The 72,089-nt window shown below is 40.1% G+C and overlaps 1 protein-coding gene across 1 annotated transcript; it reads left to right on the top strand.

Moving 5' to 3' along the window:
- Positions 1 to 17,698: 17,698 nt before the first annotated feature.
- LOC113414289 (deubiquitinase DESI2-like) lies at positions 17,699 to 68,288 on the top strand. Its single transcript, XM_026671110.2, has 5 exons — positions 17,699 to 19,117; positions 47,876 to 47,948; positions 50,806 to 50,899; positions 61,464 to 61,605; positions 66,868 to 68,288. The coding sequence occupies exons 1-5, from the start codon at positions 19,079 to 19,081 to the stop codon at positions 67,108 to 67,110; spliced, it is 591 nt and encodes a 196-aa protein (XP_026526895.1). The 5' UTR covers positions 17,699 to 19,078; the 3' UTR covers positions 67,111 to 68,288.
- The last annotated feature ends 3,801 nt before the right edge of the window (positions 68,289 to 72,089 follow it).

The raw sequence follows: 72,089 nt of genomic DNA, 5'->3' as shown, positions 1-72,089 counted from the left end.
TTCAGGCAAAACAAGCATAACAGGTACTGAAATTTTTCTCTCTTTGGAAACACATGAATATTTAAGTATCAAAACTCTTAGAACTTAGAATATCTTTATTATCACTTTGAATGTATACTAATCGGTATACATTAAAATGAAATTTCATTGCATAATCTCTCAAAGGATCACCACCTCCAACATACATTACATAAAGATGACAAAATAAATACAAAACTATGCATATGCCCACATAATATATGACACAGAGGAACAACACAGTCTAGTTCGGATGTATACATGGTGAGAAAAATGAATCTTGCGAGTTTACCAGATGGATGGGCATAGGGAACAAAGCTCATGTGCACATTTTCAGAAAGGTTTGGAAACGAGAAGGCAGAAAATTCATTTCCTGATTGTACATTTTTCCTGTAGCATCAGCTATGAGGAATAAAGAGTAGAGTAAGTAAAATAGAATAACGTTGCTCTACAGTATGTTTGGGATTTCCTCCCCTGCACCTGACACAAACATACAGGAAGTAATCAAAGATGTCCCTTTGGATTTTTTTTTTTTAATTCTCTAGTTTTGGATAAGAGCAGAGTTGGGAATCTGAATTAAGTAAGTGGGTAAATTAATTATTGGCAATGAGAAAATGAGAACTGTATACAAATAAATATTTGTATTGCCTAAAAAAATAAATTTTGAAAGAATCCCGATCTCTGTTGTTGAAATTTTCCTTTTACCATGAAGACACTTACAGTAAATATGTCCCAGTCACTCTTACTGCAATGCAGCTGCAGTGTTCCCAGTGCAATTGGAAGCAGTGGATGAAGCTACATGAAAAAGTTCAAAGAACAGAACAGGCCATGCCTCTGTTTCAAAGAACAGTGAATTCCCATAGAAGAGGTTCAGTAAACCTAATGCAAAGAACCAGGGATGCAGCTTAAAACAGTTGTTTGAAAATTTAGACTAAATTTTGCAGCCGGCAGAGAAGGCTAAACCATTTCTTACTCTAATTTGTGATGATCATTTAGAGCTCTAGAGGTATTCAGATATATTGTGGCATCCAAATGGCAATCAATACAACAATGGAGTGGTATTTAGAATGGAGGATTGAACCAACTTTTTGTCTTGCCTGCTAAAGTTACCTCAGTAAACTACAATGCGCTGGCAGCAGTATCTTTAGTAGATTCAGAAAAGATATATTGTACAGAATTATCAAGAAATGGAGGAAAGGGTGGTAATAAATTATGGACTAGAGACAGGACAACTGTGGCCATTTTATTGCAAGCATGAGAAAAAGGTGGCAGCTTCTAAGGAATACAGTTTAAGGGGAAATACATAAAAAGGTGGAAAAACACATGTATTATTACCTGAATTTAAACCCAAAGAGTGCTGCTTAATAAATCTAACTCTGCTCCTTTCCTAGATTAATTTCTTTAATATGCATCAATTTACTAATTTTTACTACTCTCTTTTGGAGCTGTTCATCTTCAGGTGTTAACAGAAAAACAAAACAGGAATTGTATTGATTAGGGCTGAAGCCACCATAGACATTCAGGCCTACACAGATCATGAAGATCTACACAGTGCATGAAGCACTACCAAGATGCAAAGAGCTGAGGTGGTGCAGTGGTTAGCCGCCTGTCGGCTGCCTGCAATTTGACAGTTCGAATCTCACCAGGCTCAAAGTTGACTCAATCTTCCATTCTTCCGAGATTGGTAAAATGACCCAGATTGTTGGGGACAATATGCTGACTCTGTAAACCTCTTAGAGAGGCCTCTGAAACACTGTGAAGCGGTATATAAATCTAAGTGCTATTGCTATTCAAGAATCAGTCTGATCATAGTACAGTATTTAAGGCCTGAGGCTAGAGGCCATGAGTCCTAGTCCTAGACATGAAACCAGCTGGATAATTTTGGACCAGTCACTAATTTTTAAGACCTAGGAAGGAGACAATAGCAAATCATTTCTGAAATCTTGCCAAGAAAACTCTGGGACTTTTCCAGTCACCAGGAGTCACCAACACTGACTAAAAGAGAGAGAGAAAAATAAACAAAATTAAGATGTGTTAATTTTGCATTCCCACCTGGTCAGTTAATAAGTGGATTTTATATTGGATGCTCTGTCAGCCAGTAAGACTCTGGCCTCTTTATAATGGAAGGGATCGTGCATGGCTTAAAATGGAGTTTTCTAACTGTGGCTCATGAGTCTTTGTGAGATTGAGAGCAGATAACAAAGGCAGAGTCCTGTCGTTGCTTTCAGCCACCACAAGTTGGCCCTGGCTCATGTGTCACAGCTTTCCACTCATCCAAACATTTCCCATCAGGAATAGCTACCATCCACTCTGTGAGATTACCTTTAATGCAGTACCTGGTGTTGAAGTTGGACACTGCATTTTGCAGAATGCATTGTGGCCTGCAGCAAAACTGTTGAATATGACTTCGGCTTTTTTCAGTTTTATTTTCTCCTAGATTTTACTTTTCATGCTAGTGGAAGAGAGAAAGTGTTGGAGAGAAGGAGGTATCAGGTGAAGCAAACAGTACTATTATATATCATGCTGGTATGATATATCATGTGGGATTAATAAGCATTTATCATTTTAAAGGGTGTGGTGTTGGAAAGTCTGAGAATATTTCCCTTAAAGGATTAGGACCACAGCTTGCAGAATTTTCTGTATTTACCTCTGCTTTTGGATACAGCAATTCTTAGGAGTGCTTTTAAAAATTTAATATAGTCTACCTTCTGGGTTTGGTTTTTAATCACTTGTCATAGGGTTTTCTCTTTAGACCAGGGGTGTCCAACCTTGGCAACTTTCAGACTTGTGGACTTCAACTCCCAGAATTCCTCAGCCAGCAAAGCTGGCTGAGGAATTCTGGGAGTTGAAGTCCACAAGTCTTAAAGTTGCCAAGGTTGGACACGCCTGCTTTAGACTAAAGAAATACATTCAAATAGTGAGTTTCCTTTGAGGAGCACTTGGAGGTGCTGATCATAAATGACAAATGTTGGTAGCTGGGTGCCTATTACTGAAGAGACCCAACAATCCTCAGGAAGAGGTTTTGGTTTTGATCTGTAAAAGCCAGCTATGTCCTATGCACAGATCTTCTTGGAAACTGCCCTAATTACCTGAAAGAAAAGTTACTTTACATTGAACATGATGCCCCAGGTGAAGATGCGGGGAAGGGGGAAACTTCATTATCACAGTTTTCAATGAACCCAAGAGACAACCCCCTCCCATGTTAAAGTTAAGTTATTGGGGAAGCGGTTTGGAATCTACTTATCCTTCAGTTACATGTAAGTACTTTTTTTTCATCTGAACCTTTTATCTGAGCTTCAAATGCTGCAGCCTTTGGGATTGAGTCTATTGACTCCAGATCATCCTGTCTGCTTCCTAGTTAGATTTTTTTTTTTAATGAACTTTGGGTGCACTAATTTCGTTTTTTTGGATGACACAAGAGAAACCGAAAACAAACAAAATCCCTCCAAGTATCCAAACAGCACCACCAATATTATAAAGTCTCCCTTCTCCAAGGGAGTACTCCCGTTACTAAAGAACTTTTGTTTAAATAGGCTATTCGTTTTCCAGCGGTTGAATGGTTTTTGATGAATTGCTCATAGTTGAGACGGTGGGTGAAAATTAAGTCTCCTGGAAAGAGGAGATAAATTTCAGTCACCATATATCTGAGAAAGATACAACTCTCAACTAGGTAGGGATCAAGAACAGAAAAATGGGCTTGGATTGTCTAGAAATGGGGAGAATTTATGACATTTTCTAGTTCTTTTTTATTCAAACTTTTCTTCCATCCTGGAGTAGCCACTTTGGGCTTTTTGAAAGCAATAATTCTGGTTTACAGCCCCCTCTTGGTATTAGTTTATAAAGCATTAATTCAGGGCTTTGAGAGAGCTGCTCTTGTATCCTAAATAGTGAATTTGCTTGTGAGTTCTGATATCAAAAGTGAAAGCAGGAGGGTTAGAAATCAATCCAGTTTTTACATCATGTTAGGTCTCAATTATCTTAAAGTCTTCTGCCCACTCCCTCAGTCCTACTGTATTATGGGAAAGGATCAGGGGTGGGATTCTACCAGTTCGCACCTATTCGCTAGAACCGGTTGTTAACATTCTAAGCAGTTCAGAGAACCGGTTGTTAGAAGAAATTACTGGCCTAATCCTGTAAGGAAGGCAGGAAGGAAACATTCTGGTGTTGCTTACAGAAACTGCCTCTCCGTTAACCCTGATTACATTCTTGGCAGGACTAGACTTCCTGTTTCAGGAACTTCTCTGGAGTTATTTTTCCCTCCTTTGCTGGTACTTTGCTTGTGTGGAGTGACCATTCAAAGTTACAATGGCACTGAAAAAAGTGACTTATGACCGTTTTTCACACTTACGACTGTTGCAGCATCCCCACAGTCATGAGAGGCCAGGCGAGGAGATGCGTGCCTCGATGTGAGTGACGTTGAGTTGGCCACACCCAGGCAATAACATGATCACCAAGCCATGTCCACCCAGTCACATGACCACCAAGCCACGCCCACCAACTAAGCCACGCCCACAGAACCATTTGTTAAAAAATGTGAATCCCAACCCTGGAAAGGATCTACTCATACTGCTGATTGAGGCCCTTGCCTTTTGCTCCAAAGGCTAGCCCTGATGCACCATTAATTAATGCAGACAACCTAGAAGATATACATAAAGATCAGTGGTGGGATTCAAATATTTTTGCCACCGGTTCGGTGGGCGTGGCTTGGTGGGCGTGCTTTGCCCACATGCACACATTTTGAGTGCGCAGGCCAAATGCGCACTTTATGCAGACGCAAAGGCGTTCTAACTCACCTCCTGCAAGCCTGCACGATCCCAGTCACTTCAGCAACTGCCGCGCGGCACTCTCTTCTGTGCCGCGCAAAGCAGCTGCGCTTCAAATTCAGAGGATAAAAGTGAGTATGGGAGCCCGGGCAGGCGGGTGGGCCCAACAGCAGAGTGGTGGAGAGGACTGGTTCGGTCTTCATTGCTCATCGCAGCTACCGGCTTGGCAGAACTGGGCAGAACCGGTAGAATACCACCACTGATAAAGATGTACTTTATGAAGTCATTACGTATCAAGCTCAACTGAAGAGGCAGGCTTAAGTTTGACGGAGCTATTTCTGCAGCTGAAAGCACGTACTGTACTTGGGCTGATCTGGAAAAGACCAAGAATGCCCAAAGACCCAATTAGTACTTGAATAGGAGATTATCAGGGAATGCCAGGGTGGTGGGCTGAATTGAAAAAAATGAAAAACATCAAAGAGATAAGGTAAGGATGAACCATTTTCATATGGTGCGAAGAAAATGACATGCCCATACAGTGTTTCTCTTAATGGGAGGTTCTGCTCTGACATGATTTAAGGCTGTCACTCTCTGGAACCAATGACATTTAAAGGATTGTTTTCCTTTCGGGCAAAAGCTGCCATGCCATATTTAAATTCCAGAACGCCCTCATATTTCCCATAGTGATTGGATGCCAGCCACTTACCAGACCGGGCAATAGGGATGGAGCTTATTAAGCCCATGGAAGATCAGTCACACTTTCTTCCTTTGTGCTCCTCCGTGTTAGAGATGCTTCAGCTGGTCTGAGCACAAAGCGCACTCAAGGGGAAGTTCTGCTTTCCCATTCAAACCCAATCAGTTCTTCTCAGTTCCAGCTGCATGCTTTAATTGCAGGCTTCATTATTATTCACTTAAAGAGGTTTACCACAACATCCACTAATAGTATGTCATCATTAGTTGTAGATCAGCTCCTGACAAAACTAAGGCCGCCTCAGTCTTGTCTTTCCTTGGTGGCAACAACTAACATTTACTAGGGAATAAATGGCATGGGATTTATGGGAATACATGGCTGGAGTTTATGTCTTAGTGTATAGCTTCAACCTGTCTATGAATATTGCCATCTGCTTTTTCCTTGATGACCTGAAAAAGTTCTCTTATGTTTATCCTTTCTTACCCATGCACCCAATACGGGCAGTCCTTGACTTACAACAGTTTTGTTTAGTGACCGTTCAAAGTTATGACCATTTTTCACACTTACAACCCTTGCAGTATCCCCGTGATCATGTGATCAAAAATCAGAGGCTTGGCAACTGACTCATATTGATGACATCACAGTGTCCCAGGGTCATGTGATCACCTTTTGACAAGCAAAGTCAATGGAGAAGCCAGATTCACTTGTGACTGAGGAGTGCTAGGAATTGAAGTCCACTCATCTTAAAGTTGTCAAGGTTAAGAAACGCTGCCTCACGAAAAGATCCAAGACTTGGCAGATTTCCAAACGATCATTTAAACTTCTTTTACAAGGCAATGTTTTCTTCAACAGGGCAGGATGCCTCATCTGTCATGGCTCTGCTAAGGAAAGAGTGTCACAGCCATGTTGCTGAGAGAAAAAAAATCGAAATGCTTTCAGCAACTTGTATAGGACCAGACTGATTTCTAAAATGCATCGTGCTTGACACTGCTTTAAAAGAGCTGTGAGTTATTATTTAAATGACTTCTTAAATTTGATTTTCTGTCACTGGGGCCCCATTAAAATTGATTTTATTCAATTTTCAGTATATGTTTATATGAAAATATCAATAATCTCTTAAAGGTAATTGATTAGCCTGCATATTTGGTTCTTGGTCAATTTTTGCATGGATAATATCAGGATAAATAGTTAGCCTTCCCCTTACCTATATATGAACTTCTGCATGCGAAATATACTAGTCACTTATTCATAGTGGACAAGTAATCTTTGTTTTACATAGAACCAATTCTATTTTATTTTTGAATTGATCAACTTCCTGTGGCACATTTCTTGGGTTATTAAGCACCGTCTAGATCTCTGAAGGGAAACTTGTTATCTTTCTGAGTCTTTCCTCATGTTCTCTAAGTAAACTTTATTTAATTTTTTATAATTTTAAAAAGACAAACAACAAAAAATATAAATCTTATAACATCAACAGTTTGGGACATTCATCTTATACTAAAATTTTGTGCATTATTTACAAATATATAGAATTTGTGCGGATGTAAATCATTAACTTATCTAGTGCTTATCCCTATTTATTTACAATCCATTTATCTATCCAACAATCTATCTTTGCTCAATCCAATCATACTGTTTTCCCCACATCTTGTAATAATCAGATTCCTCTTTCTCTTGTAAACAAAGTTAATTTGTCTTTCCTCATATTCTCACTCTTAGTTAATGTTCTGAATTCAGAGATCCATCTAGCGGATTTCCCACATGGTGTTTTAGGACTTTTTCACAGGTAGTCTTTGCATCTCTCCAGAATCACTTCTGGACCTACCATCTGTTTTTGTGCAATTTACCTGGGCAAGAGGTGAGCAGCATGGTGGCCTAGTGGTGAAGTCGCTCACCTCTCAGAAGGTTGAGAGTTCAATCCTAGGTAGCAGCAGATGTTTCTCTCCTAGTGGGCATCTGAATGAAAGGGGGGGGAAAATCTGCTGTGAACTCCATGTGATGTCAGGAAGGGCACCCAGCCAGTAACTGCTCATCCAGTTTCCACGACTCTACCCCAAATTAAGGGATTACAGGGTTGTAAAAAGGAAGTTTAAACTCAGGCAAGAGGTGCAATCTAGATGGTTTCAGAGTTTCCTGCCAACCCTTACATTCTGTAATTCTATTGTGACTTTGCTGAAATGAAGAAAGTGTTCTTGCACTGAGGAGCTAATTAATACATGTAGTGAAATGAAACGCTGGTAGTTGTTTTGTTTTTTAAAATCTGTGAGGGTGTGAAATGATGTTCATTCTTCTAATGAATTTTAACACCGCTGTTTCATACTAAAATTAGTGTTTCTAATTTCTTGTTACTTTGAGGTAGTGACAGACTGTCCTGGAGAACTGAAGCATTTCCTTACTGAGTTTTGGCATTTCTGATGTCAGATTATATCTTACCTTATCTTCTACAGAGATTTGATAACATTAAAGATGTAATAAGGCATTGCTGGCAGATTATGGCATACACCACATCAGAGCATGAATATTGGAGTAGCGATCAATTCATGTATTGCATTGACACTGCTTGTAACAAATAAGTTTAAACCTGCATAAAAACGGTCAAACATTCATAAAATTCATTAAAATGTACAAAAACCCACAACATATTAAAACAGTGTTATTAAAGCAAGTTAAATATTAAAAAATAGAAACTTGTGACAAAATGTTCTTTCTGTTTAGCAGCAGCCAATGCAAAGCTTGTTAATTTCCATGGCATTGTCTCATTGTCTGAATTAATTAGACATTCAATTTTATATGAATCAGGCCAAAAAAACCCCCTTCTTATCAAGAGGGGTTCCAGAAACTTTCCATGTTCTAAAGTAGAAATAGGACAGTGCAATACATAATAGATAAAACCTTCTACAATTTCCTTGGAGCAAGGGCAGAGGCACATATTAGGTGGGATATTGAGACATTGGCCCTCCCTAGTTCCTGATACCATTTGCTGAACTATAGTCTTATCAGTACCAGATAAACAGATTAACAGATAATCAGAATTGGAAGGGACCTTGTAGGTCAGTGGTGGCTAACCTTTTTTGGCTCCCGTGCCGATAATTGCGCGCTCGCTCGCTTGTGTGTGCTCGCATGCCAGTACCCAGAAGGCAATGTGTGCTGGCCCCCCCATGCCCCCTGCGCATGCGTGCATGACCCCCCTCGCCATATTTCTGCACATGCATGTGCGATTCCCCCATTGCGCACAGCACATCTGCGCATGTGCATGTGATTCCCTCACGCATAGTGCATCCCTGCACATGCACGTGCATCTCCTGTGCACCCCCCTCCGCTCTGTGCGCATGTGCGCCAGATACTTGACAATCACTGTTGGGCAGCGGCACACACACGCATGCGCAGTGGGGCTCTTCCGGGCGACCTCTCGTGTGCCAGGGAAATGGCTCTGCGTGCCACTTCTGGCACGCATGGCATAGGTTCGCCAACACAGTTGTAGGTTATCCAGTCCACCCCCTGCCCAAGCGGGAGACCCTACACAATTTCTGACAGATGGGAGTCCAATCTCTTTTTGAAATCTCAAGTGATGGTGCTCCCGCATCTTCCAAGAGCAAGCTGTTCCATTGGTTGATTGTTCTCACCATCAGAAAGTTTCTCCTTATTTCCAGGTTAAATCTCTCCTTGTTCAGTTTCCATCCATTATTCCTTATTCCTGGCCTACAGGTGTTTTAGGGTGCTTTACCACTTGGAGGGATAGCACTGGAACCCATTTCAGACAATGTTCACACTCAGTTTTGGTTTTATCAAGTGTATACCAGGGGAATTTTATTTTCTGGTCATTTAAACAGTCATTTGGGGGGCGGGTGTGTGTGTGTTAAAGACACCCAGTATCCTTTTTTAAAATAATAGATTATTGTTTGCATTATTTGAATATAAAAGAAATTCTAGGCATAAACTAAATGAATGCACATGATTAGATGAGCATGTAGGCAACTGATGCAAGAAGGAGTGGAGAAATTCATTTGCTTTAGAAGACACTGCTTGACAAGTTGGAGTTCAAGATAATTGGAGAAGTTGGATCAACATTAATCAATTTAAACTGAATATCTGCCAGATGATTTGGGTGAAGTATTGCACCAATACTATCAGTTAAATTAACAGACCATTTAATTATTTTTTGATCTGAAACTTAATGCAAGTATGTGGTCATTATTTATTTTCAACATTCCACTATCTGCAAAGCCAATACATTGGAATGTGCTAGACTGGGGATCACTACAGCCTCATAGAATAACCTTCCTATTTTAGCAAAAGGGACACACACATAGTCAATTATTGTTGCCCCATTTGTTGATAAGTATGTAAAATTACTGGGAGAATATTGGGGCAAGAGTTATTCAGAATGTTTTTTCTAGTCTTAAACCTTTCACTCTCTTTCCCCCTTTCCTTTTTTCCCCCCACTTAAAATTATTTGATCATTAAAGATGGCTTCTTCTTTGTCCCGATCTTCTTGTTCTGCAAGCGTTTCTTGTTGTTTCTCATAGTTCCAGATCTCCATATTTAAGAATTGAAATACGAAGCCAAAAGAACCTCTCCCTTCTTGTGCATCTTCTTTCCATTTTTTAAGTTCCATTTTCAGTTCTTCTAAGAGTGATGCCATTTTAAACAACCATCCGATTAGTTTTAGTCATTTAGATGCAAAAACCAAAAATCACCAAGTAATCCAAATAATCCAAGGCTGTTTCTTCTTGCTTCTTTTTTCCACTTTCTCTTCCTGGGGTTCTATTATTTTGTTGCCAAGTTTCAGTTAGGATGTTTTTTGGGGGCATCTTGTTAAAGTTTCACTGTAAGTTCCTTTTAGTTACAGTTCCATTCCTTAGTTCCAGGCAGTCTCCTCCATTTTTCCAGATCCTACCCTTTTATTCTTTTTTTTTCTCCTTTCCTGCTTTTAAAAACTTTTAAATATCCAGAAATCTTTATTATCCCTTTGAATTTTATTTTCAGCTTAAATGCTTATTAATGTCAAAATGGATTTTTTTCAATTTCTTGCTTAAGTCTCTTAGCTGTCAGCATATGAAAGGGAAGAAAAAAAACCCTAATCCTTTCCCTTTTTCTCTCCTTCGCGGCTTCAAAATCTTCTTTGGGAACAATGGCATTTAGTTTAAATTCCAGGGTACCTTATGTTATTGCTTTTTCAGTTTAACCAAGTCGACCGAAACTTTCTCTTCTTATCTTCCTCCTGCACATTCTTTTCAATTCTTCTTTGAGGTGGCCATTTCTGAACACCGCTGCAACCGCCTTCGAGAAAGGGAGTAATGGCCAGCTGGGGAAGAGAGATGTGGCTCTCCTCAACCCTGCTGGCAGTCTCCCCCCTCTTCACCACCTCTACGGAGTGGCTTAGCCCCGAAACCAGCCGGCTCGGGGCGCTCCAGCGGCAAGCACAGATCGAAACCGCGCACGATTGCGGATTTCAGTCTGTTGCCGAAGAGACTCAAACCGGAAGATCCCCAGAATGTTTTTTAAAATCTGCTTTTAAAGTAAACTTTAGATGTTTAAGCCTTGCAAGATCAAATCCGGCACCAGTTAACATCAGTGTCCCCCAAGGCAGCATTTTAGGGCCCACATTCTTTCTGCTTTACGTCAATGACCTATGTGATCATATTAAAAGCAGCTGCGTCCTCTTTGCTGATGATGTAAAATTATTTAACACCACTGACAATGCTGCTGACTATGTGTCGGAATGGTTGCGTAATTGGCAACTCCAAATTTCAACGAATAAATGCTCTGTCCTACACACTGGCAATAAAAATTGGAACACAAATACAAGTTGGGCAGAAATGATCTCGTAGATCAGGGGTCCCCAACCACCGGGTCCCGGACCGGTACTGGTCTGTGGATCACTTTGTACTGGGCCGCAAAGAAATAAAAATAAAAATAAAATGAAAATGGCGGCTTTCTTCGCCTTTGGTGAATGCTGCTGGGATCCAGGGATCAAGAACACAAAGGAGAGAAGGGGAGGGAGGAAGCAACCAAAGCCTGTCCTGCTCTCCGGCTCAGCGGCTTTGGTTTCCTCCCACCTCGTTCCTCTTTCAGTCGCTCTCTCGCTCCTCCACCAGCCCAGGAAGAAACTGCTTCAAAGAAGCCGGCAGGGTGGCTTCCTGTCGGCGCAGCTCCTCCAAAGCGCCCGTTCACCCCCGCCCAGCCGCCCGTGGTTTAATCCAGTGCTCCGTTCTGCCTGCCTTCGTTTCTGGTTGTTTCGGAGCAGCTTTGGCTGAGAATAATAACTATTCGCCTCTTTTTCTCAGCCAAAGCTGCTCCGAAACAACCAGAAACGAAGGCAGGCAGGCAGAACGGAGCACTGGATTGAACCGGCGGCTGTGTGGGGGTGAATGGGCACTGAGGAGTTGCGCCGACAGGAAGCCACCCTGCCGGCTTCTTTGAAGCAGTTTCTTCCTGGGCTGGTGGAGGAGCGAGAGAGCGACTGAGAGAGGAACAAGGCAGACACCTGAGGGATGAGGCTGAGGGAGGGAGGGAGACACCTGAGGGATGAGGCTGAGGAAGGCAGGGCCGAGAGGCGGGGCTTCTCAGCCGTCCTGCAGGGACTTGTCCTGAGCCACGGAGACAGCCGTGGGCCACCACCGCCCAGCGCTCAGTTTTGAAGGCGCTCCTCAGCCAGGCGCAGTGCCTGAATTTGCAGCTGAAACCCTCCATTTTAAATGTCCCAATAGAAGAGAATATCTGTCGCTCAGGGTTGCAATGAGGAGGCATTGGCGCTCCCTGAACTTGGTGGTTTGCTGGCAGACGTTTTATTACCCGACTAGGTAACAACATCAGATGTTACCTAGTCTGGTAATGAAACGTCTGCAAGCAAACCACCAAACTCGGACTCCCCACCCCACCCCGGCCTTGAACTCCCCCCCCCGGTTCTTGAAAAAGTGTTTCTGCGTGAAACTGGTCCCTGGTACAAAAAAGGTTGGGGACCACTGTCGTAGATGACCCTCTCTCTGTCAAGGACCTCGGAGTATTCATCTCAAAAGATCTAAGCCCCAGAGCTCACTGTAACAGCATTGCCAAAAAGGCATTAAGAGTTGCTAACTTTATTTTGCGAAGCTTCTTCTCTGGTAACAGTGGATTGCTAACTAGGGCATACAAAATCTTTGCCAGACCAATTCTTGAATACAGCTCATCTTCCTGGAACCCACACTGTTTATCGGACATTAACACAATTGAGCGGGTTCAGAGGTATTTCTCGAGAAAAGTAACTCCACTCCTCTACTCACAATAGAATTCCTTATGCCTCCAGGCTCAAAATTTTGGGCTTGGTCTTGCCTGTCAATGACTTCTTCAGCCTCAACCTCTCCAAATGTCATAAATATGAGGATTGGTCATCAAGTTGGTTTTTTTCATCACCACTGTAACTAACTAAATAAGGCAGTTGCTAAATGGGGGCTACTTGTATGAAACTGTGACAAAAAACACTTATGGAATAATATATTAAATCTTCTCTAGATGTCCTTAGACACTAAGAATAAGGAATGTACTGTAAACAGGGAGAAAAGGAAGATTTACGCAGATGTGTGGAAACATAATGGCCTAGAGTTCTTTCTAGACCATGCATGGCAATGAGCAGAAAGGAATGTATTTCTGCCCCTAAATTGGTGGGCTTTTTTTTTTTTTTTTTTCATTTTCTCCTTCATTTTTTTGTTCAGAAAACTGGCAAGAATTGTGACCTAAAGTAACCAAGAATGCTTCAAATATAGAAATAAATATACAAATATTTGCTTTGGCATGCTTTTCTCATTTTGAAAGCTGTGTTCAGCTGCAAGACGAAGAGTGACTAAATCTGAGAGTTTCTGGGTAGATAGATACAAACCACAATAGTTTAGGGCAGTATTTAAAATTGGATGAAGAATGTGCTCTGGGGAATAATATTCCCTTTCTTTAAAAAATGGTTAACAATTAGAGTAGCAAAGACATGATATTAATGTCATGAGCTAAATACACTCTTTGTTCTTGATTAAAACTGATTGAATTTATTTTGGAAACTAATAACAGAGAACTGGGCTGCCTCTTTTAACCAAAGTTTTGCCTGAAGACAGAATTAGAGGAGGGGTCTTTAAGAAGGAAGGGAAAAAAACTTTTGACAAATGTGGACAGGTTGTACAGCATCATATTAAAAATCCTCAGTGATGTTAAACTATGTTGATCATTTAATTAGATTTAGTTTTAACTAAATTTAGATTTAAATGTCATCCTCCTTGGAATTTGCCTCACTTCTCATGCATCGGATAGTTCCAGTTAATCAACAATACAATTATTCATTTGCTCCAATAGAAGGCAATCTCTTTCATAACATAAACTTTAATTCAAAGATGAAAAAGAACACTAAACTTCCATTATTAATCTTTGGAAGGAACCATACACAACTTATTCATTGTTTATTAGTTAATAGTAGCTGCATAATTCCACTTCTTTATATCCTGCATTTTAAATCAATTTTTCACAAGGCAATTTACAGTATTTTTGAAAGATTAACTCAGTAGAAGTAACATTATAACAGCATGTAAGACTGTATCTGAAGTTAAGCTAAATAGATGGAAATAATCTTGTAATATGGATGAATCCCTGAACACCCTTAAGCCTTCTGTTGCTTTAATCCGCATCAGTAAAATTTGGTAACCAGAAGTGAGCAAATTTAGGTGGAGGGAAGAAATATCTTTTCTTTTTGTTTTTAAATTTTATTTTTATAAGTTTTTATTCATAAACATTTTTGAATAACAGTGCATTGACAGAGCATTATTTATAAATAGAACACGACCAACATACTTTAATAAAAAATCTCAACATACAATTAGCAGTAGTAATGGTATAGTAACAATACCAATAATATAACCAAAGAAGTTGATCTAGGTTTCTTCTTTCACTAGATTAATTACATTTTTATCAATTACTACATTTATATTTATCTACCTCTTTACTTTCAATACATATAATATTAACCTTCATAATCGTACTTTCTCTCATTTCTACCTCTTTTCTCTATCCATTCATAAAATTAATACCACCTGTAAAACATCTTATAGAGATTTTCTTTGTAAGATGAGGCCATAGTCATTTTGTAATTTCTATCCCAAAGTTTTTGCCAATTCTCTAATTCTATATTATAACCAATTTTTTTTGCCCAGGCGATCATCATTTCTTTGACTATTTCTTCCTCCATTTTGCAGTTCAATAAATAATTGTATATTTAGAAATCTTTTCTAAAATCTTTTCTAAAGTGAGCCAAGTTAGGAAAAGCCACTTTTAAGACAAATAACCTTCAACTGAAGCCCTTGAAATTTTGATACTTTGATATCATTTTTTTTTTTTTTAAAAAAAGAAGACACTCATGCTAGGTAGGAGTGGTTCAAACCAAACCTTTATGATGTCCTTTGGACAGCAAGCACAACAATCAAATATATAGATCTGTAGTTATTAATAACACTTAAGATAAATGAGCTGATTCTTTTGTTTTATGGCTTGCAAAAAGCCTAGTGAGTGCTGAAGTGATAAAGAAGATGAAGTATCTAATAATTCTCAAAACACAGTGATACTAATATCACTTAGTGCCAATTCTAATAATTTTCAATATTTATGCGAGTGAAATTAACACAGAGAATCAAATATGAAGATTATGACAAATTGATCATAAGCCTGGCAGTTAAAGCTGGGTGGCCTCCTTATAAACGTATTGTGACCTTTTAGAAATATGGCATGCCACCCTGGGAGGCCAAATAGCCCACTGATTTAATTTATAGTTTTGCACATCTGAACAGTTGCCCTCTTTTTATTCCTGCCCAATGCATTCTCTCACTGTGGCCTTTGCTACACCCAACCCAACTCAACCCAACCCAATCCATGAAAATAATTCTGACGATTTCAATAAGCATTTTAATATAAACCTAGCAGTTTATGTCTTCTTCCATTTGCCCTGCAGTGTAATTTTAAAAAGTTGGTCAGCTGGATGAAAAGAACACATGCTGGTTCAAAATGGATAAAAATTGTAGTGGTGATAACTGGTTTGATAAAAATTGTGGTGGCTCATTATATGAAATCTTCCAAAAATAATTTGTTTTTATTTTTTCAACCTCATTTCTTGTTTTTCCCAGTTCGTGGATGAAAATCTAAACCTGGATGATAATTATTTGCTTCCAACAGTGAACTCATTTTGCTGATAGAATCTGTGGTCAGGTCTTCTATTTCTACATGTACCCTTGATAGTACAACATGTTGTTGTTCTGATACCAGATCCTCTGAAGAGATAGATTTTTCCAGTTTTCAGACTTGCTGGGAAATGTCATATACTTTCTCTTCAGCCTTTCACACTTCATTTTCTCCATAAAATCTGCTTCAAGGAACTTCCAGTGCATGCAAACTCTTACCCCATTTAAAATTTATCTGCATAGTACCAGATTATGGTTGGTGTCCTTAGAAAATGCCAAAGAAAATTCTTAGCTTAAGTGTATTTGGTGACCTTTAGAAGATTGCCACAGAATTCAGAAGAGTGGCTGAATCCTTCCTTTGCGAAATCAAGAGGGCAAGATTTATTTATTTATTTATTTATTTATTTATTTATTTATTTATTTATTTGATTTGCCAATTGTTTACAAGATAATAAGTATAAGTGTATACATAGTTGTGAATACATGAAATGGGTACATATAAGAAAAATAAAAGAAGAATAAGAGAAACAATAGGACAGGGACGGTAGGCACGTTGGTGCGCTTATGCACGCCCCCTACAGACCTCTTAGGAAAGGGGTGAGGTCAATAGTAGACAGTCTAAGGTTAAAGTTTTTGGGGTTTGGGGAAGAGACTACAGAGTCGGGTAGAGTATTCCAGACATTGACCACTCTATTGCTGAAGTCGTATTTCCTGCAATCAAGTTTGGTGCGGTTAACTTTGAGTTTGTATCTATTGTGTGCTCTTGTGTTGTTATGGTTGAAGCTGAAGTATTCATTGACAGGTAGGACATTGCAATGTATGATTTTATATACCATGCTTAAATCAGACCGAAGACGGCGTAATTCAAGGTTTTCTAGTTCTAGATCAAGGTTATGGATGAGCCAGACACAGTCTTCCAAATCTTCCAGTAACATTTTACATATAACTATGATCCTCAAATCTTTTTATGCATTTACCATAAAGCTGGTAACGAAACATAATATATTAGTAAAAAGAATGAGAAGCAGAAAACATGGATTTATAGAAATAAAATTTACCCCTAAAAGGAGATTATTCTTTCTTAATGGATGGGGGCGGGGGAGAATTGTACTCAGCTAGTAGGTTAGCAGTTTGGGATTCGAGTCACTTCCAATACAATTGCTGGAGGTTTTCTTATTGAGTTATCAAAGAAGGTGGAGTTACTTTTAAAATTTTAATTTGGCAGATGACATGGAGGAAGCTTACAAATGCTTGTTCGTTGCACATGTGAACACTTTTATATGAACACACTTGAACCATGCTCTGGTAGCTTAAATATATAGCATATGCATTTGGATTAATTATCCAGTCCTGTCCTGGGATACACTAAGTGTTAATTCTCTATTCTAATTCAAAATAAAATGTGTAAATGAAGGTGTATGAAATCATTAACTAAGTTTCAAATCAACTGAAACATGAATCTGTCGATTGTTTTTTTGCCTGCACCAAAACGAATACATGCTGCCCTAGGCTAGCCTGTTTCTTTATTTCTCTTGATTTGTAGCGAGTGCCGGTTCTTGTCATGTGATTGGTGGATGCTAACACATTTTTCTCTTCGGCTGAATGGTCCACCCTCAGCTGGAAAAAGTGGGCAGCTGTTGCCTGCGAAAGACAGGGGAATGCTGGGCAATGCTGATGTAACAGGCTCTCTGCAATTTTCATTCAGATGTGGTTGGCTGCAAGCTGGCAGAACGCCTCGGCTACCCCTCCCATTCCGATGAGGTAATCCCAGCACCCTTTCTTGGCTATTACAGCAGGATCTGTGCTTTTCCAGCTTTAAGGTCAGCTCTCTCCCCTCCCCGAAACTCATTGGATGCAGGAAGAGCCCCCCTCCTCACTCCCTTCCCAAGCTCCCCCTCCTTTCTCTTTAATGCACATCTCACTATGCTTTGGAGGGGAGGGAGGAGCAAACCCAGGAAGAAATTTACCGCAATGGATTTCACAATTTACTCTGGCCTCCAGGTCTAATCTGAATGGGATTTATGAGACTCCAGCAGGAATTTGCAGCACTGCCAGACCCGAGAGTCCTAGCCAGCCGCGGGATAAGAGAAAGTCCAGAACTACTCCTACCCCCACCAAAAGTAATATGTATTCCTTCTGCTCTCATTCGTTTGCTGGTTGCTTAAACTTCTCCCTTCGGAGATGCCTTCTCTCCGGAAAAGATGGAGTGGTACTTTTCAGCTCTTTCCAGTCTCTGGACAATGTTCCCGTTGAGAGAAATTGGTGTGGGAAAAGGGTTTTTTAGCTTCCTGTACAAAGTGCTGAGAAGAGCCAAGACTTGGTGCTTGGCATTTTCTGATTTGCTACGGTTTTGGCATCAGCACTCGGAGAGCGCTTTGCACGCGATTCTCCTAAAGGGTGACCAAGAGTGCTGTTCCGTGGAATAGATGGCTGAAGAGGCTTCAGTACCCTGGACAGTTCCCTCTCGGCTCCCTGTTATGGTTCAGACTGAGTGAACTGCTTCAGTGCCGTGTTCTCCTTTTCCTTTAAGAAAAATTACCTTCCTCTTCTCCCCACAGATTTATTTTTTTTGAGCTGGAGTTGGTATCAAAGCCTCCCCCCCCACCTCTATTCCCCCCCCCCAAATAATCACCTAGATTGAAGGAGGAACTGAAGCTTTGAAAGGTAAATTTCAGCACCTGGATAGGTTCTATTATTTCTACATTTTGGGGATTGAGGCACAAGAAAATCAAAACAGTAGCAGGGTAGACGGTTCTAATCCCCCCCCCTTCTGCTGAATTTAGAGACTCAACATACAGAGGAACTCAGATTTCCTGTAAATGTCTGCTTGGATTTGTTTTAGCCTTGAAACAGGGTGCAGATTTTTGCTTTTAAGCTCTTCCCCCTTCCCATCCCTCAGTGCACCTTCTCTCATATTACTCCATGTTTTGATGTTCATTTAAAGTATTCCAAATTTGGCTAAATGTCTAGTTTGGATTCATCCATCCACCTGTCCTGTAATCTTTTCCGTGTTTCTTCCCTTCTGGGAGGTTTAGAGGGACTCATTTTTAAAGCAAGCCACTCTATCTTTTGATGGTGGTTAGTTATGATTTGCCATGAGGAGACAGGAGGATAAGGACTGACTTGGAACATGCTGTACAAACACTGGCACATCAATCATCTGCAGTGATTTTTTTTTTTTAAAAAAAAGATTGAATATTCAGCTGAGAGTTTTTAAAAGGAGCCTCGTTACCAAGAAACTTTGACATCAAAAGGCTTGGAAAACCATCTCCGGATCTCCCCACCATAGCTGATACTTCCTCAATAGCATGGGCATTGGTTTTCCTGTGTAACTAAGGGTGAAAACCCCCCCACACCCCTTGGGTATTGCCACATCTGGCAGGGATTGAAGGGCTTCAATCCAAGCATCACTGCAATCTACAATGGCAAATGAACCGGTGATCTTGAATGTTTATGACATGGTGAGTAAGAAACAAGCTGATGCCTTCATTTCAAGGTGGGAGGTAGGGGAGACAATTCTGGGATATGATTGGGCAAGAGAATCTATTATGATGAGCCAAGCAGCATGCACGGCACTTGGCTGGGTTGAATCTCCAAAGCCATTGGTGACAGAGAAGCTACTGTTGCCCACACACCTGGGTTTCTTCAGAAAGTACTGTGTTTTGAAGGGAGTCCATCACAACAGACTAAAGATGCAATTAAGAAATTACTGTTGGAGAGATGCTCTCCTTTTAGTAGCACAGGTAGAAGAAAGGCTATAAGTTGTATGGGTTATATCCTGAACTGCATGCCCTTGACTTTCTAGACAATCAAGTGCCCTGGACTAAGAAGGAAGCTTGGTGGGGGGGATAGTGAAATGAAATATCAGAGAAACCCTTATAAAGCTTGATCTTTTTTATACAGTAGTGTTCTGTAAGGATTACTCCAAAATAACCATGCTATTTCTTGCTTAGCATTCCACATTAGGACCTCAGGAGTGTGATTGAAGAAATTCTTTCCTGTATTTTGGAAATATTCTAAGATGAGCTTTAACACCAGGGGAACTGGTTCAATTGGCAAGTCTTTTATTATTGCTTTATAGCAAAGTTCATTTAATTTTGTATTATTATTTTCAAAGCATTATTGGTATCTGAACATATTATTTTTAGGTTGTTTGGATTAACAATACTTTTCATTGTTTTTCTACATTGGATCTTTGTGATGCTGATAATAAGTTTAGAGTCAATGGAAAAAAGAATATTCAGATAATAGAGATCAGTAACATCAATTAAAAAACAGGAAAGTCTGAAGTACACTGATAAATTTAGTTTATATCTTCCTCTGGATTATCAATATTAAATTCTTAATAAAAGATACTTTCACAAATGAGTTTTAATTCTCTTGACTAATAAGATGTTTCTTCTGGTTTTTTTTTCATCCAAGACTCAAAGGATTAGCAGATGTGCAAAATAATAACCAATTTGATTGTCAATTTAGATTCAGCTATTGGCTTTTTTTAAAGTGCTCATTTCCACTTCTGAAAAATTTATGAAGACAAAAGCTCTATTATTCAGTCAAGATATGAATTATAGTAAAAGGTTTTAGTGGATTTCAGTGATAAAAGTCCTGAATGGAAGAATCAGCTAACCCTGGAATATTCAGTAATTCTTCATTTGTTGGGATTGTTTAATATAAAATTGCAATTTGGGATGTCATTTTTTTTCCTGGTTTTTAGGAACTCACTGTCATCTTAAGCATCTCAGTTCACTTTGTTTTCAAGCTGACTCCATGATTAATAAGTGAGAAGTAAATCAGAAAAAGAAACATTAAAAATTTATGTGAAAAAGAAAGTGTTGTTCCATTAATGAAAGATATTAATATAAAGGTCTTACCTGATTATAAGACTGAACTAGAACTGTTCCAAATTACACTTTGTGTCTTGTATTGCTTGCAAGTAAATAGCATATTTCCCTTTTTGTTGGTTGTTGGATGTATGCTTTGATTATAATCAATCTGCCACCTGAACAGTTACAACCTTTCTCTGTGAACTGGTCAGCAAAGAAGCGCATATGTGAGGATATTAAGAGATATTTGTGATGGTAATCATGTTCACTTGGTATTGAAATAAATCTGTAATGTATAAGTTAACAGAATTTAAGATCTTCAATAACCATTCTCAACTGGGTTCACTCTAGATGTGTTGCACCATAAGTCCATGTCCCCCATGTTGGCTACCAGCAGACTATCTCTATAACATTGTGATAAATATCTCTTTGATCTTTCCATACCCTATCTTTGAATGTAGAAATATTCTTATGCTGCAACACTATCATCTCTATATCTATCATCTATCTATCTATCTATCTATCTATCTATCTATCTATCTATCTATCTATCATCAGATTATCCTTCTATGAGCCATCATACGTGTGTGTTGTGAGAACAAGCTTTGGCTCAAGATCATTCACCACTGTGCTCAAATCAATGGCCTTATTCCAATGATAACAAATTCTGAACATTTGTTCATTGAACATTGAACATTTTGGCTGGTATGCTCTGGCCAAGATTATTCGCTTTGTATGCATGCCTGTCTGCTGATTTTAATATGAAAATTTTGCACAGGCTTAAATATCCCTTGTGTTGATTGATGAAACTTAAAAAACGTTTACTTTTAGCTTAATTGTTAAGCTAATAATAACTTTTGGAGTTATTTTTGTAGCATGGCAGGTCAGTCAGGTTACCATTTGCATCTACTTGGGGAACAATTGTTCACTGAAAAATGGATTATAATCTCTTTATTTTATATGTAGAGCCCATTACCTTCAGTAGTACATAAGATGGAATGGAACCATTGACTATTGTTCTTAAATGTCTTGCTGGAAATTTGTTCCAATTGGCTTCTAATTTCAGAAAGGAATATGGAAGGGAAGGGATTTTATCTTTCACTATACATTTTGAGATGGACATCACTGATCTTTTAAACTATTAAGCTTCAGAAGTGTAATATTTGGCCTTATATGACTAAAGAACATTAGTAGATCTTACATGCTACTTTGGCATTATACCCAGGATTAAATAGATTCCATTGGTTTATCACACCTAACAATTTAAATGTGGCTGATGCTCTTTAAATGGGACTTAGTAGTTTTGCTAGATTAACAAGATTTTTGTGAAGTAAAAGGCCAAGTCAACCCCTATTTTTTGACTGCAATGACATACCTGCCTTGAAGAATATTTATTTATTTATTGGTATCCTGACTTTATTATTTTTACAAACAACCCAAAACTGCAAATATATCCAACACATCTTCCTCCTCCTATTTTCACCAAAATTTTATCCAGACTACAAACGTGGTTTGCCATTGCCTTCTTCTTCTGAAATGTTTTTCTCCCCAGTTTCCCAATGTAATCTACAGTCTTGGAATTTCCTGATAGTTTCTTTATCTACCAAAGTTACCTAAGTGCTCCCATCTGCTATAAAAATGGATCAAAGCAGAAGAAGCTCATTATATAACGTCTAGCAATATAATCACATATTGACTTGCGCCTAGTTGAAAAGAACATTGAACTACACTGGACTGCTTGATTTATCAAGGAAATTTATTCCCATCAGGACACATTTCCTGTAATCCTGAACCCATCAGCTGAGCAAATTCCCACAGTGAGCCAGCTATTCCTAATAGTAATACCTCACATATCCCACTTCTCAAAGCAAATGCTCATATAAGAAGTTAAACCCCCAGATATGACAAAAATCAAAAGACAAACTGAAACAATTGGGAAAAGAGATTAAGCAGCAGAATAGATATGTTACCTTGATTTTTTAAAAAAGGCTTATTTAAAACTACTCCTAAATCTTCCTTCAATCCTGACCAGCTGGCTCAAGGTTGACTCAGCCTTCCTTCCTTCCAAAGTTGGTAAAATGAGAACCCAGATTGTTGGGGGCACTATTCTGATTTTGTAAACTGCTGAGAGTATGCCATAAAACACTGTGAAGTAGTATATAATTTTAAGTGCCATTGCTATTTTCCACACTTTGCACACAGTGCTAGAAAAGATTCACACGAATAAACAAAGGTCTTTCTTTATTAGGGTTCAGAAAAGTCCCAGAGGATGAGCAAATCCTGAGATGCTCTTATCCAGGTAGTTTTGGATTTATAAAGAACTGTTGGGCTCCATGTTCCCTCAAGGAGGGACTTCTTCTAGTTTGGGTTGTACCAATTCTGTGAGTGGAGGGGGGGGGAGGGAGAGCCCTTCTCTCATATTCTTTCTAAAACTTGCTTCTTTTGCTTTCCCTTTTCCCTCCTTGCCAGTAGGCTGCGAGGAAAGAAAGAATGCTTCTCAAACGTCAAACAGATTTCTTGTAGAAGGCTTTTGAAATTAGACAAGGAATTGCGGATGAACCAAACAGAGAACAAATCTTTGTCAGATAAGAAAAAGCTAGTCATAATTTAGGTTTTCCTGGTAATTGCTGGTAACAATTCAGCAACATTCATGGGCAAACTGAGGGAGGTGAACAAGGGAATTGGCCAGTGGTGGGATTCAATTTTTTTTATTACCGGTTCTGTAGACGTGGCTTGGCTTGGTGGGCGTGGCTTGGTGGGCATGGCAGGGGAAGGATAATGCAAAATCTCCATTCCCCTCCTCTGGGAGAAGATTACTTCAAAATCCCCATTCCTTCCCCACCCCACTAACCTGCTTTCCAGCTCCGTTCTCCTGTGCAGGGCAACAAAAGAAGACCCAGCTGATCAGCTGGGACTCAGGAGGCAGAGAATAGATGGGGGCCAGTCAGAGGTGGTATTTGCCAGTTCTCTGAACTACTGAAAATTTCCACTGCTGGTTCTGCAGAACTGGTCAGAGCCTGCTGAATACCACCTCTGGAATTGACATCTCACAAACCAATGGTACATTTACACCATTTCCTCCATGATGTCATGATATGGTAGGACAAAATGGCATCATTCAAATCATTTCTGCAGTAATGTTACAATGCACTGCACATTATAGCTCTTTCCAGAGTGCTATGGCAGCAGTTTCTGGATCACCTAATATTTCTAGATTGTACTCAAGGGCAGTGAGACATTCTTTTTCATTCTTGTGTCCTTAGTCCACTACTGTTCTCCATTTATTCATCTGATTGCACAAATAAACATCCCAACAATAGGATAATGAAATTTGCAGATGATACTACGCTTGTAGGACTCATTTCTGGGGATGATGAGTCTGCATATCGGGATGAGGTATTACAGCTATCCCGCTGGTGCAAGAATAATAATCTTCTATTTAATATTAAGAAGACCAAGGAGGTTATAGTGGACTATAGGAAAAAAAGAGCAGACATTCAGCCACTGTATATAGAGGGAGTTCGTGTGGAACAGGTGGTGGAATGTAAGTTTCTCGGGACCATCATTACAAATGACCTGACTTGGAGCACAAACACCGCTGCTTTAATTAAGAAGGCACAACAACGGTTGTATTTACTAAGGATTCTTAGGAAACAACAACTGGCTGAGAGTCTACTGACTACCTTCTATCGGAGTTCAATTGAGAGTATATTATCCTACTGTCTCTGTGTATGGTTCTCGAGCTGCACAGTGGCAGAGAAAAAGGCAATTCAGAGGGTGATCAAGATGGCCCAAAACATCATTGGCTGCTCACTCCCCTCTTTGGAAGAACTGTATAGGAATAGATGTAAGAGGAAGATACTTAATATATTGAATGACTCCTCTCATCCGGGACATCAGCTCTTTGAACTATTACCACCGAGAAGGAGATTTAGGGTATTAAGAACAACGACGACCAGATTTAAGAACAGTTTTTATCCAAGTGCAGTTTTGAGTTTGAATGCAGGGTCATAAGATTTTTGTGGAATTTAAATGGCTGAGGGTAATGGGGTATTTACATTTTTAAATTGCATAGAGATTATTGTATGGTTGGTTGTGTTTAGTTCAATTTTTTTTCTTTTAGTGGTGTTTGTCCAGTTTTACTTTGTGGAAGAGCACCTCATTTCGTTGCACCCGCTAGCGAGTATAATGACAAATAAATTCTTATGTCTTATGTCTTATGTCTTAATCATTAAAACATGTCATGGCCATGTCATTTATTTTTATTTATTTATTTATTTATTTGATTTGCCAATTGTTTACAAGATAATAAGTATAAGTGAATACATAGTTGTGAATACATGAAATGGGTACATATAAGAAAAATAAAAGAAGAATAAGAGAAACAATAGGACAGGGACGGTAGGCACGTTGGTGCGCTTATGCAAGCCCCCTACAGACCTCTTAGGAAAGGGGTGAGGTCAATAGTAGACAGTCTAAGGTTAAAGTTTTTGGGGTTTGGGGAAGAAACTACAGAGTCGGGTAGAGTATTCCAGACATTGACCACTCTATTGCTGAAGTCATATTTCCTGCAATCAAGTTTGGTGCAGTTAACATTGAGTTTGTATCTATTGTGTGCTCTTGTGTTGTTATGGTTGAAGCTGAAGTATTCATTGACAGGTAGGACATTGCAATGTATGATTTTATATACCATGCTTAAATCAGACCGAAGACGGCGTAATTCAAGGTTTTCTAGTTCTAGAATTTCAAGTCTGGTGGCATAAGGTATTCTACAGCGAGTGGAGGAGTGGAGAACTCTTCTTGTGAAATATTTCTGGACTTTTCTCAATTGTGCTAATATCAGATATGTAATGTGGGTTCCAGACTGATGAACTGTATTTGAGTATTGGTCTAGCAAATGTTTTGTATGCTCTGGTTAGTAGTGTGATATTACCAGAGAAAAAGCTACGTAGGATTAGGTTAACAACTCTTAATGCCTTTTTGGCTATGTAGTTGCAGTGGGCTCTAGCACTTAGATCATTAGAGGTGAGTATTCCAAGGTCCTTTACAGAGCTTGGGTCATCAACAAGATCTTGACTATTCAGCTTGTATTTTATTTTCTGATTTTTTTGCCAATATGTAAGACAGAGCATTTATTTGTTGAGATTTGAAGTTGCCATTTGTTTGACCATTCTGATACATAGTCGAGATCTTTTGTAGGGTAGCAGTATTGTCTGTGGTATTGAACAGCTTTACATCATCAGCGAAAAGAACGCAATTGCTCTTAATATGATCGCAGAGGTCATTTATGTATATGTCATGGTATATTCCAGTCTCACACTACTGTTGGCTTAACTTACTGCATCAAGTCCCAGCTTATTTAATCCTAACCCATTGAATAGACTATGATTGACAGAGTTCAAGCATCATGCACATAGCATAGCTGGTTCAAACAAAGAGCCACAAACCAAAGAATCCGTATTTCAAATTATGGTTTACTGCTAAAATATGAGCCCACTGGTCACTCATTTTAACTAGGGAAACAGGGATTTTTATTACTATAAAAATGGTAATAAACCATTTTACAGTTTGTTCAACCTGGGTGAAAAAATAGATACAACTGATCTGGCTTGTTATGAGGGTTTTGAATATAATCCATAATTTTCTATGAATTATATAGTGAGTATACAACAAAGCACTCCAGGATGTATGTATGTGTTTTTGTGAGCGTGGGAGAGGGGGAATAGAAGTGCTCCATCAATTGTCACAAAATAGATTAAGTGCAATTGTGGCATGTAGGAGGGATACCAATTACCATGGATTTAAAGCTCTGTCATGGCTGGCATGATCCTCTTTCAGCACATGGGAGTACTTTAGCCAAAGAAAAGCTTAGCCTGAGGATGAAAGCACAATTATGAGCATCTGTGCAGATATGAAATAGCTTCTTCTTGAAGCCTTGATGTCTTGTGTATTTACAGATTGCAGAAATTTATCCTCACCCTGCTGGATAGTTGTACCAGAAGGAATTAGATGGCCTTTAATGAAATTTTAATAGCTGGAGTGGAGAACCATGTACATAAGATTTATTTTTTGTCACATAAAATAAGGTGTACGAACATCTAAGACTTACTTTATGAACAAGAATCCTCCACTCTAAAGACAGATTAGGTTTTTCTGTGGCACTTTCTTGACTTCAAAGCATTGCACATGACTGAAGATATTTTCTTGCTTAGATACAAACGTAATTTGAGGAAAAGATGGGAAAGGTAAATGGCTGTTAGGGTGTTTCATTGAACTAGAATATTCCAAAGATTAATAATCTTCTTTTGCCAACTATGCCAAATCTCCTTTAAATAGTTAGCATTTGGCCATGCAATCAAAAGGCAAGTAAAACAAAATGTTAAGGGATCTTCTTATTGAAAGTTTTATTTCAGTTGTTTCTATTAAAAGCAATATCATTTAGACTTTACAGCCTCCTCTAAGCAGTTTTCAGAGTCAGCATATTGTCCCCAACAATCTGGCACCTCATTTTACTAACCTTGGAAGGATGGAAGGCTAAGTCAACCTTGAGCCAGTCAGGATCAAGCTGCTGGCAGACAGCAGAATTAGTCTGCAATATTGCATTCTACCTACTGTGCCATCACAGCTTTTAACCTAGAACCAAGATAACTTTGAGTGAAGTAGGAGACTTTAGAGCAGTGGTCACCAACCGGTGGGCCGTGAGAAAATTTTGGTGGGCCACAGAGAAATCTCACCCCCAAAGCACCCCCCCCCCAAGCAATGAATCCAGGCTGCACAGAAACACAAGGCTGTGCTGCCCACATGGCTCGTGGGAACACTCCCTGCCCACTCACTCCTTACCGGGCAAACTTGCCTGCTAAATTGCTATTTTTCCGACCATCAGATGTTCTGCTGTGCCAGGAGATTTAGATTAGCTAGGAAACAGGAAATGGTTGGATTTCTTGCTTTCTAGCTAGTTTAGATCTTTGGCTCTGCTTTTAAGCACAGCCGAACCTCCCTTAGGACTGAAGGTTCTATTATTCAGTGCAGACCCACGGCAAGCGAATTTGAGAGACTGAGCTAGCCGATGGCAGATAGATAGATCACTGAATGATTCTGTGAGCAACTCAATCTGTCTGCCTGCTTTGCCTGATTTTGGGTAAAAGTTGTTCTTTTTTTATAAAAAATTCAATATTTACATACATGGTGTGTTGTGAGTTAATTTTGTGAGTTTGCTTGCTAGCAAATTTTATGAGTTTGCATGCAAGCAAATTTTATGTGACAGACTGAGCTAGCCAATGGCAGATAGATCTCTGAATGAATCTGTGATTCTGTGAGCAACTCAATCTGCCTGCCTGCTTTGCCTGATTTTGGGTAAAAGTTGCTCTTTTTTTAATAAAAAATGCAATATTTATATAAATACTTATAATATTTACATACAAGCCATGCCCCAGCCAGTCACATGACCACCAAGCCACACCCACAAATTAGGCCAAGTCCACAGAACTGGTTAATGGTCCCTGGGATTTAAAATTATGAGTTTGGTGGTCCCTGAGGTCCAAAAGGTTGGCGACCCCTGCTTTAGGGGATTCCAAACACTAGTGAACAGAACTAATGCTGCCAAACCCCAGATCGTCATTGAATAACAGCTAACATTCAATATTCATCTGGATTTTTGCAGCCCAGATATGGTGGCCCGAGCAGATCAGTGATCCATCTGCAGTTGTAGAACTAACAAGGCTCAGTCTAGATGAAACATACCTACTCTGAATCAAAAACAGCATGACCTCAGGATATGAATAGCAGTTATAACATAAAATAATGTTAAAGGACAGTTTAATCAGAGAGTTCAAGATGCAAACTCCCCAGTGAGCTCACACAATGAGTTTAGCTGGGTCAGTTTAAAGACCTAGTAGCTGCACTCACTCAAACCATGCTGTGCTCCATTACTTTTAATCCTCGCTTGAGTTCTGTGGCATGGTTTATAATTCAATGCACGGTGTGAATCCAGAAACCATTTACCCTAGTTTCCTTTGAAGCAGGAGAGAAAGAGGAGAAGGCAATCAGTAAAGAAAAGGGTAACTGGGGTTCTTAAATAGAAACTGTCATTTGGAACCCGCATGTACAATTTGTATTTCAAACAGTTAACTCACATTAACCTCAAGCCTGATAGCCATCCATTTGTGACCATCTTGTGATTGAGGCTTTAGATTTATATTAGATCTTAAACCAAATTAGGCAAGTGCTAGAAATCTTTGCTATGTTTTCTGATATTAATATCTCCTCTGAGTCTGAAATTTTGTTTCCTATTAGGGAGCATCTTTAATGCAACTTAAATGCTCAACCTAATTAAAATGTAGGTGGATCAATGACCAAATTATTCAGAATGTAGGGCAGAATAGCCAACCGTAAAGGAGAATTGGTTACATAAAGAAGGAACATCAGCAGCTGTATTTCACCAAGCAAGCTAACTATTTTATAAAACTGGAACTGTTCCCATAACCCATAGAAAAATAATGCAGATGCTGTGGGAAGGAAGGAAGGAAGGAAGGAAATTTTTTATGTGAAATAGAAATTGCTCTAGATAGAGTTGTTAATTGATTGCAATAGGAATAACTAAACAAGGGTGAGTAACCTTTTATAAGTTCTTGCTCAGTGGTCCAGGCAAGTGGAACAAATGACACTAAAAGTGATTTTAAAAGTGACAAATTGAACTCTTATGCCACCGGAGTGACTTAGCCATGGGTAAACTGGTGATATCTCTGATAAGCAAGTTTGTGACTGGTCACTTCTTTGGCAGTTGGTAACTTCTGTGGCTTTTGTCTTCCCATTCTGCCATTTACACCTCTACACATACAGCTGTCTATGCACTGCACTGATTACATTCTGACTTTATTTTATCCATGGATCTTTCATTTTTCCAGCTAAGAAGCATCATTAAAACAACAATATTACTATGTGAGAAAGCCATAAATGCAACACACATTTATTTATCAAAGTCAGGAAGGAAAACAAATATTTGTTCATTGTTGTTGAGAATCACATGAAGTAGTTACCCCAAATCTGATTCCTGAAATTGTTTGCAGAAATGCATCATGATCAGAAGACACTTGGAATGAGACTTACTGATTGGGTCATTTTTTTATTCATATTGGACCAGATCAGTGGTTTCCACCATAATCCCCAGGCAGACTTTAAGATTAGCACTAAAATGAAATGAAATAAAACACGACCAAAATTTTAGAAGGTTGCTGGATCATTCAAGGTTTTTGCCTTTCCAGCTAAAAGCTTGCAGTATTCAGGCAAGAACTCCAAAATGTCATGAAATTCAATAACTTCATGCAATTTCAGCATTCTGAATTTCTTTTAAATGCTTATTGGTTGTACTTATTTTGGGATATCTGGAGACACAATCTGGGTGCCACATTGCCAGGGGAAGTCTCAATATCCTCCCAATGATGATAAAGTTCTCAGTCTAAAAAGGGAAACTTAAGAACCACTGGCACGGTTCTTTCTGATCACTGTTTGGAAACAAAATAATACCATCTACTTTTCCAGCAGATTGGAATACAACAGTTTAAGGGCTTCCTAACGTCTTAAAAATAACAGAGATAATGCACATCCCAAGGTTTTGGAAAGCTTTTATCACCAATCTTTTTTTAAAATAACACTTGAATTGATAAATCGTTATTTAGATGCCGACAAAAAAACGTAGAAGCCGAACTCCAAGATGACTCAGTGGCTTACATCATAGGACACAGAAACAATGAAACAACAACAAAAAAAATCATACCCATCTGGAAAATATAAGGGGGAAGGAGAGAGAGAGAGAGAGAGAGAGAGAGAGAGAGAGAGAGAGAGAGAGAGAGAGAGAGAGAGAGAGAGAGAGAGAGAGTAACCATAGCCTGCATTTCTGATGATAGATAAATAGGTAGGTAGATATGTAGACAATTCTCAGTCCAGGCTTTAAGCAGTTTTAAAGAATCCATGGCGTGGGTGGTTGCATCATAGCATTCAATAGCTCTTGTCTCACCAATGGAGAGATTGTGCTTAGCAACATTGCTTGGCAACCAGTCATTGCATCTTGGGTTATGAGAATATTGCTTGCGCTCAAAAGTGTTAGAGATCGTGCAACCATTTGCAAGATTGTGCACAGTATCATCTTTGAAGACATGGTCCCCAGGTTACCTGTCTTTGAATGTGTGAATAAATTACTTATGCCTGCTTAGGGAATATACAGACAAATTGTATTAATTATCCAATACAAAGGAAAATGTTTTAAAGAACGACATAGTCTTCCTTGATCATTTTCCCAATGTATAAATAGCATATCGCTGTCTTGCCAAATACTTCTATCACCCATTTTCTGTTGAAATATAAACTTGGATTATACTCTTTGCTACGTGCACAAAGAGGAATTTGGTTTCAATGGGATTTCTTTTTCCATTAAATGTAATTTGACTGCAGATCAAATTTAAAGTCAGAGTGAGGGGGAGGGGCAGAGAAAATGGGCAGATTGGATCATGCAATGTGCTAAAAACCCAAAGTGGTTTGCCTTGGTATATTGATGCTGATCAACATTTCAGAATCATGGCTATTTCAGTGTGCCTTGGATAGTGTGCAATGTGTGTGAAATAGTTTTAATCCCTCCTCCGGCACTTCTCTGCCTCTTAACTCCTAGAAGGAGAATCTAACCAAATAAAAGATTCAAGTCATCCATTTTAAAAAGATTTATTCTATTATATTATCATGAAGGAAATATATCCATGTGATTGCTGAGAGTTAAAAACAGCCCATTATCAATCAATCAAAAATTCACTATATTTTCATAAAAACAGAAGCCCATCAGTTCTGAAGACAGAAGCCCATCAAAGCTGAGAAATATTAGCCTCTTCCAAAGTCAGGGTCCCAGTTACACATATTTTTCCTGAACACTAATACAGAAATAAGCAAGCACATCAGCTGAGAAATCTGCATGTCAGCTCTGTCTCTGTTAATGTTTCTGGTCTGTTTATGTTGTTTGTCTGTTTATGTAATGGACTGTTTCTGTTGCTTCCCTCAGGAAGGAGATTTCGAAGTATTTCTAGCAGGACTACCAGATTCTGTGATAACTTTGTTCTCTATGCCATCCGTCTAGTAAACTCACAAGATTAGTTTCTCTTGCCATGTATATGTATACATCCAAAGTAGACTGTGTTGTTTCTCTGTGTCATATAATATATGTGGGTATATGCATAATTTTGTATTTACTTATTTATTTAGTCGTGTTTATGTAGTGTATATTGGAGGTGAAGACCCTTTGAGAGTTGTGTGCATTTTATAGAGTACATTCAAAAATGACAATAAAGTTATTCTAAGTTCTAAGTCTGACTCCAAGCCGAGTCCCAGTAAATGTAATATAGCTTATTCCCAGTTAATTGATGAAATTGCAGCTTGTTTACAGGGAAGTCTCAATAAATTTGCCACAGAAATCTCTCTATCTCACATCTTTCTTGAACAGAACAAAACCATCTGCATGTACCCCTTTTTCCTATAGAAAAGTTAGATAAATTATTAGAAGTGCAGTGCATCCTATAAGGACCTATTCATATACAAGACCAAGGCTTATTCCTGTTTGTTTTTTTTAAAAAAAGGCATCAAGGTCACAGCTTAATGAAAGCAGACAACCAAAGCTGAACGAGACAGCAGTGAATGTGTTTGCAACTCTGCAGCCACTTTCTGAAAATAAACATTCCTTCATCTCTATCTCCCAAATCCACTTCTAAAAATACATTTCCACTGTATAAATAAATAATCATCAGCAAAAATACATTTTTAATTAACACCTGCTTTTGTCTACCTCTAGCTCATCTCATTCAAAAATCTCTGTGCTCTGCTCTGAGCCATTCTTAAGTCAATAGTAAACTCATGAGATCTTAGGTGTGAAGCTGCCAATTGGAAGACACTGTCTAAGATTGTTTATTATAACTTTGACAAATTCTCAGTTATTCTTTCCCCTTAAAAGATTGGAATAAGATCACACTAACAATAGAGGAAGATAAATCTTTCATGGATGAAGCAAGTACCCAAAGAACATGCTCAGAAAAAGCCTCTTAGAAGGGAACTTATATGCATTTATATATATATTTATTTGTCATGATTATGTAGTATATATTGGAGGGGGTGACCCTTTGAGAGCTGTATGAAATGAAATTTCATTTTAATGTATGCCTATTAGTGTACATTTAAAGTGACAATAAAGTGATTCTAACTTTAAAAAATTAAAATAGAAGATACTGGAGAAGCTTGTCAAGCAAATAGGAATAATATTCCTATTGTAAACAATGTTTGAGTTGCCTGTGCTGTGCAAGCTCAGTCACTGGTTTATCCAATAAACCAGGGCTAAACATGTTTAGCATAATGTGAGAACCCAGGCATTGGGAATAGGTCAATACAACACAAGTTTTGGGCAAAGGGGTTTAGCTTTTCATTGTGTTTAATCCAAGTTAACAGGTAAAAACATCTTCATCTTTACTCTTTGAAGCAGGTTAGCAAGTTGTCTGACAAGTTTCCAATGAATCATCTCATCATCATCTCTGCAGTAAATTTTATAAACAACATTGGAAAAGATCTTCCTATACATTTTTCCCCATGGTCTGGGCATGCAAGAAAAATGTACAATATGCTCTGCCCATTTATATTATTCCATTTTAGGACATTCTTGAAATTTTTGATCTTAGTTCAAACTATTCAGATGAATATGGTGATAAAGGGATGGTGTGAAATGAAAGTTAAAAATGTGGGATAGATAGCATCACCACCAGATTCATAACTGGCTGGCCAAGTGTGCTCAATGTGTAATCCAATGTGGTATTCAGCAGGTTCTGACCAGTTCTGGAGAACCGGTAGCGGAAATTTTGAGTAGTTCAGAAAACCGGCAAATATCACCTCTGACTTGCCCCACGCCCATCTATTCTCTGCCTCCCGAGTCCCAGCTGATTGGCTGGCCCGTCTTTTGTTGCCCTGCACAGGAGAAAGGAGCTGGAAAGCAGGTTAGTGGGGTGGGGAGGGAATGGGGATTTTACAGTATCCTTCCCCTGCCATGCCCACCAAGCCATGCCCACAGAACCAGTAGTAAAAAAAATTGAATCTCACCACTGGTATAATCCTTAATTGTTCTGACCCAAACCTGTTTCCAAGAGAGCAAACACAAGACAAAGGCAGCAGCAGAACCTTTTAGTGTTTCATCTATGAATTCTGTTTCTTCACAGATAAAAGGCTGCTTCCAACTAATTAGCTCTGACAAGAAAGAGCCTTGCCAAGTTTTTGCAAGTCTGCCAAAAAACAAAACAAAACCCCAGATAAGAAATAGTTTACAACACAAGAGTCTTCATATACCAAATGTAATGTCCACGAGGCTGAGTTTCAAAATGTCTTTGCTTCCTACAAAGAACGTTCACTTCACAGCTGGCTTTTAACTTCTTGAAGGAGGGGCATTACCTTGCAGCCTCACTCTCGAGTTGCCCCTGCTGTTGTAGCTGGTCTTTTCTGCAAGCAATCCTGCATGCACACACACTTGGCACAGGCTCTTTGGGAATTCCCTCATCACTGCTGCCAGCCCCCACAATCTCTGAAGGCAGCAGTCCACTCCCTGATGGTCCTAGCCCCTCATCTGAGTCCTCACTCTCCTCAGCCATCTGCACCTGCTGCTGGCTAACCACAACATCAATGGAATTGCATCTTGTATGCAGTGGGGTACCCCAAGACTCTATTTTAGACCCCACTACTTCTCAGCATCTTCATAAATGATTAGACTTTGCCCAAATGATTTAGAAAGAGAACTCATCAAGTTTTCAGATGCCAGATAAACTGGCAGGAACAGCCAACTCCTCAGAAGATAAGGCCAAGATTCAGATGGATCTCAACAGACAAACACTGGGCCCTATCTAACCAAATGAAATTCATGTGAAGCATTGGTACTACTTTATAAAGTCTTAGTAGAGCCGCACCAGTTTTGGTCACCATATTTTTTGCCTAGTTTGACTTAGACTGTAATATTGACTTAATTTGTTTAATTAAAAAACTCTCTGATTGCTAGCTTAGATCATATATAAATTCAGCCTGAAGCTGGCCTGCCCTAATCTAAAGAAAGTGTAGGATTTCCTCGTATTCATGGAGATTCTCAGTCACCCCGGACTTAAACTCTTTATATGATGATTTTTTTTTTAATATTTATGGCCATACTGTAAAGTTTGCCTAGGCTTAAATCCAGATGACTTTAAATGAGAGGTCACTTAAATGTTAAAGAAAGAGAACAGGGACAACACAGATATAATTCTGTTTTACTAAGACAAGCCTATGAGATTTTGAAAAGATTAATGGACAAAGTGGGAAATCTTGCATGAATTCTGATGAACAAAAAGGTTGGAGAGAGGGAGAAACTTTTAAAAAGTGCTCAGCATGCCAGAAAGCATGCAAGTAGTCATTACTTTTACTTTTAAATTTACCATATTCTTTTTTTTTCCAGCTGGTAATAGCTTTAATGACTCCAGAAATGTATGCTTAAAGTGTAAGTGTTGAATTACATGCTGCAAAATAATTGCATGTCACGGTGAAAGACTTGGAAGAAGTTTATTTATGTGCTGCACACAGAGAGTGCTAAAAGGAAATAAGAGGTGTGACTGGTTCCTACATTTTATTTTCTTATATCCCACTGAAGTAAGCAAAGAAACAGGACAGAGGAATAGAGCTACAGGTTAGATTATTTTTCCCTTTTTTTTTTTGTTTCCCTCCTTCTGATTCAACTCAGAGCAAGGTTCCTGGTGCACGTTATTTAAAGAGCTGAAAACTGAAATGTGCTGCTAGGTGTGGCTGCTTTCTATCCACATTTTCATTTATTTTATTTATTTATTTCATTTGTCAATCGCTTACAAGATAATAGGTGTAAGTATAAACCTGAGTAAGAATACAGGAAATAGGTACGAATAAATGGGGACAATAGGACAGGGATGGTAGGCACAATGGTGCACTTATTCATTGCTTCCAGGGCATGCACGATGCAAAACTCTCCAATATCTGATTGACCCCTGGAGGATCAGAATTGGAGTCACAAGATCTGAGCCGCAGGACCCCTTTCATGTTCTCATTACAAGCAAGGGAGGGACAGGAAAATGTCTGCTCATGCAGTTCATTCTTCATTTCCTGCCTCCTATTCACCAAAGAACTGAGGCTCCGACATCATAGCTATCAAATCTGCTCATCGATTTTCATTATATTTTTCAAACAATCTCAGCTTTCCCCCCGCTTTTTCAGGTTGTTATTTTATACATGGTTGCTATAAGCTCAAGATGTTCATGGAAGGGCTATCTTCCTCCCCCCCTTCCTCCTCTTCTTCCTCTTTCTTCCCTTCTACTTCCATGCACCCAGCTGGTTCATGGGATCAATATCACTTTGAGGAATCATGGTTTAGGCTTAGTTTTCAATCTTGAGATTATTTAGGGGTGTTCTGATATTTTATGTGAGTTGTACATCTATTCTGGTAGATACATCTTATTCTTAAACATGCCATTAAAAGCTATGTGTAAAATATTCTAAACAAATGGAATAAAATAAACACTTTTATAATGATCTGTCTGCCTCAGGGATGTCTCCCACCCACCACCCACCACCCTGGGATCTAATCCCAGAGAGACATCCTCTCATTGTTTCTTTTTTCAATGAACCATGCTACAATCACCACTGAAAACATTTGGAGACCTACCTTGCCTTCATATTTCTGCCAATACATTTGATGGGCCATTTGAAAATACCATTTGCCTGTGGTGTGGTTAAACTACATTAAAAAAAACAACCTGCAGGAATCAGAACACTTTTGCTTTGGGTTGAAAGGAGAACTCTGCGAATGGAATTTCTCTAACAAGGGTCAGCACTGAGAATATTGGTCATCCCAATGAAAGGAAAGGAGATTTAACCTGCCTTTTTTCTGTGAAATGCAAGTGGGGGAGCGGGTTGCTTTTGTTCACAGTATGAGGCAGGGCGGTCTTCAAATGATTGATAGCTGCCGAATGTACTATTTGTGGTAGGCCACATCTGAGTAACCTTTCTACTTTTATATATTTTGTGCACTTTATATGACACAGTGGCTGAATTTAAATGGCACCTTAGAGCATCATGTGGTTTGTTTGGTTTTGGCACAGTAAGAATATAGCTATATATTGATGGAACGATGTCTATGTAAAAAGTCCCTGATAGACTTTGAAAAAAACTGCAAAACAGATTGTTGAATAGATGTCTAAGGGCACTTTCCTCCCACAGATCCAAAGATCCTTAAATATCTTTGTAAATACTTCCTCCCTCATACTTCTCTGAGGAACTTAAGGCTGCTTTTTATTATGAAAATCGATTGGGATTTTCTTCAACCGATTTTGCTTTTATGCTTGTCCAACTATGCATCCTATCCTAAAAAAAAGTTTGTATACCTCTTGTACATTTTCTGCCGAAAGACAAGAATTCTCTTTTGAACTAAATCAGTTGAACAAGTCGTGTTGCCATGATGAATATGAACCCAATTCTTACTATTGGTAAGATGATTAATTCAAACCAGGGAACCCTCCTTGGAAGGTAAATCAGGTAGTCATGGCCAGGAACACTCAAGTAACCCTTGGCTTTGAGCCTACTGAGGTCTGAGAGAGAGTGTTAAAAAGCAGGATCTTCAATTAAATAAAAGCAATTATTGGAATAGAATAACAGAGTTGGAAGGGACCTTGGAGGTCTTCTAGTCCAACCCCCTGCCTAGGCAGGAAACCCTACACCACTTCAGACAAATGGTTGTCCAATCTCTTCTTAAAAACTTCCAGTATTGGAGCATTCACAACTTCTGGAGGCAAGTAGTTCTACTGATTAATTGCTCTAACTGTCAGGAAATTTCTCCTTAGTTCTAAGTTGCTTCTCTCCTTGATTAGTTTCCATTCATTGCTTGTTGCCCTGCCTTCAGGTGCTTTGGAGATTAGCTTGACTCCCTCTTCTTTGTGGCATCCCCTGAGATATCGGAAGGCGGCTATCATGTCTCCCCTAGTCCTTCTTTTCATCAGACTAGACATACCCGGTTCCTGCAACCGTTCTTCATATGTTTTAGCCTCCAATCTCTTCTCTTCTCTGCACTCAGTTCTTTGCATCCAGTAAAGATACTACTAATCGTTATATAAATCTAGTGATCGTACAGGAAATTGGAATCCAAATTCAAATCCACATCTACGCCAAGACTTTGTTTTCCACTGATTGGCTCAATCCAAAGTCTGAAATACTGCTTCAGGGGGGATCCAAAGGTCATTCATTAAAAGAGATATGTAGCCATCATGACCTTTTCTTCTTCATTGATTCTTTCTGGAAAGAAAAACATTAAAAGCAGCGTTGGGTAAAGAATATTGGGTTACAAACGGAATCTTTATTGATCCAAAAAAATACCCAAACCTTAGCTGGATGATACATTAATCAAAGTATCTGAAAATGGCAGGTAAGCCTTCAAGTTACCTAGAACATTTATCAGGCATGATGATATAAGAACAAGGGAACGAGAAGTATGAAACTTTGAACAGATTTTGAAGCATACAAGATGGAGTTTTGCAAGTGCTGTGATTCTGACTGAAACAGTTCTTTGGAAAATATAAGAGGTATAACAAAATCCTTCTTTTTTTTAAAAAAATTAATATTTCAAGCCCTACACAATTGCTTCAGAAGTTGTTAGACTTAGACTTAGACTAACTTTATTATCACTTTGAAAGTACACTAATCTGAATACGTTAAAATGAAATTCCGTTGCATACAGCTCTCAAAGGGCCTCCACCTCTGATATATAATACATAAACATGACAAATAAATAAATACAAAATTATGCATATACCCACATATATTATATGACATGGAGAAACAACACAGTCTAGTTCAAATGTATACATGTACATGGTGAGAGAAACAAATCTTGTGAGTTTACCAGATGGATGGCATAGGGAACAAAGCTGTTACAGAATCTGGTAGTCCTGCTAGAAATAGTTCGAAAGCTCCTCCCAGAGGGGAGCAACAGAAACAGACTGTGAAGTTGGTGTGGTGTCTTCTAACAATGCTCTGAGCTCTAAGCACATAGCACTTATAAACTGTATCCTGAATGACAGGAAGCAAGCTTCCTATAATCTTTTCAGCTGTCCTTACCACTCTCTGAATGGACTTTCTCTCTGAGGCACCACAGCCACCAAACCAAACAGAGATGCAGTTCCTTGCTGCTTTTCTATGTGGGCACATGCACATCAAATTTGCTTCTTCCCCATCCCCAAGCATTCCAAAATACCACTTTTGAAGATATGTGCAGCCCTAATTCAAAGTATAAATGAAAAATGACAACATTTGGACCCTCAAAAAGTTCCATTAAGAAGGTTTGGCATATCCACAAGCAAAATATCCTCAGGAAGCCCATGTCTGCAGAACATTTTATCAGACGTCAATGTCAAATTTAATTAAAGTTGTTCGGTAAGGAAAACATCCACAACAGGTCCTTCAGAAGTAGCCCTTCTTGTGCATAGTCTCACACTGTCATTGTTGTTCGCTTTCAGCTGATTCATTTCTGGTTCAGCTGCAGTGTACGTAGAGTTGCCCAAAAGGCCATTTTACCATTTGCAGTAGTGAAGCTCTGCAGAACTTGCAGGCAGACCATTTTCCCATTGATGGAAACTTGATTTGTTCCAACGCTTGGATTTAAGCCAGCCTCTCTCTCTTCCCTGTAGAGGTTGAGCTGCCATGGCATCATGCCAAAATGCTCTCGTTTCAACAAATCTCTTAATGTTAAGGACAATTGTGCTTTCACAGCTTTGCTTTCTGCTCCCAACATCATTTCAAGGGAAGCGGGGAATCCATAAGCAAATGTACACTGCATGGAACAGACCAATGGATGGGGGAGTGCAAGGCCTTGACTGGAGGCTACTCCTTGTATTCTCCTTAAGAATATTAGTTCACACCAGTCTCAGTATTGTGAGGTAGGTTTGTGGACGAGAAGAAGATCACAGAAGCTTCCAATTGTTTTTACACAAGTAGAGATAGTGGCGGTGAGGAAATGTCCATTTTTTAATAAAGGTTTGGATTAGGAGCTCTTGCTCATTTTCAAACAACAACATTGCTTATAAATACAACAAAGTCACAAGCTGTATGTAATGTTCAGCTTCTGAATATCATAATAGTACAGTATGTTGCATGGAGAGACTGTCTTCCTCCCCCTCCTCCCCAACATTTCCCCTCTAAAATTCAGCTCAAGTTGCCTTTTTTATGTTTCTGCTCCCTTACACATTATAAATAGAGGAACTTAAAGTTTTAAAAAAGAATATGAAAGCAATATGAAAGCAGTCATCATTGACATCTGAAAATATGTATAACTTTCCCTAATTTAATATTTTGAGATGCACCATTTGGGCCCCAACCACATTGACTGGATGTTCCATTGGAAATAGAAGCATTCTGTGCATGTGTTTGAGCTTCTCTAAGACCTGAAATCTAACTTGAGCAAGGATTATTGAGGATTTGTAACTATAACAGTATGGAAATTTCTTTACTGGAAAAACAATGTAGAAATAGGTAAAGTCCCCCTAACCACATCTGAGCAGGAGAGGGGTCAAGAATATACACTCCATATTTCTGTGCTTGGGAGCAAATCAGAAGGAAGTGATTCAACATTAGCACTCTCTTAAAGACCAGACAAATATGAAGAGGGTACAGAACAAAACTGCAATTCTTTATAACACGAAGAAAGAGAAACATCTCATGCTTTCCTCAACCATCCCCCCCAAAATCACCCTTATAACTCAATTATTTTAAAAAAGAAAAAGAAAACATCACAAGAAACAGGAAAGGAGGCAGCTTATTGTCTCTTTCTGTTCTTGCACTTTCAGAAACAGGTAATTGCACAAAGAAAAAGGGAGCAATTTACCAGGATGGAAATACATCTAATAAAGCAATGAATATGATATATGACATAATCAAATGCTGTGATAGCAGCAATTAATTGTCTGGGTATATAATCCTTCACATTCCTTATAGTCTTCCTGCTAACCTTAAACGTGCTGAAAGGACCTGAAACATGTTGGGAGAACTATGTGTGAGTTAGGACTGTATTTGTGTGTGTGTTAGGACTGTGTGTATATATGTAAATCCAAGTCAATCACACTTCTGTGAAATCAAACTGCCCGCTTAGGTAGCAACACTGATTGACAATCAATTTCACATGCTGTTGTGCAAATGGAATAGACAACAGGTGGGAAGCATAGGCAGTTAGCAAGACATCCCCAATAAAGGAGTGGTTCTGCAGGTGGTGACCACAGACCACTTCTCAGTTCCTATGCTTTCTGGCTGATGGTTTGGTCACTTTTGAATGCTGGTGGTGCTTTCACTCTATTGGTAGCATGAGACGGAGTCTACAACCCACACAAGTGGCTCAGGTAGTGCAGCTCATCCAGGATGGCACATCAATGCAAGCTGTGGCAAGAAGGTTTGCTGTGTCTGTCAGCGTAGTGTCCAGAGCATGGAGGAGCTACCAGGAAACAGGCCAGTACATCAGGAGACGTGGAGGAGGCCATAGGAGGGCAACAACCCAGCATCAGGACCACTACCTCCACCTTTCTGCAAGGAGGGACAGGAGGAGCACTGCCAGAGCCCTGCAAAATGACCTCCAGCAGGCCACAAATGTGCATGTGGCTGCTCAAACAGTCAGAAACAGACTCCATGAGGGTGGTATGAGGGCCCGACATCCACAGGTGGGGTTTGTGCTTACAGCCCAACACCGTGCAGGACATTTGGCATTTGCCAGAGAACACCAAGATTAGCAAATTCGCCACTGGCGCCCTGTGCTCTTCACAGATGAAAGTAGGTTCACACTGAGCACATGTGACAGACGTGACAGGGTTTGGAGATGCCGTGGAGAACGTTCTGCTGCCTGCAACATCCTCCAGCATGACCAGTTTGGCAGTGGGTCAGTAATGGGGTGGGGTGGTATTTCTTTAGAGGGCCACACAGCCCTCCATGTGCTCACCAGAGGTAGCCTGAGTGCCATTAGGTACTGAGATGAGATCCTCAGACCCCTTGTGAGACCATATGCTGGTGCGGTTGGCCCTGGGTTCCTCCTAATGCAAGACAATGCTAGACCTCATGTGGCTGGAGTGTGTTAGCAGTTCCTGCAAGACGAAGGCATTGACGCTATGGACTGGCCCGCCTGTTCCCCAGACCTGAATCCAATTGAGCACATCTGGGACATCATGTCTCGCTGCATCCACCAACGCCACATTGCACGACAGACTGTCCAGGAGTTGGGGGATGCTTTAGTCCAGGTGTGGGAGGAGATCCCTCAGGAGACCATCCGCCACCTCATCAGGAGCTGAATACCATACATGTAAGTACCCGCGAAAACTTAAGAAAACACACACAGACACACACACACACACACACACACACACACACACACATAATTTAAACTTTAATATTTAATATTTAAGTGAAGTTTGTCATTCATTGTTTTATAATTGAACCATATTTTATTCTGAAGCATCTCAATTGCAGCTATATTCAATTGCAGCCCATCGGTGTTGGGGTGTTTTGCTTTTTCTCCTAACAGTCATGAGACTGGAATCAGAATGCATGCTTTAATTTCTTCAGCAGGTATTTCCCTAAAGATTTGTACTTCTGCAGAGTGTGTGTGTGTGTGCATGTGTGTGTGTGTGTGTATATCCCCAAAACTTGCTGAAATTCCTCTGGTATACCAATGATATCATTTTAGCTACCCGAACCATGGCATTTTCAGCCATAACATTAGTGATAAATGAAATGTTTCTGCTCTATAGGTTTTCATAGGGTTCCCAAACCTCACTAAATCATGGGGTGTTCAGCCATGATTTACTAAGCTTACCAACTCTGGCTGGATTTACATCAATCATTGAACCGTAATCCATTGTTTTCTAACTAGGACAGCCAAGTTTGTCCACAGCAAAATGTGATGTGATCAGTATGGCAAATACTAATAAAGGAAAATATTTGTAACTCGGGGTTGAAATGAGAGGACTTTGGTGCTCTCAGAGCTTGATTGTTTTCTTGCAGATATTCTTTACCTGAACTAGGTAAACATCACCAGTGCTAGTGCACTGATCACAAGTACTGATGATGTTACCTAGTTTGGGTAATGAAACGTCTGCAAGAAAACAATCGAGCTCAGAGAACACCAAGGACCTCTCAGAATGACAAGTGCCCAGTGTTGTCATCACACAAAAGCTACCATTATTTACTTACTTTATTTTGTTTATTTTGTCAGGCAATTATAAGATAACAGGTATAAGTATAAACAAAGTTATGAATACATGAAATGGATACATATAAGAAAAATAAAAAAGAAACAATAGGACAGGGACGGTAGGCACGTTGGTGCGCTTATGCACGCCCCCTACAGACCTCTTAGGAAAGGGGTGAGGTCAATAGTAGACAGTCTAAGGTTAACGTTTTTGGGGTTTGGGGAAGAAACCACAGAGTCAGGTAGAGTATTCCAGACATTGACCACTCTGTTGCTGAAGTTGTATTTTCTGCAATCAAGTCTGGTACGGTTTACCTTGAGTTTGTATCTATTGTGTGCTCTTGTATTGTTATGGTTGAAGCTGAAGTATTCATTGACAGGTAGGACATTGCAATGTATAATTTTATATACTATACTTAGATCAGACCGAAGGCGGCATAGTTCTAGGTTTTCTAGGTCTAGAATTTCAAGTCTGGTGGCATAAAGTATTCTGCAACGAGTAGAGGAGTGGAGAACTCTTCTTGTGAAATATTTCTGGACTTTCTCAACTGTGTTAATATCAGATACGTAATGCAAGTTCCAGACTGATGAGCCGTATTCAAGTATTGGTCTAGCAAATGTTTTGTATGCTCTCGTTAGTAGTGTGAGAAAAAGAGAGAAAAAGCTGCGTAGGATTAGGTTAACAACTCTTAATGCCTTTTTGGCTATGTAGTTACAGTGGGCTCTAGCACTTAGATCATTAGAGACAAGAACTCCAAGGTCCTTGACAGAGTTTGGATCTCAACATCCAATGAAAGCATATACTGTAAGTCACAGCATTTGATTAAGTCAGCTTCAGAAACATATCATTTCCCTCTTTCCTACCTGGGAACACTTATATTTATATAATATCTTAAGCCAAAAGCTAATTACACTTTGGCTTAGTACAAGGTATGTGCTTCTCCAACAGACATGGGTCAGGACGAGTGCAGTATGCATTCAGAAAATTACATGATACCGTACATTCTTATAACACCTTTCTTTTGCTGTCAAATTTAGAAGATTATGCAAAGCTCCAACTAAAGAAGTTGTCCTTTTTACAGGTATATTGAGATGTGTACCTTAATGGAAGACTTGACAGGTTGAAATACTTGGGTTATCTCCAAGATTTTTTTTCCTAATAGGTAAAGTTTCTCCTATAGGTCAAGCTTGACTCCTGGTGAGTGGGTCCATGCAATTTTCTTGACAGGCTTTTCCCTAGCATAGCTGTCAATCTCGATTTTTCCAGACACTGACCCTTATTCTAGAACAGGCAGTAGTCTCATAGAGAAACTCAGATGGACTAAACATTTTTTATTGTGGACAAGACCCAATTCAGCTTAGCTTCTGAGTCTACCCAAGATGAACCAGGTGTTGTCACTTGTTGAGAGTTTCTTAAATGGCCTTGATTTCTCAGACAGTAACCAAGAAATACTAGGGGGCTTTCTGGAAGGAAATACATTTGTGGAGCTGTAGAAATTTGCTGGCAGGGCTGTTTGGAATTAGGAATTTACATTATTTGAGTTGCAGCTGTCTCCTTTGAAGCATCTTTGGGGTTTGTTTGTTGACTAATAAGGCAACTCTGTTTTATGTGCAACCATAATGTACACTCAAAATGCATCGCCAGATACTTAGTGAGCTACTAGGGATAGCAGACTATCAATAATGCAAGTAGAAAGGCAAGGAAAGTAGATTATGCATATCATTATGCACGAACATGCTACAGTCGTTGATATTCCAACATATTAGGATCATCTAGAGATTGTCGATCTATACAATCCAGATGGCAAGAAACTCTCATTGTAGCAGAGGGATTGGTTGACAGCAACTTAGTCAATTAGCCAGGAGAAATTAACTAAATTTGCCAACTGATTCATTATCATCAGAGGATCAGAATCAATGATTCTGAAACTAGCACATCAAATAAAATCAGCATATTGACAATCTGAGCAGGTTTCTAGACATTTGTGATGTTTGAAAATACATGGAATATCCTCATGGGCATATTAAAATGCAGAGAGAGATTCAGAAGGGCTTGGATCTTCAATATCTGTGACAGAAGGCTGAGATTTCATCTGAAGAAGATATTAAATCCATAAACATGTATCTAATTTCACTTTCATCATTACAGTAGAACAGCCTCTATGCTTCATCCTTGTGGAGTCCCATCCCCCCAAACTACATATTTGCTCCAATATAAACAAAGAAAAGAAGAACAATTATCTGTAATGTATTTATTTGAGTGTCTCCCTCCAAAGTGAACTTGAGTATGTCTCTCAAAAGTGAAAATCTGATCTTGGAAAATCCTAAACTGAACCAATACACTGAAACCCTAAAATCTCTCTTGACACCATTCACCCAGCACTGTCAATCTTCATGATTTTTTTTTTGCAAATTTATATAGCACACACAGGTTGAAGATTCATTCTCTTTGAATTGCATGCTTATTCATTGTGATGAGGAAGAAGGGAATCACAATCGTTTTAAACCAGTGCAAGTTTCTTGAAAATTATTTTAAATGCTACCCTTATTAACACATCTGGGACTAAATTGCTGGAAAAAGCATTGCATGCATGTGTATTACATACTGTAGGATTTGAAAACTGATCAAGAAATCACTTTCTGTACAGTTAAGTTGTTGCTGGCGAAGGCAAGATTTCTAGTTGTCCATACCAGTGAATGTAAAGAATTAGAAAGAGACTGTGATGGAAATAAACATTACCTAGACAAAGGGGATTGATATTTTTTTAAGCCTTAAGAAATAAAAAACCATTCAGAAGTGGCTTAGGCAGATACAGCTCCCATTCACTGGAGTATAATAAGGGAGAGGAGGTACATATTCAAAATCAGACTTATGAGTTCTGCTATTATAACCAACCTCAATAAAAGCACTTCTTATTTTCTTTGGAGCTGATTTCCTAGTCTGTCTTCCTAGTTTGGATGAAAGAGCATGTATTTGCAGAAGAATATTGAGAGTAAACTTTCTGAAAAGAGTTAGCAGTCAGATAAGTTGGCTGAGTCTTGGAATCTGTGCATTTTTTTTTAACTACCCATTTTTTTTTCTGTTCCAAAATATCACCATCCCTCCAGACCCTATGTGACAACTCATTCAATATTCCCAAACATAAATGATGACAAAGTAAGTGCAGAATTTAGGGAAGGAGAAAGGGAAGTTCTACATAAGTTAAAACAATATGGTACCTAGTAGTAGTTTTTACACCTCATACCGAAAAGGTATAAGAAAGAATTTTGTCCCCTACTTCTTCAAATTCTGAGACAGAGCTAGAAAGTAAAAGAAATTCCATCCATCTATAATTTCATATTTCCACAGTTCATAGAGAGCCCCTTTGCTCTGTTGTCACAGGCTGTAATCAATGTATTTTCAACAGTGAAGGGTCTACCTTCACATTTCTCTCCTTCCCATCTCTCACCTAAATAAGGCTCAGTGCTTATCCTGAAAAGACCTACAGAAATTTACCAAGCAAAAAGCAGATGCCTCAGAAATGGCAGAGAAAGTTTCCATAAAAATTCCATCTTGTGTAGTTCTCGGTGCTCTTTGAGCTTGGCTGTTTTTGTGCAGATGTTTCATTACCTGGCTAGGTAACATCTTCAATGCTGGAAGGGGGTGGGATTTGCTGTTCATATACAATATCTTGTCCTGTCAGTATTGGTGGGGGTGATGTTTTCTCTTCGATAGTCCCATCTTCCCATAGATCTCTGCAGAGCTGTGTTAGCCCAGCAATGTAATCCAGACAAGAAGCATAACCAGGAGTATGAACTGTTTATTATAAGATTACATTAACAAAATGTTGCTAGACTGAAAGTATCCCCCACCCCAACCTCCTTTTACTCTCCAGAAAACTAGGGAGGGTTCCCTTTGAAATATTTCCCACAGCATCCTCTTTTTCTGAGGACTAAGCCATCTTTTATATGCCGGTTGTCCAATCTGCAGCTGCCCCTCCTGTCTCCCAAGGACATTCCCACATACATTACATACAAGCTATCAAGAAAAGTCTCAATACATAATAACGAGGTAACGATATAAGTTAAAAACAGGTGTGGTTATATGACACAAGTTAAGGTGATGAAAACAAAAGAAGATCTTGCAAACTGTTAAAATAAGAATACTTTTAATCCTGTAACCTCTTTCTTTCTTTCTTTTCTCAAAATTCTTTCCCTCTCTTCCTCTTCTTTCTTCTTTCTTTTTTTCTTTCTTTCTTTTGCTTATTTGTGTATGTATTGTGACTGGTTTTAATTGTAAAAATTAATAAACTATATTTAAAAAAAAAAAAAAAGAAAAGTCTCAAAAGAATGGGGAAGCCCAGGCTAAAAGAGGCAGGCTTGGGTGACAATGGCTGATAAGCTAACACAAGATGTCATCATTATATCAATCTATACCACAATCATGGTGATAATTGTGAAACATGTTTTAACTTTTTTTCAACTTGAGCTTCCTTTATTGTGCATTTTACTTCAAGTAAGCAGTTCTTTTTCTCTGCTCAGCTGCAATCAACACGCCATGTAATATTCTGAAATCTGAGGGAGCTCCCATTTCCAACTTTATGTACCTCAGGACACCAGCAACTTCTTGGGCAAACATATGAATCTTCCACCCCTTTCCCCTGACAATCTCCAGTGACAATTTTATGTGACAGACTGGTTTTTGAGATAGTTCTGACATACTGTCACAACCTGTGTTCTCACTCAGTTCTGTTGTTCCACAGACTGCAGACAACTGCAGTCCAAAAATGTGTCATGGCCTTCAAAAACTCAGGAAGTGATCCTTCTAGAAGCATTTGAATCTCTGCTAAGCAGATGTCCCAAAGGTGCTTTTTCAAGAGGCAACTAGGTGTTTTTGTTTTTTGTTTTTTTGAAGGCTTGTCATCCAAGAAGCTTCTTCAGGTCTGAACATCTAAGCAGATGTTGACTAAGCTATCTTAAGGATTTTTTTTTTTAAAAAAATTGTTACCTTTTGTGCAATTTTATTTTCAACTGTTAAAGGTTTTATATTTTAGCTTCAAATCCAAAGCTTGCAGGAGAAAGGGAAAGAAAACAAAAACTGTTCTAGCATTGCTCTATCATTAAATGCTTTTAAATCTGTCTTTCTCTAGTACTGGATAAATGAATACACCTCCACATTGGGTATTGGAGTCTTCCATTCTGGAATTGAGATCTACGGTAGAGGTATGGAGTTTTCTGTGAATTATGCCTAAAAATAGCTATAATATTCCTCTTTAAAAAAACAAACAAAGGGGGTGGTGTCTCCTTGAGGTTGTTTTAGGGAGAATTAAAAATGGTATTTTTTAATAGGGCTGCAAAAAAACAACAACCCTACATGTGGTGAAGGGCTGGCACAGCTGCTAAGAGCAGCAGTCACTTAAGAAAGCAAAAGTGCAGATGGAAACCCACTGAATAGATTAAAAATTATATTAAAAATAATATAATGGTTTTTCTAGTGGTATAATGTATGGCTGTGAGAACTAGATACTAAGAAAGAGCCAGGGGTAGGAGATACTCTTGAATTATGGATTGGGAAATGGTTGCTAAGATGATCATGAACTGCAAGAAGAATCAATCAGCCCATCCTGGATGAAATGAAGATTGATGGCTCCCCTGAGGCAACAAGCAGCAAGTAGCACTCAGCTATTACGGGCATCTGATACAAATGGATGGCAGTCCACGCTTAGCAAAGTTGAGGCAAATAAGAGAAGGGAAAGACAACAGATGGACAGGATCTGGATAACTGAAATATCCTTAAAAGATCTGTGGATTGCTGCTGAGACAGGCAGAGATGGTGGACATTTGTCCACAGTCATGAGGGCTGATTCTGATTCAAAGACATCTCACTAAGTGAACCAAGTCTCGACATCAAAGGCTGTAAACAACCATGTGACTGCAGATATGATAAGGTACATTAAAACTGTAGGCCAATACCGTATATCATTGGGAGTTACTGTGAGATTCGAGGCAGCAATTTTTGAAACTCGGCATCTTTGAAATGGAAAATCTCTAGCAGCACAGATATTTTCCTTTATTTCAATATATTTCTTTACTCACTCCAAAAGAGAGTTGTTGTTTTTTCTTGCATTTTACAAACATGGGATCCATTTTGGAAGCAGAAAGCAACTCAAATTACAGACTCCGCAATTTTACACAATTCTGTTCTAAGAGCTATGAGTCACCTTAAAGCAAGGGTGGGGAATTATGGCCCTTTTATGACCTGTGAACTTCTCGGAGTTGAACTCCACAAGTCATAAAGGGGCCATAGTTCCTCATCTCTGCCTTAAAGAGTCGAGGAGATGACTCAGGGGGTGCAGTCAAAGATGGAAGTGCTGCTGAACTGCTTTGAGGAGCCAAGAGCTGCATGGTAGCTCTGCAGAACTTGAAGTATTGTGATACAGGTGTTAGGCTAAGATTGGGGTGATCCCTGTTGAAATTCATCTTCCATCATGAAAACTAATTAGGTGATGTTTGCCAAATTTTCTTCATAGGGTTGTTACAATTGGGATAACTTGAAGGAAGAGTCTCAAATAAATTGCCTTAAGCTCTTATTGGAAAGGCACATGTAATAAATACAAATAATCTGAAGATCTTTGTCACATTGCTCTCAGATGCAAAAGCTTCTTTGTATTTTAATGGATGTATCACTCAACATTCCCATGATTGATCTCCTGATTTGTTGGGCTGCAATTCCAATAATTCCTAGCCATTGTTAGAAATTGTATGAAGTTGCTAAGAATTGAGCATAATTATTCCAATGGTTTCTGACTATTCAAGAATGAATGCAACCTCATTTGCAAAGCTGTATATTTATTCAGCAGTGTCCTATTTTAAAAATAAAAGTCCGGGACTAAGACTAGCTAGTTCTTGCTTTCAGGGAAAGAACAAATATATTATCACCTGGTTCCTGAATCTGACTACCATATTAGTCATTGGACTCATCTCTCAGAGCAGATTCCAAAGAAAATTAGAATTGCAACAAGATAATCTGAGAGTTGGGCTGAGTTTCAGGCTGCTGAATTTTCTCCTTTGCTCTACACAATTTTATTCAGTTGCTTCAAACTCTACTACAAAGTTATGATGAAAAAAAGGGGGGGGGAATCCTTTAGGGATCAAGGTAGTTCAGTGAGGTTGAATCTGCTCAAGGGCCACAGAATTACATCTTGGAAGATTTAATGGAAAGTAGGATGGAAGGAGAGGACATTTTATGGCAAGTCAAACGTCATGTACAGCTTCATTTCATGCATCGGTATTTTGTTATACGTGTTGTTACAAGTATATCTTCTACCACCACTACCATTATCCAATCATTGGATGACACTTCCAAAGCAGCTGACCATCCAGGATTTACATCTGACACGCACACGTAGAAAGTTTGATTGCCACCCTTTAATTCCAGAAAAGAAACAAGATGTGATAATAATACTTAGTGAATTCATATTAAATATTTGTTTTTTGCACATGGTATTATATGGACTGGAGCAAGCTGCAGAATATTCCAGAAATCTAGCAGCTTACCTTTCAGTCTTGGTGCTTGATGCCGACTGAAAGCTAGCTCGGCATAAAGGCCCTGTTTGATCAAATACATTGGAGTAGATTGCAGTAGATAGGAGTAGATTTCAGACTAAGGGGCAGAGTAGTTAAAGAGGTTGAGCTTGTCAGCTGGAGTAATGACAGCCTGGGTTTGAGATTCGAGCTCTGTGCAACAGGGTGAGCTCCTGTTATTTTCCCCAGCTCCTGCCCACCTAGCAGTTCGAAAGCATGCAAGTGCAAATAGATCAATCGGTACCAGTTCGGTGGGAAAATAACAGTGTCGTGTGCATCTTTGGTGTATAGTCATGCTGGCCACATGACCATGACTGACAGAGATACCTTTACCTTAAATTGCAGACTAGTCCGGTCTCTTTGAAGGAGGAAGAGAAGCAAGTTACGTAGCCGTAGATGGAAAGTGTCGCACTGTACCCTATCTTAACTTGAGCCAGAATCCCACCGCAAATGCTGCTCTTACGTTCTTAATTACGGTCTTTTTTTTTCTTGCTAGAGTTTGCCTATGGAGGACATCCCTATCCTTTCAGTGGGATTTTTGAGATCACACCAGGCAGTGCGGTGGAGCTTGGAGAGACCTTTAAATTCAAGTAAGAGCTCTTCTACCCTTTCTCTGGATTGGACACCTGCAGGGCATTGTCTCATTTTCTGCTCCCTTCCCAAGGCATTCCTTTCTTTGATTCCTTCTGAGAATCAAGGAAGCAGGTGGAAATCAGCATATACACAAGTATGTAGGGTTGTCATCTTAATTTTATAGTATAATATTAAATAGCCATGGACAAGATCTCATTTTGTACTCTTCAGAGCTGTTTCTGACCATGAAACTTGAAAACTGCCAGCAAAATGTCTCATATTAAAATAGAAAATAACTGTAGTATAACTCTTAAAAGAAATCCATCACAGGTAGCAAACAAAGAACTGCCTCAAACTTAATTAATTAATGGATTCAGAACATTTCTGTGCCCAGCAACCTAAAACTAATAAGGGATACCAGAGCATGCAAAATAGATGTTTGTGCAGGTAAGATTATCAACCTTGATGCCAACCAAAACCAAGCATTCAATAGTGGGTGCCATACCAAGTGCATTAATCAAAGAGGTGGCAAGAAAGTAGGGGCAGGTAGGCACAACACAGGTTATGGAGACAGTAAACACAGTGTCAGACATAAAGATCTCAAGTGTCTATATACAAATGCACAAAGTCTGGAGAACAAACAGGGTGAACTCAAACTACGAATACATGAAGGTAAATATGATATAGTTGGAATAACAGAAGCTTGGTGGGATGAAACCCATGACCGGAACATACTGGTAGAAGGATACAAACTATTAAAAAAAACCAGACCCCATAAAAGAGGAGGTGGAGTTGCACTGTATGTAAAGGACCACTATATTGCTACAGAAATGCATGAAACCAAAGATGAAAACCTCCTAGAATGCATATGGGTCAATATAAAAGAAAAAAAGAATGACGTGGCCATAGGTGTATATTATAGGCCACACAATCAAGCAGAAAAAATAGGTGTCCTTTTTGCCAGCCAACTAACAAACATATGCAAGAAACACACAACAATAGTAATGGGAGACTTCAATTATCCTAATATCAATTGGAAAGCTAATTCTGCACCAAGTGAGAAATCAAATAAGTTCCTAACCAACCTAGCTGACAACTTTGTTGTCCAAAAGGTAGAAGGTGAAACGAGAGGGACAGCCATACTGGACTTAATTCTTACAAACAGAGTAGAAGTGATAGAGGGAGTTGAAACTGCAGGAACCTTGGGTGAGAGTGACCATGTCATACTAGAATTCAACATAACACAATCACAAGCAACAGAACATAATGACACCAGAGTCTTGGATTTTAAAAGAGCTGATTTCAATAAACTCAGAGAGAACTTGGGAAAGATTCCATAGATGAAAATCCTGAAGGGGAAAACAACTCAAGAATCTTGGGAAACTCTAAAAAGTATGATCATAGAAGCCCAGACCAGCACAATACCACTGAGAAAGAAAAACAAGAAATCCAAGAAGAAACAGCATGGCTGCACAAAGATCTCTCTGGCAAATTGAAATAAAAAAAGGACAAGTACAAAAAATGGAAAGAAGGACATACAACTAAGGCAGAATATCAGCAGATAGCCAGAATCTGCAAAGATGAAGTCAGGATAGCAAAGGCTCAGAACGAACAAAGACTTGCAACAAAAGTCAAAGATAATAAAAAAAAAGTTTCTTCCAACATATAAATAACAAGAAAGGAACAGTCAGTCCACTAAAGAGAGAAGATGGCAAGGAAATAACAGGCAACAGAGAGAAAGCAGAACTGCTTAACTCATTCGTTGCATCTGTCTTCACGCAAAAGAAACTATAGCTCATCCCACCAAAAACATAACTGTAAAAGACAGACCAGAAATAAAAGTTAAAATAAGCAAAAAAATAGTAAGAGAACATCTGTCTGATCTTGATGAAAACAAATCACCAGGGCCTGATGGATTACATCCCAGAGTTTTAAAGGAGCTGGCAGAGGTCATCTCAGAACCACTGCACCATATCTTTCAAAAATCCTGGAACACCAGGGGAACTACCAGAGGGCTGGAAAAGAGCTGATGTGGTTCCCATCTTCAAAAAGGAAAAAAAAAACCAGATCCAGTGTCAGCTGGTGCTCCATTCAAAATCCAAGAAAGAAATACTTAGACTCCATTAATCAGAGAAAAGATATCTTTTACTGGAAATCAAGTGGTAGCAACAAAAGAATTCTGAATCTGAGAAAATGGGCGCATAAATCACATATACAAAGTAATGGCGACGTTCCCACCCCCAATAGTTCAATTGGCTCATCCAATTAAAAGTTGTGTATATCATCATGTGGGCATCTCCAGGTGGTGATGAGGCCTCTGTCCATTGACCTTGATATATTTCGATAAAGAGTTGCAGCTGCGCATAGCATAGAATAGAAGCCTAAGCAAGAATCTAACCCCCCCCCCAGCTTATACAGTTCTGTTTTGTAACACCTTCAGCTCAATTCCCATAACCAAATCCCCCCTCCTCCCCCGTTACTTATGACAGCCGAAAGATGGAAAGCAAAGGGAGAAAATCTTGAAGGCTGACATTTGGCCCTCCTGTAAAAGAGACGTTAGTCCTAGAAAAGATAAAAATAGAAGGTAACAGAAAATATACATGTAACACCATAATACTATTTTTTAGGGTTTATCAGGATATTTAGTATGAAATTCCTTGATAAGATTAGGAGCTCTAACATCCTTCTCATTCACCCATTCAGACTGGGAAGGAGGAAAATGTTTCCAAACAATCAAACATTGGAGTCAACCCCTTTGTTTTCGAGAATCCAAAATTTCTTTAACTTCAAAATGTTGTTCACCTTCAATTAGCAATGGCACAGGGGGACCAACCTGAGTTGGTCTCAAATAGGAGGTATGTTCAGGTTTTAATAAACTAACATGGAACACAGGGTGGATTCGTCGGAGGTTTTAGGTAATTTCAGTTGGACTGCCACAGGGTTTACAATTCATTCAATTGAGAAAGGTCCAACAAACTTAGGTACAAGCTTTTTTGACTTTTATGTGGTCTGCAAATATCTGATGGATAAAAAGACCTTGTCACCAACTTGATATGGTTTTTGTGGACTTCTCCTTTTATCTGTAAATTTTTTATGAGCTTGATGAGCACCATCTAATGCTTTACGGGTAACTGGCCAGGTAAGCTGGAGCTGTGTTATCCATTCATCTAATGACTGAATGTTAGGTTTCTCCTGTGGAAGCTCGGGTATGGGTACAAAGTCTTGTCCCGAAGCCACTTTAAATGGAGTAAACCCAGTACTACTATGTACCGATTTGTTATGTGCCACCTCAGCAAATGGCAATAGGTCAGCCCAATTATCTTGCTGATAATTTATATAACATCAAAGATATTGTTCCAATACCAAGTTAGTTCTCTCATAAGCCCCATTGGTTTGTGGGTGGTGGGCGGAGCTTAAGCCCTGGGCAGAGCCCAATAACTTCAGGAACTCCTTCCAAAAGTTTGAGGTAAACTGGACACCCCTGTCTGAGATTATGCATTCAGGAACCCCATGTAACCTGTAGATATGTAAAATAAACAGTTTAGCCAACGTTTTCGCAGATGGGATTTTCGGACAATAGTTCAGTTGGCTCATCCAATTAAAAGTTGTGTATATCATCATGTGGGCATCTCCAGGTGGTGATGAGGCCTCTGTCTGTTAACCTTGACATATTTTGATAAAGAGTTGCAGCTGCACATAGCATAGGATAGAAGCCTAAGCAAGAATCTACCCCCCCATCTTATACAATTCTGTTTTGTAACACCTCCAGCTCACTTCCCATAACCAAATCCCCCCTCCTCCCCCCGTTACTTATGACAGCTGAAAGATGCAAAGCAAAGGGAGAAAATCTTGAAGGCTGACACCCAGGAAACTATAGATTATAGACCAATCAGCCTAACATCAATACCTGGGAAGATACTGGAAAAGATAATAAAAAAACAGATCTGCCAACATCTAGAAACAAGTAAAGTAATAACTAGTAGTCAGCATGGGTTTGTTAAGAACAGATCATGCCAAACCAATCTTATTTCATTCTTCAACACAGTGACTAAATTAGTAGACCAGCAAAATACTGTGTGGACATAATACATTTAGATTTCAGCAAAGCATTCGACAAAGTAGACCACAACCTACCTCTTAGTAAGCTAGAAAAAAGTGGAATAGATAGCACCACCACTAGATGGACTCACAACTGGATGACAAATAACTACTCAACGAGTAGTCCTTAATGGGTCTACATGGAGGGAAGTAAGCAGTGGGGTGCCACAAGGTTCCGTCTTAGGCCCAGTACTCTTCAATACCTTCATTAACAACTTAGATGAGGGAATAGAAAGGGATCTTACCAAATTTGCAGATGATACTAAGCTGGCAGGAATAGCTAACACCCAAGAAGACAGTCTCAAGATCCAGATGGATCTTGACAGACTAGAATACTGGGCCATATCTAACAAAATGAAATTCAATGTAGAGAAAAATAAAGTCCTACACTTAGGCAAGAAAAACCAAAAGTACATATATAGACTGGGTGAAACCAGGCTCAATAGCAGTAATTGTGAGAGGGATCTTAGAGTCCTAGTGGACAACCAGCTAAATATGAGCCAGCAGTGTGCAGCAGCACACAAAAAACCTAATGCAATCCTAAATTGTATTAACAGAGGGATACAATCAAGATCAAGTGAGGTATTAATACCACTCTATAAAGCCTTAGTAAGACCACACCTAGAGTACTGCATCCAGTTTTGTTCTCCACATTATAAAAAAGATGTTGAGACTCTAGAAAAAGTACAGAGAAGAGCAACCAAGATGATTAGGGGACTGGAGGCTAAAACATACAATGAACAGTTGCAGTAACTGGGCTTGGCTAGTCTAGTAAAGAGAAGGACCAGGGGAGACATGATAGCAGTCTTCCAATATTTGAGGGGCTGCCACAGGGAGGAAGGGGTCAAGCTATTTTCTAAAGCGCCTATAGGCCAGACAAGGAATAATGGATGGAAACTGAACAAGGAGAGATTTAACCTGGAAATAAGGAAAAACTTTCTGACAGTGAGAACAATCAACCAATGGAACAGCTTGCCCTCGGAAGCTGTGGGAGCGCCATCACTTGAGACTTTCAAGAAGAGATTGGACTCCCATCTGTCAGAAATGGAGTAGGGTCTCTTGCTTGGGCAGGGGGTTGGACTAGATGACCTACAAGGTCCCTTCCAACTCTGATTATGTTATCTGTTATCTGTTAATTCCCATCTTGCTAAAATAAATGTGCCCCCAGCTTCATTCCCCAGACTTAAGTGTAGCCCTTTTTAAATAAATGGTCCCCCCCACTCTATTTAAAACAATACAGGTTGTAGATTTTAGAGGGTTAAAACCTGTCCTATCCTGCAGTGCAGCAGTTTCTTCCAACCTGGTATCTACCATGTGTTTGGGCCAACCCGTAACACCCCCAGCCAATACGGTGAATTGCCTTGGTTTCTTTGGTAATGGGACCATATTTGGTTGACACCAGATTGGGAAAAGTTGGTGTAAGGAAGGCGATCTTAACTCTTTTCCAGTTTCGAATCTTGGACCACCTTAGGGCAGTCTCTATCCCTCAACCTCCTTTATGAGATTACTAGCTCGAGACCCGTGCTTCGCTACAAAACTATGTGGTTGGGCGTAGTTTTTGGGGAGGAAAATAAAGGGAAAAAAAGTCTGCCTCTGCCTACTAGCATCCATCGGTATTCATCTGGCTAGCATCCTGTCAGTGTGTGAGAGAGTTGAGTGCTGTTTGGAAAGTGAAACAATATTTGCTGTGTGAGCAAGAAGGAGACAGCAAGGAGCCTGGGAGTGGCTTAGCTCAACTGCTCTGTACTAAAGCTGCTTGGTGCTGTGAAACTAAACCTGAAACTGAAACTCCTCTCTTCTGGTTGTGTTTTGCATTTGGAACAGATTCCTTTTCAGGTGGGGACAGGGAGTAGAACTCCTTAGTATCAGAGCGTGTTAATAATAATATACAAAATACTAATGCTTTGATGGTCATTTCGAAAAATCCAGTTTCTTAGTGAGCACCTAGAAGCCAAGAGGAACATACGTGCCAAATTTGTAACAAAAAGCCATTGCTACCTCTATTCATTGAATGACTGCACCGGTTCTGGCATCCTTTTAATTCAGAGCCATGGTGAGTTAATGATGTCAAAAAAGCATAAGAACACAGGCTATAGTTCTCACATGCTTCCCCCCCCCAGATTCATCTCCCCCCCTCCACTTAAACTGCTGTGATGAATATCTATTTTCCTCCCACAGCATATCAGCTATTATTGCTGCACAACTTTGTGTTATGGGGATGTGCTCTGGATTATACAAATGCAGTTCATCCCGTGATTTACCAGATTGCTTCTTTGTCACCGGAGGAATAACATTCGATTCAGGGTCAGTTGTCTTCCTGCAATTCTTCCACATAAGAGAGACCTGGGTGGAAGACAACTGACCCTGAATCTAATGTTATTTCTCCGGTGACAAAGAAGCAATCTGGTAAGTCACGGGATGGGATGTTCCTGCAATTCTTCCACGTAAGAGAGACCTGGGTGGAATATCCCTGCAGCTGTCATCAGCACATTGGAAGCTAAATTATAGTAAATGAAACTGCCAAGAAACAGGAGGAATCAGAAGGGACAAACGAATGTCTGAATATGGAGAAGGCCTTTGATGTGCTGATCTAACCCATCTAGAGCAGGGGTCCCCAACCGCCGGTCCGCGGACCGGTACCGAACTGAACAAGCCTTACCGGGCCGCTGGTTGCTGGGCACCGCCATCTTTTTGGTAAAAAAGCAATTTTTCGTCAAAAAGATGGCGGCGCCAGCGCTTGGTGAGCTTTTCGGGTAGAAAGCCATTTCTACCCGAAAAAGCTCACCAGAAGCTGGCGCTAGCCATTTTGACGAAAAATCACTCCGGTGACGTCACCGGAAGTGATTTTTCGTCAAAAAGATGGCGGCGCCCAGCTGGCGCTGAACCGGGCATGGCGCCCAGCTGACGCGGAACCGGGCCGCGGCGTCGAAAAGGTTGGGGATCCCTGATCTAGAGCAAACCGGGCGGGGGGTGGGGGGAGGGGCAAGACAACAGAGTAATTGCTCAGTCTTAATATTGGAAACTTTTGAAATAAATAATTTATGATGTGCCTGAAGAACCTTGGGTGAGGGGGGAGAAAAGCGCATTTCAAGGAGGAGGGGACTTTTTAGAAAAAGCAAGCTGGGGAGCAGGTGCTAGCTGCCACACAGAGCCTTCCTGTAATTGTTCCGCTTTGCTTGCTTGCTTTGTTAGCCAAACAGAACACAGGGCAAAGAAAGATACAAACTCTATGAGGTTTGTGTGTGTGTGTGTGTGTACCGTATATATGTTTTCTTATGTTGAATACCATACATACATACATACATACATACATACATACATACATACATACATACATATGGTATGTATGGTATTCAGCTTTGTTCGGGTATTTTCCCACATCTTTATAGTTATGCTTTTAAAGTTATAGTGATGTTTCAGCTGAATACCATACATATAAACACCCGCGAACACACACACACACACACACACACACACACACACGTGTGTTTTCTTATATATAACATTGTTTTTTGAAATAAGGGGACAGGAACTATACAAAGTTGATCTCATACTCAAAACACTGCTCAAAACAGTGATCTCATACTCAAACAAAGGAAATTTGAATAGATTTGCTCAAATAAATGCCTTCTTTGGCCCCACTGTTGAAAAAAAGTACTGATTGAGATGGATTTATTTACTTTATAATCTATGACTTGCCTCCTTCAGCAGACTTTGGGTGATTTTTTCATGTAAAAAATCATTGTTAGCCATCAATTTTGACAGTAAAAAAACTAAACCAAATTAAGATTTATTTTGAGTTGCCTCTAGACAAGATGGGTGGCACACAACTTAATAAAGAAAGAAAGATTTAAGACCTAGAACTGAAAGAAATTTAAACAATAAGAATTAATTAGATTTAAAAATAAGCCTTGGGAAAACAGCAAAATACCCCGAAGCTTAAACAGGCAACAATCTCCACTGTTCTTTTGCTGGCAAAAAGCATAACACAGCTCAATTTTGGAAAGGGAAGGCTTCCCCAAAGAGCTAGAGGAACTACAGAAAAAGCCACCCATTTAATATCTGAAGTGGAAGGCATGAGATGATTGCAAAGGAGAAGATGATGTCAACGGTTACCTGGACCCAAGTCACATAGGGCTTTCCTTGGCCAAAAGTATCGACTGGAATTTTGCTCAAAAAACATCTTAGCAACAAATGCAGCCCCCTGAAATCAAGAGCCAACATTGCCAAAGTGATTCCACCCACTGCATTCTACTCCCACTGTGCATCATGTTCAAAAGGCAGACCGGAGTAGAGCAGTTTGCTGCAATTCAGCTGTGAGCAACGGAGGCGTGAATGATGGCTCCAGAAAGGGCTGTTGTTAGTCAAAGCTGCAGAAGCAGCACAGATCAGCAATGGACCATAGAGTTATCTTTCCAGGGTGGTATAAGAATACTTGGGGCTATCCATGTGAAAGGCAATCTCTATGATCGATGCTTTGAGGAAGAAGAAGAAAAAAAAAAAACATTTGTCAACAGACAAATTTGAATCTCAGCAGCGAGAAACTCAAAGAATGTCCTTGCCAAAATTCCAGTATGGGTGGGTTCCTGACAACTCCCTATGGGATTAGGTTCCTGGCTGGCTGGCTGTTTGCCATAATAGCTGCTTGGGATGCCATTGAGGCACTGAATACAATTGTGCTGGGAAGCAGAAGGGGCAGGGACAACTTTTTCTCCAAGAGCATGTAGGCTCAGTATTAGACTAGTCAGCGTAGACATTAGGTGTTTGTTTTAAAGCAGGCTTGTCCAACCAGCGGCCCACGGGCCGCATGCGGCCCAGGTCGCCTCGTAATGCGGTCCAACGCCCACCCCAACCTTCATGAAAGATCCAGCGAGGAGGAGGAGGAGAGGCAGGCGCGAGGCGGGCAGGCGCAACAGAAAAGGCGGGCAGCCGCAGCCCAAAAGTCCCACCCCGCCACCTGCTGTTGCCGCCGCTGCTGCCACCGCTGCTGCTTCTGCCCCCCCCCCCGCCGCCGCCGCCGCTGCTTCTGCCCCCACCGCCACCGCTGCTGCTTCTGCCCCGCCGCCACCGCTGCTGCATTTGCAGGAGGAGAGGTAGGCGCGAGCGAGCGAGCGAGCGAAAGCGGGCAGCCGCAGCCCAAAAGTCCCGCCCGCCACCTCCTGCTGTTGCCGCCGCTGCCGCCACCGCTGCTGCTTCTGCCCCCGCCGCCACCGCTGCTGCTTCTGCCCCCCGCCGCCACCGCCGCTGCTGCTTCTGCCCCGCCGCCACCGCTGCTGCATTTGCAGGAGGAGAGGTAGGCACGAGGCGACGAGCTTTCTCCCCGCAAAATTTGGCTGGAAAATTATAAAATAAAAAATAAATAATTTTTAATAAATAATTAATAATAAATAATAATTTTATTTAATTTAATTATTTAATTTAATTTAATTTAATTTAATTTAATTTAATTTAATAATTTAATTTAATTTAATTTAATTTAATTTAATTTAATTTAATTTAATTTAATTTAATTTAATAATTTAATTTAATTAATTATTTAATTTAATTATGTGCGCCCAAAACCAAATTTTTATCTTCTAATGTGGCCCAGGGAAGGTGAAAGGTTGGACACCCCTGTTTTAAAGCATGTGCTATGCAAATGCTAAATGATTAGACCCACGATGATGCAGCGGTTAGAATGCAGTACTGCAGGCTACTTCTGCTGATCACCGGCTGCCAGAAGTTTGGCAGTTTGGGTCTCACCAGCTCAAGGTTGACTCAGCCTTCCATCCTTCCAAGGGTGGTAAAAATGAGGACCCAGATTGTTGGGGGAAATATGCTGACTCTGTAAACCATTTAGAGAGGGCTGTAAAGCACTGTGAAGTGGTATATAAGTCTAAGTGCTATTGCTATTATAGTGGTACTATTTGCACCCCATGTATGTATTGCTATTTGTCTAAGGGGAATATAAATATAGACTAAATAGAACAATGGCTTTCAGTTCTTTGGGAATTTAAAGTGAATGGTATGGTGAATTAAACTGAAAGGATATTTAAATGCATAGTACTGCTATGCCTGGAGGCTTCATTCAATATTAGATAGACCAGGCAGATAAACAGACTGGAGAGAGAGAGAGAGAGAGAGAGAGAGGGAGGGAGGGAGGGAGGGAGGAGGGAGAGAGAGAGAGAGAGAGAGAGAGAGAGAGAGAGAGAGAGAGAGAGAGAGAGAGAGTTTGAAAAAAGACTTGGATGAAGTGATTCAGGTCTCATTTCTGCTTTTCATTAAAGTAGCCTGAAAAAAAAATGTGGCTGCTTTAAAAGACTCACTGTTCAAAGTTAATCCAGTTCTTTGAGCAGGAGGATCTTCTTTTAGCCTGATGTGAAGCCAAGCTATTTTAATTAATTGCAAGGATTCATTTTCAAGGAATGCCTGGTATCTTGTCTTTCTGACTGCCCGTATTCTGTTGTTTCACTTTTCTTATCTTTTCTCTCTCTCTTCAACTAGAGAATCCATTGCCTTGGGCACCACAGACTTCACCGAAGAAGATGTGGATAAAATCATGGAGGAACTGGGCAAAGAGTACAAGGGCAATGCTTACCATCTCATGCACAAGAATTGCAATCACTTCTCGGCTGCTCTGGCAGAGGTGGACTCACCTTCTATTCTTTCTCTGGGTATTACTTTATAATCCTCCGGCAATGTTGGTGAGGCAGTTTGTGGGCCAGAACAATTCCCACTATGATTAGATAACTATGGCTGAATCACTTATCATAACACAACAGAGTACCCTAATTGATACTATCACACCTCTCCTGCTTAGTATCTGGGGTCTCTATTTGTTAAGAATCCAAGATGAATCTCTTTTAACACTCAGGTCAAGATCCAAGCAATCTGAAACAGTTTCTTACCCTGATATTTTCTTAAAGCCTTTATATCCAAAAGAGGTTGTGTAATTCAGAACCCAAAGTTCTTCTGGTCAATTATCCTGCTTTATTTATTCATGTATGGAAGTAATGGTGATTCCATACATTGACTTCTATTCTTTCGAATCTTCTCATGTTTCCTAATATTTTGTCTGCCTCCCTCATTTTCTTGTCACCAAACATCCTTCAAAATGGAATGAAAAAGCATCTCTTTTAGTGGTTAGTGCTGGCAGCTGTCCAGCTGGAGAGAGACAGGAGGATCACTCCTGCACCCTTTGGTAGCCATATAGGCAAACACAACTGACACATCAATCCATTCTTGCTCCTGTCAGTGATTGTCTTGGTTGATGTGTTCTTAAGACAAAGGTTCCATGATTTGATTAGGAACCAAAATGATTGGGTGGCATTCATTTGCTTTTCTTGAGCACTGAAATTATTAAGTAGGGCTTATCAGTTAAGGATCGGGTATTTTCCTCTTTTAAAAAAAGAAAGAAGGAAGGGGAAAAAAACCCCACATCTCATTTCTCTTGACACTGATATCTTTGATATTTGTAGTACAATCCAAATGAAGTGTCACAGAAAAGGACGCAAACTCCCATTTCTTTTGTAGCAGTTTCCCATTTCCTGAGTTATTTATGTGCCTCTGGACCATCATGAAATAGCTGTGCATTTTTTTTAATATAATGAGAATGGAAAAGAGGAAAAGGCCAGATCAGTCATTCTGACCTGCTTGATGGTCTCACAGATGAAAAACAGAGGAGCAGATCCAGTGGTGGTATGCTACCGGTTTGGCCCGGTTCTGCTGAGCTGGTAGTGCCGATGAGCAGCAGAGACCAAACCGGTTCTCTCCGCTCGGGCTCCCATACTCACTTTTATCCAGGGGTGGGATTCTATCAGTTCACACCTATTCGCTAGAATCGGTTGTTAACATTCCAAGCAGTTCGGAGAACCGGTTGTTAGAAGAAATTACTGGCCTAATCCTGTAAGGAAGGCAGGAAGGAAACATTCTGGTGTTGCTTACAGAAACTGCCTCTCCGTTAACCCTTATTACATTCTTGGCAGGACTAGACTTCCTGTCTCAGGAATTTCTCTGGAATTTTTTTTCCCCTCCTTTGCTGGTAATTTGCTTGTGCGGAGTGACCATTCAAAGTTACAATGGTACTGAAAAAAGTGACTTATGACCATTTTTCACACTTATGACTGTTGCAGCATCCCCACAGTCATGAGAGGCCAGGCGAGGAGATGCGTGCCACAATGTGAGTGATGTTGAGTTGGCCCCACCCAACCAGTCACATGTCCACCAAGCCATGTCCATCCAGTCATATGACCACCAAGCCATGCCCACCACCTAAGCCACGCCCATAGAACCAGTTGTTAAAAATTTGAATCCCACCCCTGCCTTCATCCCCTGCTTTTGAAGCGCAGCTGCTTTGCGTGGCATAACAGAGTGCCATGCGGCAGCTGCTAAAGTGACCGGGAGAGTGCAGGATTGCAGGAGGTGAGTTGGAACGCCTCTGCACCTGCGCAAAGTGCATGTTTGGCACACGTGTGCATTCAAAGTGTGTGCACGTGCACAAAACGTGCCCACCAAGCCACACCCACCGAACCGGTGGTAAAAGTTTTTGAATCCCACCACTGAGCAGATCCCCCATTCCCCCACTCCAATAATCCTTTCCTAACACTTGATTTTCTACAGGTATCCAGTCACAATCCCCTGCTGACTGGGGGTGGGGGGTGGATACAGACATACATTTCAAGACAAGACCTGGGTTTATAAGACTAGCAGACATCAAAGGAATCAAGGGGAACTTAGAGGAAATGAAGTGGCAAAGAGGAAAGAGTTAATTTTCCTTTCCCCAGAAGGTGCACAATGTCTACTCCACAGCAGCATTTTGCAGTGGAAAAAGGGGTTGACTGCTTCATGCAGATGACTGCAAGGAAACTGCAGTTTCTGAGATCAGATTACTGAGATGTATTCAAACTTCCTTTGCAGTGGAGAATTGAGTTGTGTAGGCGTGTGATGTGGTGTTTTTTTTTCCCCCCCTACAAAACTCCGTGGGAAATTGAGGCAGTATTAAGCATCTCAAGGCAATTTCTCATTTGCTGCACCTTCTCCCTCTCTCTCTTTCTCTAGCTTCTGAAATGATCTAAATATGTACCTTAAGCTGGAAATTATTACACATCAATGGAAGAATCAAGTGCTATTACTGGAAGGCACTTGAGTGGTGATTTTTTTTTTTTTTTTGCTTGCTCTATTTGATTTGATTGACTTATGCAAAGCAGCATTCTCTTAGCGACAAAACTTTTTCTTTAAGGGATTGGCACCATGGTTCCCATTCTGGGAATTGTAAAGTAGGTTAAGTGATTGATTTATATATCTGCCTGCTTGGCAATCATCTGAGGATGGTGCATATCATTAATAAACAGCTATTAAAATGTTTATAAATGCAATACACTAAGCAAATAATAAAGTAAAAACATGAAAACAGGGTCAGAAAAATAATCATCCAAAGGGATCATATTGTTTCCTGACCCTTTTGCCAAAATGCCCATCATGAGCAGAATTTGGGGGAAAAATTGGCTGGGCTCACAAATTGAACTAAGCTATTATTTTGAGCATTCACTTGTTTTGACATGATGTTATGTGTAATCCCATCCAGTAGGCTTGTAGAATTACAGTATGTTTAATTTAAATCATACCATCTTGCTTAGCAAAAAGTTAAGGTTTAGCTGGTGGCTACATATAGTTTATAATATTATAGTATTCTCATCTTATACAATATGACAATTGCCAGGGCCTTCTTTCAGAGTGTTTTTTTTTCCAACTTTTATCTGCTCTTCAGCTTTGGAATTTCCTAGTGGTCTCCAATCCAAGCATTAACCAGGATCAATGTATTTAGCTTTCTGGAGGCCAGTCATTAATGTATGGGCGCCTGCAGGGAATTGGGGAGAGCAAGTCAGCTAGAGGTGGTATTCAGCAGGTTCTGACCAGTTCTGGAGAACCGTTAGCGGAAATTTTGAGTAGTTCAGAGAACTGGCAAATCCCACCTCTGTCTGGCCCTGCCCCCATCTATTCTCTGCCTCCCAAGTCCCAGCTGTATCCTTTTATTGTATCCTTCCCCTGCTACGCCCACCAAGCCACACCCACCAAGCCACGCCCACAGAACCAGTACTAAAAAAAATTGAATCCCACCAGCGAAGTCGGCCCCATGACACATCTTTGCTTTTATAACTATGCTCTTTCACCTTTTTTTTTTACGGGATGAGGGGTGGCAAAGAAGACTGAGAACTCTACTAGTAGAGAGTCTCTCAACTCATGCATCCTGAACAACAATTCATAGGTGCAGAGAAGGTTCTGGTAAGAAGCAGCAAAGAGAATACCATCCTGCTCCCCTCTTCTTCACTGCTGATCAACTATTGTTCTAGCTGGTGCAAGGGAGAGTCCACCTTAAAAGAACTAACCTATTTCAATGCCCTGTAAGGCAGGGGTCCCCAACCACCGGTCCCCGGACCAGTACCGGTCCGTGGATCATTTTTTACCGGGCTGCAAAGCTTGGGCGCCGCCATCTTGTTTCAACGGCGCTTCCGGGTTTTCGGTTGCTTCCGGGTTTTTGGTTGGAAAGCGGCGTTTGGGTGATCGCGCCTTAGTTTCATCGAAGGGGGGAGCGGCTTCGAACGAAGAGCCGTCCCGATGGTGGTGGAGTCTCGCGTTACTCAGGTACCGGTCCGTGGAAGAATAAATAATCGTGAAACCGGTCCCTGTTTCAAAAAAGGTTGGGGGCCACTGCTGTAAGGTACTATTTGGGAGGTGGGGGCAAAGGAGAAGGGGTATGCTTGTACCAACTAAAGTGCCCAAAAGATGCTGGGTTCATCCCATCTCATCAGAGTGCACCATATTGTGAGGCAGATTTCATCCACAACAACAATAACAAAACCCCTGGTGGGGCCTGTTGCTTGCTTAAAGGAGAAAACACCACTGTGACACCACATCAGTCAGCAATCACTTTTAGCAGCTTCGAGCATGAGCTGGGGATGAAAGGGAGACAATCTGATGACCTGTCAGAAAGCAAAGCAAAAAGCATGTTTGTGTTATGCTTTGGTGTAAGAGGAGGGAAGACACGAAGGATAGTAGAGAGCTTAGATGAGGTTATTATTGTTGTTATTTTTTTTCTGACGATCCTAAAACCGGAAACCATGTGACCACAGAAAGCTTTTGGCCGAGTGCTTTTGGAAGGAAATCAAGTACTCATTAAACCTTTCACTGCACAATGTAGAATAAGATTTCCTGGTATGCCATGCGGGACTTGTGTTCATCACATTCATCACATTTTGAACTATACACTCTTAACACAGCAGGAAGAAAATTGCTCTATTTCTGGAATGTGCCTGCCGAACAAACTACATGGCATCCTGCCATTTTCTCCAGATGTTATTGATTCCTGTAAGCTTCTGTTTTTCTCTGCAGGGAAGTTCACAGCAGAGTACCCCCTTCCCACAGGCAACCCCATTTTCAGGGTAATTGTAAAGCCTGAAAAATTGTAAGATCCACACATCAATGGTAGGAGTGATTTTTAACTCTCAAGATTCTTTAGTTTAAGGATTAAACATAGTTAGGATTAAATATAGTTAGGCTTAGCCAGGGGGTCTCCAACCTTGGTGACTTTTAAGCCTAGTGGATTTCAACTCAGCAAAGCTGGCTGGGGAATTCTGGGAGTTGAAGTCCACCAGGCTTAAAGTCGCCAAGGTTGGAGACCCCCTGGTTTAAGCTATGCTGGCTAACTTGTTGAAAGGTCATCTTGCTCCCTCCCCCCATTTCATGTATTGGTTAGTACATTTTATTGGATTCTTTTTTTCTTGCTTCTATGCCTCATGGTCATGATTTTTTTTTCTTTTCTCTTGCCAGCAGGAAAAGGAGGCAGTAGGAAATTATCTGCAAATCGAAGAATAATTGTTTTGTCTGTGTGTGTTCCCCTATCGTTTCTCAGATCCTGTGTGGGAAGGAAATCCCACGCTGGGTGAACCGCCTGGCTTACTTTAGCTCCTGCATTCCTTTCCTGCAAAGCTGCCTCCCCAAGGAATGGCTGACCCCTGCCGCTCTGCAGACTCACATCAACCTTGGCCTTCATAAGGAAGAGCAGGGAGATACGACGGACGAGGAATCCCCATCGACTTCCGCAGCTGCTTCAGCCCCAGGCCCTTCACGAACCTGCCGTCATACAAGGGTCTAAACTCTGCCCGTGGAAGTGGCCCTCAAATCTTTCCCCCCTACCCCACTGGTTGCTCCTCCATCTTTTCCTGCGTCTGCTCAAACTTTTGCCCCAAGAACCCATGGAGCGTCCTTGCCAGGACAAGACAAAACCTTTGCCTCTTTTTCAAAGGGGCTGCTGCTGTTCCTTAAAGCAACATTTAGAATTGTTATCAACACGTGTCTTGAGATTTAAACTTCTGGAGCCGACACTCTCTGTATTAAAGCAAAAAGTACTATGGTCTCTGGAATATGACACAGCAGCCCCGAAAGGAAGCCATATTGAGGGACAGATGCTTCATCTGGAACTCTTTTAATTCTCTGTCTCCAGTCATTACGTGCAGAAAGCCTTCACTCTCATTCCTCCAAAGCTGTATCTCCTTTAAATATTGAAAAGAGGAGCTGAAACTAAGAGTCTCACTTTCTCCTCTCTCAGACCAGCAGCAAGCTCCACTTAACTGTCTCCTCACTCTTTTTAAATCACTAGTTTCTTAAGCCACAGGAAGGATCAATGAAAGGTGCTCCTATTCAACCACTGCAGATTTTGTGTGTGTCTGTGTGTGTGTGTGTGTGAATTCAAATACTGTATAATAGACTAAAGGACACTTTACTCTCCAACTACAGTAGCAAAAATTATTTAGAAATTTGTGTCTGAGTCTGCATTTTTTAAAACCAAGAAAGAGAAACTTGATGATTATACAACATCCTAAATTGTGAAGTTCAGTTCATGAACATGAATGCACCATCATATTAGAAGTCCTTTTGAAGTGCTCCAAGTACCCCACCTAGGAAGCACAGGTAGTCCTTGACTTACAACCACAATTGAACCCAAAATTTATGTGGTTAAGTGAGAACTTGTTAAGTGAGTTTTCCCCTTTTTTACGACATTAATTGCCATAGTTGTTAAGTGAATCACTGCAACTGATACGTTAATAACCTGGTTTTGCAATAGTGGTGAATATTTGTAGCTCGGGTGTAGGATGAGGGTGAAAGTTTGTTCTCCAAGCTCAGCGAATGAACCTTCACCCCTAGTAACCTGGTTGCTACATGAAACTGGCTTCCCCATTGACTTTGCTTGTCAGAAGGTTGCAAAAGGTGATAGCATGACTTTGGGACACTGCAACAGTCGTAAGTATGAACCACCTACCAAGCACCTGAATTTTGATCACATGATCACAGGAATACTGCAAAGATTGTAACAGTGAAAAAGGGATCATAAGTCCTTTTTTTTTTAGTACAGTTCAGGGGTGGGATGCTACCAGTTCTGCCCAGTTCTAAAGAACTGGTAGCTCTGAAGAGCAGCAGACACCAAACTGGTTTTGTGTTTGCTGCTGTTGGGCCCACCCGCCCACCCGGGCTCTTACCTGACCTTTATTTCCTGCTTTTTCAACCTCAGCTACTTTGCGCGGCACAGCTAAGGTTGAAAAAGCAGAGAAAAAAGAGGCCTTTCAAACGCTGTGCACCCATGCGCAGTGCTTTTCAGCTGTCTGGGAGGCAAAGCTGATGTTTGTTTCATATGCGCGCAAAAACGTAGTCACCAAACCAGTAGTAACACCGGTTGAATCCCACCCCGGTGCAGTTGTAACTTGGAACAGTCACTAAACGAACTATTGTAAGTCAAGGACTACTTTTAGTTCTTTAACTGAGGTTTGCAGTTTGCCACGTCTCCTTTGGATATCCAAGATGGCATTGCTTTGAATCCAGGTAGAATAGTAAACTACCATCTCCTTAAGGAACTGTATTTAATGATGGCAACATGGTAGCACATGCATGGCCATTAATAATACATAAAAGCTTCAGGGGTATCTGGGGTGGCAGTGGTAAAAGAATGGCAAACATGACCACACCATCAAAGCTCTGTCTTTCTAAAATATATTGTTCATGTAACAGATAGGAATGGGGTTCAATCTTGTGGTCGCCATCTTGACAATTTTGACACACAAGTTCACTCATATACACAGAGGTACTCTTGAACAGTTTAGCATGATGTACAAGTACAGGCACTGACCTATATATCATGCATAACCTTCATACTACATATTCCTCTCAGATAAGCAATATCACACAGTTATTCCCAGAAAGCGAATAAGGAATAATAAATTTAAACAATTAAAAGGATCAGGAAAAAAAAGGAATAGAGCTAAAGTTAGTACATACCAACATTTATTATATTTTATCATGGTTTTTTATCATCGCAACCCATCTTTGCTTCAACCATGCCACTCTTGTGCGTTACTTCTTGTTCTCTAAACTTCTCTTGTTTCAGTATCATTATGTCATAACTTACCCCATTAACTTACTGTCATGCCAGTTCTTATTGCTATGTAAAACATAAGCAAAATCATGTTCTTATATGCTGCCGTTTTTGTTTATTTTGACAAACGTTCACAACGCACTTCATACAATCTTTTTACCAGTATGTGCACACCTTAAAATTTAGCCTTTCATTTTCCCCATCTTTCGGAAGCATTTTATCAGGGTACCCATTTTTATCTACTTTATTTTTTCTTACCAAACATTCATTAATCTTCAAACCCATATATCTCATTGCATCATGAAATCTAACAGTTACAGCAACCACTGAGCCTTCAGTCAACATAGCATCATTAATACACAAAAATGCACACCAATGTAGACATCTGCAGCCAACATTTTTCAATCATCCACAATCAGAATTCCTAATCTATTCCTTTGATTTTGTATATATCTAATGCTCTTTTCATATTCAGCAACCAACTCTGAACTCCATATTTATATATATTGTTTTGTAATTCAAGGCTATTTGATGTATCCATACTTCCTTTAAATCAACTTATGTACAATACGGTTTCCTATCCATACACATATATTTCTCAATGAACAATGTCTATGGAAATTCTCAGTCATCTAGGTCAGGGGTCCCCAACCACCGGGCTCCAGTCCGTGGAACATTTTCTACCGGGCCGCCGGTTTGCTGGGCGCCGCCATCCTGTTTCGATGAGAAAGTGCTTCCGGGTGAGCTTTTCCGGTTGGGTCCTGAAGGAATCCTCACGCCTTAGTTTCATCGAAGGGGGGGGGGCGGCTTTGAACGAAACTAAGGCGCGAGGATTCTTTCAGCACTCAAGGCAAGGCGAGCCGAGCGACCGTCCCGAAGCCCATCGACAAAGGTACAAAGGAGGAGTTGAAGGTGGTGGGGAGAAGCGGGGGCGGCTGGCTGGCCGGTCGCTCGGCTCGCCTTGCCTTGTCATGCGTGCTGATGCCAGTACCGGGCCGCGGATCATTTTGTGATGCCGGTACCGGGCCGTGGCTCAAAAAAGGTTGGGGGCCACTGATCTAGGTCATGGTTGTCCCAAAGGTGTTTTTTCAAAAGTCCACATTGTGGACAAAGAGGACCGCTGGTTTGAAAGAGGGGCCAAATAGGCCATCTATGTCAAAACTGAGCAGCCCCCTCTCAACAGAGGGGGAGGGATATGGCACCATCTATCTCCAATCTACAGCACACTCCTTTCCAACAGTTCCCAGAAGGCTCCACATCCATTTGCACCACTCAGGTGACCTGATGACACAAATAAACACCCAGATGACCTTAACAACTTCCTAAAAGAATGCAAATGACCAGCTGTCTGCAAGATATATAAATCCTTCCATTCACCACCATCTATCAGAGCTGAAGAAGCTTCTTGGATGAGAAGCTAAACATCTTCAAAGAAAAACCAGAAAGTCCAGTTGCCTCCTGAAAAAGCACTTCTGGGATTCTCAATGAACAGAAAAAAATATGTTCTACCCAGCCCTTGTTTGGCATAAAGTTGCACTGCATTTCCCAAATTTTGTTCATTGCCATCTCTTGCATCTTTTGATTTCTGAATTCTTCAAAACACCTTTCTGGGTATCATTAACAAATCCCCCGGCATTCCCTTTTTGCCATTTTTCTCTTTTTATAAGAGAATAATAACAGCATTCTTCTAATCATCAATATAGAAGAAATTGTCACACACAATAAACAATCTGCACAGCCACAACTTAAGCAAATCACATCTCTATTTTAACATTTCTCCAGTTATAGCAGGTATACCTATAGTAGGGGTGTCAAACTCACATAATTACGGTGGGGTCACATGATGCATTGGGACTTTTTCCCCCTTCGCTAAACCAGGCGTGGGCATGGCCAGTACATGATGCATCTGGCCCATGAGCTGAGAGTTTGACAGCTCTGACCTATAACCTTACCATTCCTCAAGTGTCTGACATCATTTATACTTTCCTTTCCAGCTGGTTTTCTTGGCTACTAATATTTATAGAAATTCAAGTTCATTTTTTGACATACAACTATAATTCCAAGTCTATTAAATACACCTTTCAGTAATCCTTCACTTCAGTTTCATCCCAAATCATCTCTTTCTTTTTATTTCTGTTCACCTTGTAGGCAGCTCTTTGTTTAGCCACTTCAGTAACTTTCAAAACTATTTTCAAAATTTCCATTGTTATATTTTGGCATGACACTATTTTTTGCTCTTTTTTATTGTATTCTTCATAAATATATTTTCTCCATATCCACATTATGCATCCTTTTTTTTGAAGCAATCATTTTGTCAAATATATTTTCCCATACATAGCTTATTTTACCATCATTCCACCATGCAACACTTTTCATGTTTCCTATTACTTCCTCTCACTTCCCATTAATTCTGTCTTAGTCTTTATACTTTTTGACATTGACAGGTACTTTCTCTTCTTGTAATTCTTTCATTCTTCCTTTGTTTGTTTTGTTTCATGTCCATTCCCCCTCCCCAATCTACTCCAAATGTGGAACAAATAATAATTTGTTCCACATTTAAAACATCTCATGAATCCTCACTAATTCTCTCACTCCTCTTTCACAAGAAATAATCAAACTGATTATGCTTTTAAATGCATATTCATTCCTCTATGTGCATTCATCATGATATCATACATACAATTTTTCAGTCATAGCCCAATCTAATA

This window comes from Notechis scutatus, chromosome 1 (assembly GCF_049901735.1).
Source record: "Notechis scutatus isolate UNSWTSFEM ecotype Mainland chromosome 1, rNotScu1.2, whole genome shotgun sequence".
NCBI lineage: Eukaryota > Metazoa > Chordata > Lepidosauria > Squamata > Elapidae > Notechis > Notechis scutatus.
This window is presented reverse-complemented; position numbering and strand designations above follow the sequence as displayed.

What these genes read in the sequence shown, in the direction of transcription:
- LOC113414289 (XM_026671110.2), top strand. Translation starts at nt 19,079, where the DNA reads ATGGCAAATGAACCGGTGATCTTGAATGTTTATGACATG. An exon ending in GGAGAGACCTTTAAATTCAA is followed by an intron (nt 50,900 to 61,463) that starts GTAAGAGCTCTT and finishes CTCTTCAACTAG; the next exon opens with AGAATCCATTGCCTTGGGCA. An exon ending in TCTCGGCTGCTCTGGCAGAG is followed by an intron (nt 61,606 to 66,867) that starts GTGGACTCACCT and finishes ATCGTTTCTCAG; the next exon opens with ATCCTGTGTGGGAAGGAAAT.